This window comes from Papio anubis, chromosome 1 (assembly GCF_008728515.1).
Source record: "Papio anubis isolate 15944 chromosome 1, Panubis1.0, whole genome shotgun sequence".
NCBI classification, from domain to species: Eukaryota; Metazoa; Chordata; class Mammalia; order Primates; family Cercopithecidae; genus Papio; species Papio anubis.
In genome coordinates this window covers 135,695,529-135,767,617 of record NC_044976.1, presented here as the reverse complement: position 1 = coordinate 135,767,617, position 72,089 = coordinate 135,695,529, and the positions used below count along the sequence as shown (strand labels likewise).

Genomic DNA, 72,089 nt, shown 5'->3' with positions numbered 1-72,089 from the left:
CTGGTATTCACGTTCGTATGTAGTGCCTCCTACATTGAGCAGGAATGACCTGTGTAATGAATAGGACGTTGCAGAAGTGACAGACAGGGTGTGTCTTCCAAGGCTAGACCATAAAAGGCATTGCTGCTGCTTCCTGGCTCCCTTGGGCCACTGGCTCTGGGGGAAGCCAGCTGCCATATTGTGAGAACACTCAAGCAGTGCTATGCAGCAGGGCTGGGACCAGGGTGAGGTGAGAGAGGCACTTGCCTCAGGCACAATATTTAACAGGATGCCAAAAAAGTCAGTAATCAAGATAGATAATGCCATATTTTAAAAATAAAAATGCAAACAAATCTATGATGAACAAAATATTGAAACTTTAGTTAAAGACAGTCTCAATAACAGTACCATGTTGAACTGTATTGGAGCCTGTGACCAATAGGAAAAATCAGTGGTGCTGGTCCTGAAAGCAGGTATAGGAACCCACCAGGAGTTTGGGAGGTGATGGTCCCAGGACTGAAGACTTACTCCCTAAAGAGGTGACTGGATAGGGAGAAGAATGCACACGTGTTCTCCTGGCTCCAGTAAGAAGGCAAACCCGGGGCCAGGTGCAGTGGCTCACGCCTGTAATCCCAGCACTTTGGGAGGCCAAGGCGGGTGGATCACCTGAGGTCAGGAGTTCCAGACCAGCCTGGGCAACATGATGAAACCCTGGTCTCTACTAAAAATACAAAATTAGCTGGGCGTGGCAGCGCATGCCTGTAGTCCCACCTACTCGGGAGGCTGAGGCAGGAGAATCGCTTGAACCCAGGAGGCGGAGGTTGCAGTGAGCTGAGATTGCGCCACTGCACTCCAGCCTGGGTGACAGAGCAAGACTGTCTCAAAAAAAAAAAAAAAAAAAAAAAAGGCAAACCCAGTAGTGCCTTAGACCTAGAGGTTCAGCTGGGGGCCCTGTGTAGCAGGACAAGAAGGGTGCTGAGTAGAGGGGTCCACCTAGCTCAGTTTCCTTCCAGCTAAACCTCAGCAGGCCGGTTCCAGGGCCATGATGACCATGATCACCATCAGGCATCATGACCATCACACCTGCCGAATGCTTATCATCAGGCCCTTTGCCTGGCACCTTCCGCGCATTCACTCTCCACTCTTCAGAACAACTTTTGAGAGAGGTTCTGTTATCAACATCATCTCACAGATGAGGAAACAGAAATTTAGAGAGCTAAGTCACTTGCCCAAGCCTTCAGAGTGAGTGATGGAGTCAGGATTTGACCTCAGGCAGTCTGACTCTGGAAACCTCCATCTTAATTTCAGTTGGAGATCTGGAGCCAGACAGCCCTGAAATTGACTCTCATGTCTGCCAATTATTTGCTGTCTGTAATCTATATTGGGTAAATGACTTGATCTCTTTAAGGCTCAGTGTCCTGCTCTGTAAAACGGGAATAAGAAGTGAGAGTGTTTGAAAGCCCTTAGCACTGCAGTTGGTAGGAAGTAAATGCTCAATGTGCGCCTCTGTGATTATTCCAGAGGGTGGAAATGAACATAAGACGATAGCCCCCTCCCCTCTCACCCCGCATCGACACCTCCCTCCAGTCTCCCCTCACTGATCTGGCTGACCACCTGCCCTCACTCTGCAGGGACTGCTTGGCCTCTACTCCCCACCTATCCTCATGCAGTGAAGCTTAAAAACCCAGAAAGAGGGCCGGGAGCGGTGGCTCACGCCTGTGATCCCAGCACTTTGGAAGGCCAAGGTGGGTGGATCACGAGGTCAGGAGTTTGAAACCAATCTGGCCAATGTGGTGAAACCCTGTCTCTACCAAAAATACAAAAATTAGCCAGGCGGGGCCCCGGGAGGCAGAAGTTGCAGTGAGCTGAGATCATGCCACTGCACTCGAGCTTGGGCGACAGAGCGAGACTCCGTCTCAAAAAAACAAAACAAAACAAAAAAACCTAGAAAGAACAATGGGATTCTGGGGAGAGACCGGGTGGAGTTGGAGTACAGGGACAGGAGAGTGAGCCAGCTGGGGAAGGGCATGGCCCTGGGGCAGGAAGGTCCCCCAGGGAGAGTCCTGTGGGGCCTCCAGAAAGCAAATTTGATCCTGTTTGCTCATGTAGCTGTACCCTGCCAATACCAATCCCGGGTCTCCTTCCAGTTCCACCTGCAGGCTGCCGCCCTGGAGGCTCCCAGGGCCTCACTAGGTAGGAATGGAGACCAAGGAACAAAGGCCAGGCTGGGACACTGCCTAGGACACTGGCTTGAGGGGACGGAAGAGCTCTGCACTTTCTTTCCTTGCCACCCGCCTCAAATTCATGCTTACAGAACAGCTGTGTGGGCTTGAGCTGAGGGCCACTGACCTGCGTGCCACCAGTGTGCAGGCTGCTGTGAGCGGGCAAAGCTGTTCCGGGCGGCCTCTGCCGGTGCCTCTGCCCACGCAGCACCCTTCAGCTCTTCCAGTGCCACCAAATGAACCTGTCATGACCTTTCCCTAGCCTGGCGAGTTTTCTGGAAAGACTTGTTCCTCTGTTCTCCTAGTGGCCCTCCGCCTCCTCCCTTCCTGGGAAGGGGATGGTGTTCACCGTATTATTAATATCCTGTCGCTATGACAGGAACGGCATGAGACACAGACGAAAGACGGCCCTGCCCTCCAGGGCTCACCAGATCCTTGGTTCCTGTCGTGGAAGAGAGGGGCATAAGACCCAGTGTGCTCCAAGGTCAGGGCTACAGTGAGAAGCTGTGTGAGGACAGGGGCCCTGTGCTGTGTGCAGAGGGGGTCCCTGGGCCTCTGTGGAGGGAGGACACAGTCCTGAAGGCCAAGTTAGTAGGGAGGGCAAGGCCCAGAAGGGTGACTGATGAATTTGGGGGCATGTCCTGGAGGCAAATGGGGAGCAGTGAGGGGCCTGAGAGGAGGAGGTGGAGCTGATGCTGCACTTTGGAGTGATCTCTGCTTAGAAGTTTGGCTTTTGTCTAGAATCCTCTGGGGACTGAAGAATTTTAAGCTGGGGAGGGACATTAGATCCGCCTTTTGGAAAGCTCTCTGGCTGTGTTGCAGAGACTGAATGGATGAGGAGGCTGGGCAGCAACTCGGCAGAGAACTAGTGAGAGCCGGGGGAGGGAGAGGAGCTGGCTTAAGAGTCCTTCGGAAGTGGAAGCAATAGGACTTGGGCGCTGATTAGGAGGGAGGATGGAAAGATGACACCACTCACAGACACGGGGATCCAGGAGGGTGGATTTGGGGGCAGTTTTGGACACACAAAGTTGAGATACCAGGGAGAGACCCCACTCAGTAGTGCAGAGAGACCCATCTCAGCATGATGCAGAGAGAGACCCTACTCACATTGTGAATAAGGGCAGCAGCCCCCATTACAATTCCAGGTACATTACGCAGCCCTCCCTCCAGCATGGACAGGGAGAGATCCACTTCAGTGTGCAGACGAGACCTCACTCAGTGTGACAGCAGAGACCCACTCGACGTGGTGCGAGGGGTGAGACCCACTCAATGGACAGGGAGAGACCCACTCAGTGTGCAGAGAGAGACCCACTCAGTGTGCAGAGAGAGACCCACTCAGTGTGCAGGGAGAGACCCACTCAGTGTGCAGGGAGAGACCCACTCAATGGACAGGGAGAGACCCACTCAGAGATGGGGAGAGACCCACTCAGTGGACGGGGAGAGACCCACTCAGTGTGCAGGGAGAGACCCACTCAGTGTGCAGGGTGAGGCCCACTCAGTGTGCAGGGAGAGACCCACTCAGTGGACAGGGTGAGGCCCACTCAGAGACGGGGAGAGACCCACTCAGTGGACGGGGTGAGGCCCACTCAGAGACGGGTAGAGACCCACTCAGTGAATGGGGTGAGACCCACTCAGTGTGCAGGGTGAGACCTACTCTGTGTACAGGTGTGGTGGCCATGGTCTCAGGCAGAGGATTCCAAAGGACTTTCGAATACTGCTCAGGTCACCAGGTGGGGTGACTTTCAGCATAAACGTTGGCCCAGCAGCACCCCAAACATTGCCACTCCAGACAGGTCCTGTCACCTGTCAGCTCTGTCTCCAAAATGTATCCTGCATTCAACTCCCCTGTCTTCACTGCTCCAGCCTAGTTCAAACCACCAGAGCCCCACCTGGACCACTGCCCTCACCTCCTAATTCATCTCCCTGCATCTACTTCTGCTTCCCCACTCTCTATACAGCAACCAGAGAAATGTTTTCAAATAGCAGCCAGATCATGCTCTTCCTGGGCTTCATGCCTCCCCCACGGGCCCCACCACACCTGCAAAGGAACGATGTGCCCTGCCACCTTCTCCGATCTCATCCCCTGCTATTCCCCCGGCCTCTCACTTTGCGCTTCACTGGCCGTCTTCTTCCACACACACAGTGTTCCTACCTCAGGGTCTCTGCACTGGCTGTTCCCTCCTGGAAGGCTCGGCCCACATCTTGCCTTTCCTGACCTCTCAAGCTAAGGTAGTGGCCCCTATATCATCCCTTCACTTTTTTCACTGCTTTTCGTTATCTATTACTTCCTTTCCTTATTTGGTCTGCCTCTGGCCAACAGGATGTCAGTTACTTGACAGCAGGGCCCGTGCTGGGCTCCATGCCCGGCTTCGCCCGAGTCTGGCGCCAGGAGCGCAGGTGCTCCAAGAGTGTTTGTTCAATGAATTGTTACTGAATGCTGCAGAACCCTGCTCCAGGCTGCTTCCTTGCCCTGGCATTTGGGAGCCTGATGACAGCCCTGCCCCTGAAGATAGCACCTAGGGACAATGTCAGGCTGAGGAGTTAGCCCAGATGGCCCTGGCTCCAATGCTGCTGCCCTCTGTGCACTCGGCCCTTCTCCTGCGCAGGCCGGGCCCAGGGCAGGGCGCCCTCACAGCCTCCATGCTAGGCCTGGCCTTCTGCCAGCACCTCTCTCCTCTCTCAGTGCCAAAGTCCACTCTCCTTCCTGCTGTGGGGAAAATGGCACTCCTTTTAGGGGAAACACCCACTCCCCACTCAGCTTGGAGCTGGGCTTAGGAGCCAGTGAGAGCTGCAGGAGGGGAGACATACCAGCCGGAGCATGCAGAGCAGTGGACACGCACTTCTTGGGTCAGCATCCTTTGAGAACAGGGTGGAAACTGAGAAAAGGCCTAGGTGTCCGCATCTTGCACTGAGGTTTCCAGGGGGTTCACATATCACTGCAGCTGATCCACAGGGTTCCGGGAAGGACCGAGGAGCCCTCCCTCCCCCAGTGTCTAAGCTGCTAACACAGGTTACCAAAAGCGTTTTACACATGACTGTTTAAAATCCTCAAGAACGCTTTGCAGGGGGTGCTCACGTTTCCCGGACTACAAGAGGGGAGGCTCCCAAACCAGCGGGCCGGGTGGGAGCCCACAGGGGAGGGAGAAGAGGGCTGCAACCGGAATTCCAGGGACCTGGCGTTTCCGGGACAGGCAGGAGTCGGGGAGAGGGTGGGAGAGTGCCCAGGGAGGCAGCAGGGAATGGAGCGCACTGGGAGAGGTGGAGCTGACTTTCAAGGAGGAAGGGGCAGGAAAGAGAGTGAAATATTGCAAAGCAGTCCAGGATACAAAGGTGTCAAAGGTTTTATCCACAGAAACTGCTGGTGATCTTTGGTGAGGGCACAAGCCAGACTACTGGGTTGACAGGACAGATGAGGGGTGTAGGACATTGCTGAGCAGCCTGAGTGTGTGCAACAGAAAGGAGATGAGGCAAAAGCTAGTGGGAACCAGGTTCCGGGCACATTAGCTTTTTTCCTCCTAAGATGAAACTCGAAGGCTGGGCATAGTGTGGTGGCTCATGCCTATAATCCCAACACCTTGGGAGGCCGAGGCGGGTGTATCGCTTGAGCCCAGGAGTTTGAGACCAGCCTGGGCAACATAGCCCCCAGCTCCCTCCAGTCTCCCCTCCACTGGCCTGGCTGACCACCTGTCTTCACTCTGCAGGGACCGCTTGGCCTCTCATGGGATGGTACCTACTCCCGACCTCCTCATGCAGTGAAGCTTAAAAACCCAGAAAGAGAGCCGGGCACAGTGGCTCACGCCTGTGATCCCAGCACTTTGGGAGGCTGAGACGGGCAGAATACGAGGTCAGGAGATCAAGACCATCCTGGCTAACATGGTGAAACTCCGTCTCCACTAAAAATACAAAAAAATTAGTGGGGTGTGGTGGCGGGCGCCTGTAGTCCCAGCTACTCGGGAGGCTGAGGCAGGAGAATGTGTGAACCCGGGAGGCAGAGCTTGCAGTGAGCTGAGATCATGCCACTGCACTCCAGCATGGGCAACTAAGCGAGACTCGTCTCAAAAAAAAAAAAAAAAAAAAAACAGTTCAGGCAAAAATCTACTCTTAAACCACTAGGGAGGAAATGGAAATATACTGTTGTAATGTTCTTTTTATTTTTTTTGAAACTAAGTCTTACTCTGACACCCAGGCTGGAGTGCAGCAGTGCGATCTCGGCTCACTGCAACCTCCACCTCCTGGGTTCAAGCGATTCTTGTGCTTCAAGCCTCCCGAGTAGCAGGGATTACAGATGCCCGCCACCACGCCCAGCTATTTTTTTTTATTTTTGGTAGAGACAGGGTTTCACCACGTTGGCCAGACTGGTCTCAAACTCCTGGCCTCATGCTGACCACCCACCTCAGCCTCACAAAGTGCTGGGATTACAGGTGTAAGCCACCACACCCGGCCTGTTGTAATGTTCTTATGCTGTATGTGAAGTAGTGTGAAGTAATGTAATATATTTGAAAGTAGTCTGTGCTGCGTTAAAGATGTACATTTTGGATCCAAGCACACTAAAAAACAAAACTAAAAACACAACAGAAGAACTAATGTAATAAATCAACAAGAGGAGAAAATTGATCTATAAAAAATACTCAATCCAAAAGAAGGCCATACAAGAGGGAAAAAATAATCCAAAGAACAGATGGGGGCCGGGCACAGTGGCCCACACCTGTAATCCCAGCACTTTGGGAGGCTGAGGTGGGCAGATCACCTGAGGTAGGGAGTTTGAGACCAGCCTGACCAACATGGAGAAACCCTGTCTCTACTAAAAATACAAAACTAGCTGGGTGTGGCGGCACATTCCTGTAATCCCAGGTTTGAGAGGCTGAGGCAGGAGAATCGCTTAAACCCGAGAGGCAGAGGTTGCGGTGTGGTCAGAAGAGATCATGCCATAGCACTCCAGCCTGGGCAACAAGAGCAAAACTCTGTCTCAAAAAAAAAAAAAAAAAAAAGAAGAAGAACAGATGGGACAAAGAGAAAAATAGCAAAATTGTATATTTAAATCCAATCACATTGATAAATTACATTAAATGTAAATTGTCTAAACATGCCAATTAAGAGAAAATGACTGTCAGATTGGATTTTAAAAAGATTCAAATTATATGCTGTCAAGAAGAAACCCACTTTAAATATGAAGACACAGATAAGTTAAAAAGTAAAAAGATGGATAGCTTGGGCATGGTGGCTCATGCCTGTAATCCTAGCACTTTGGGAGGCCAAGGCGGGTTGATGGCTTGAATCCAGGAGTTAGAGATCAGCCTGGGCAACAAAGCGAGACCCTGTCTATACAAAAAGTTAAAAAAAAAATTAGCCAGGTGTTGTGGTGTAAACCTGTAGTCTCAACTACTTGAGAGGCTGAGGCAGAAGGACAGCTTAGAACCTATAAGGTCAAGGTTGCGCTGAGTTATAACTGCACCACTGGTTATAACTCACTGCAGCCTTGACCTCCTGGGCGCTAAGCTGTCCCCCAGCCTGGGGGACAGAGCAAAATCATGTCTCAAAAAAAAAAAAAGATAAAATAAAATAAAAAAGATGGAATAAGATATATCATGTGAACTTTAATCAAAAGAAAGCATGAGTGGCAACACTAATACCAAATGAAATGGACTTCAGAACAAGGAATATAACTAGACATGAAGAGATACGTTACATAATAATAAAGAGGTCAGTTCGTCAAGAAGCCATACAATCATAAACGTGTATATACCAACAGAAAACTTTGAAATAAATAAAGCAAAAATGCCCCCAAAAATGGGGAAAAGAAAAAAATCTGCAATTTAGTTGAATAATTCAAAACTCCTGTTTTGGTAATTGACAGAACAAGCAAACCTTACCATCACTACCAACCAACTTAACTTGGCTGACGTTTATAAAACATTCCACCCAATGACAGCCGGCTACACATTCTATTCAAGTGAACATGGAACATCCACTAAAACACCATTCTGGGACACAAAACAAGCCTTGGTAAATTAAACAAACAAACAAAAGAAATAATGAAATTAAATTAGAAATCAACAACAGAAAAACACTTGGGAAATCCTCAAATATATGGAATCTAATACACTTCTAAATAACCCATGTAACAAGGAAGACATCACAAAGGAAATTAAAAAATATTTTAAATTGGGCCGGGCTTGGTGGCTCACCCTTGTAATCCTGGGAGGAGGAACTTGGGAGGTCTAGGTGGGTGGATCACCTGAGGTCAGGAGTTAGAGCAGCCTGGCCAACACGGTGAAAACCTGTCTCTACTAAAAACACAAAATTAGCTGGGCATGGTGGCATGTGTCTGTAATCCCAGCTACTTGGGAGGCTGAGGTAGGAGAATCACTTGAACTCGGCAGGCGGAGGTTGCAGTGGGTCAGGATTGCGCCACTGCACTCCAGCCTGAGCAACAGAGTGAGACTCCGTCTCAAAAAAAAAACAAACAAAAAAAGGTATTTTTAAACTAAATGCAAACGAAACCCCAACATATCAAAATTTATGAGATGTAAAAAAAGCAACACTCAAAAGTTTTTCGCTTTGGATTAAAAAAAAAAAAGGGAGGCTCAAATCAATAACCTAAGTTTCTACCTGAAGAATCTGAGGAGCAGGGGAAGTCAAGCACACTGGCTCACACCTGTAATCCCAGTACTTTGGGAGGCCAGGGTGGGAGGGTCATTTAAGCCCAAGAGTTCAAGGCTTGTACCAGTGTACTCCAGAGAGACCATGTCTCAAACAAAAGATACGGACGGAAAGCTCAAACCAAAAATCTAAATGAAGGCTGGGTGTGGTGGCTCATGCCTGTAATCACAGCACTTTGGGAGGCCGAGGCAGGCGGATCACCTGAGATCAAAAGACCAGCCTGGCCAACATGGTGAAATCCCGTCTCGACTAAAAATACAAAAAATTAGCCCGACGTGGTGGTGGGTGCCTGTAATCCCAGCTACTTGAGAGGCTGAGACAGGAGAACAGCTTGAACCTGGGAGGTGGAGGTTGCAGTGAGCCAAGATCGTGCCACTGTACTCCAGCCTGGGCAACAGAGTGAGACTCTGCCAAAAAAAAAAAAAAAAAAAAAGGCCGGGTGTGGTGGCTCACACCTGTAATCCCAGCACTTTGGGAGGCTGAAGCGGGCAGATCACTTGAGGTCAGGAGTTTGAGACCAAAAACCCACAGTGTGGCATCAATTATTTGTGATGTACATGACCAAAAAGACTAGTATCCAGAATATTTAAAGTACACCTACAACAGAATAATGAACAAAGGATATAAATACGCAACTCACAGAAGGCCAGTAACATATGAAACGATGGTTATCCCCGCTGGTTATTTTTTATTATTTTATTTTTTTTGAGACGGAGTCTCACTCTTGCCCAGGCTGGGTGCAATGGCACGATCTTGGCTCCTGCAACCTCCGCCTCCTGGGTTCAAGCGATTCTCCTGTCTCAGCCTCCCGAGTAGCTGGGATTACAGGCATGCACCACCAGGCCTGGCTAATTTTTGTATTTTTGGTAGAGACAGGATTTCACCATGTTAGTCAGGCTGGTCTTGAACTCCTGACCTTGTGATCCGCCCACCTCGGCCTCCCAAAGTGCTGGGATTACAGGCGTGAGCCACCACGCCCAGCTCTGCTGGTTATTAAGAAAATATAAATTGAAACCACAGATGAGATTTTGTTTTACACCCCTCAAACTGGTACAATTACAAATCTGACAATTCAGCAAAGGTATGGAACACAGGAACTCTTTTACTATTGGCAGTTTAAATTGGCACCACCTTTGAAGAGCAGTTTTGTATTGTCTAAAATAGACCTTGTTATTTTAGACCATAAGCCATTGTTATGGCTTAACAATTCTGCTTCTTGGTATATACACTGGAGAAACTTGCACATGAGCATAAGAATTTTTTTTTTCAGAATTTTGTTTATGAGACAGAGTCTTGCTCTATCACCCAGGCTGGAGTGCAGTGGTGCCATCAGCTCACTGCAGCATTCAACTCCTGTGCTCAAGTGATCCTCTGGCCTCTGCCTCCCTAGTAGTTCAGGAAGGAATAAATTTATTTATTTATAAAATAAATATAAATGCCAAGAATTTATGATCCAGTATCCACTTTTTTTCTTTTTTTTGAGGCAGAGTCTCACTCTGTCACCCATGCTGGAGTGCAGTGGCACGATCTCGTCTCACTGCAACCTCCGCCTCCTGGGTTCAAGTGATTCTTGTGCCTCAGCCTCCCAAGTAGCTGAGATTACAAGTGCCTGCCACCAGGCCCGGCTAATTTTTTGTATTTTTAGTAGAGATAGGGTTTTGCCATGTTGGCTAGGCTGGTCTTGAACTCCTGGCCTCAAGTGATCTGCCCACCTCAGCCTCCCAAAGTGCTGGGATTACAGGTGTGAGCCACCACGCCTGGCCCAGTATCCACTTCTTGGTATATACTTTTGAAAACCTCATGCAGATTTGCAGAGAGACAAATAACTGGAACATCACTTCTAATAACAATGATAACAAAACAAAACAAAAAAATCAAAAGTAACCTAAATGTTCAACAACAGAAAAATAGCTAAAAAGACATTCTATGGAAGAACACACAGTTATTAAAAGAACACGACATAATACTTAAAAGTTATCCAAAACACAACCTGGAATTTTAAAAGTTGCAAAATGTAGATCTTATAGAAAACATGTTCACATTTCCACACTTTGCCATGCCCAAAAAAGGGGTGCTACCTTTCACTGGAGACATGTAAGTTAATGACCTTGGACAAAGATAAAAATTGTTTTTATTGGCCTGGCACTGTGGCTCACACCTATAATCCCAGCACTTTGGGAGGCCGATGCAGGCAGATCACCTGAGGTCTGGAGTTTGAGACCTGCCTGGCCAACATGGTGAACCCCCATCTCTACTAAGAATATAAAAATTAGGGCGGGGTGCGGTGGCTTATGCCTGTAATACCAGCACTTTGGGAGGCTGAAGTGGGTGGATCACTTGAGTCCAGGAGTTTGAGACCAGCCTGGACAACATGGTAAAACCCCATTTCTACCAAAAATACAAAAATTAGCCAGGCATGGTAGTGCATGCACCTATAATCCCAGCCACTGGGGAGGCTGAGGTGGGAGGATCGCTTGAGCCCAGGAGGTTGAGGCTGCAGTGATCTGTGATTGTACCACTGCACTTCAGTCCAAGTGACAGAGTGAGACCCTGTCTCAAAAAAAAAAAAAAAAAAAAAAAAAAAGGAAAAGAAAAAACATTTTAAGAAAATTGAAGTACTGAGATATATGTGAGACAAAAGTCCAATACTGATGCACACATATTTTGAAAAACTAATGAATGGAAATGAACATCTGCTCTACCCCAAGTAGATACACAGGCACACGTTTTTAGGTTGCAGACTGAAGTGTTGAACTGAGAAAAAGCCAGGGAGAGAAGCAAAGATGGTTTTCGTTGTAGATTGTTGAACTTTTCTTTCTTCCCCAAGACAGAGTCTTGCTCTGTCACCCAGGCTGAAGTGTAGTGGTGCGATCTAGGCTCACTGCAACCTTTGCCTTCCAGGTTCAAGCAATTTTCATGCCTCAGCCTCCCGAGTAGCTGGGACTATACAGGTGTGTGCCCCCATGCCCGGTTACTGACTGTTGAACTTCTATTTTTATTTATTTGAGACAGTCTCGCTCTGTCACCCAGGCTGGAATGTAGTGGCGCCATCTCGGCTCACTACAAGTTCTACCACCTTCCAGGTTCATGCCATTCTCCTGCCTCAGCCTCCTGAGTAGCTGGGACTACAGGTGCCTGCCACCACACTCGGCTAATTTTTTGTATTTTTAGTAGAGACTGGGTTTCACTGTGTTAGCCAGGATGGTCTCGATCTCTTGATCCACCCACCTTGGCCTCCCAAAGTACTGGGATTACAGGTGTGAGCCACCGCACCCAGTCCCTCATGGTTGAACTTTAAGCCCTAATGAATTATTAGCAATTATTTATTATTCTGAACTGGTTGCTTCTCCTGCTCCAAAAGACAGATGGTCAAGACTCAGTAGCATGGTTTCCAAGGTGTGCTTATCTCAGCTGCTCTCCTTAATGCGTCTTCAGTCTGGCTTTATGGTGTCCCACACAGCAAAAAGATCAAGATGGGTCACCTCATCTGTCTCCCCAGATTTCAAAAGAAAAAAATGACGCCGGTCACCCTGCCTATCAGTGGGGTCATCTGGATGTAGCAACCTCATTCTGGGACTCCACATCATACTGACTGGGCACTTCCCCACAACTGCTCTGCAATCATCCACCCCGAGTGAGTGAGGGCTCTGCCTCTGGAGATCCATTAAAGTGTGCTGGGTCCATGTATTTCATGGAACACACTACGTACATGGTAGTGTAGAGAAACAGCTTTATAACCTAGTCATTTTCAAGAAGAAAAATCAGTGCTAGCCTTTGCATTTGAAAGTGTAGAAAAATTTAAATCTATTTTAACTCAGTAAGGTAATTAATAGTAAAACTAAATAATGGGCCAGAAAGAGTTGTTTTTCAACCACAGCCTTTAAAAAAAAGATATTTGAAACATTTCTTTTTCTCCTACCCGAATGCTGAAATACTGAACTAATGCTTCAGAGAGTAACTATATTAATGAAACATCAACAAGTTACAGATAAACATTTTAATTGATTAAATATATTACTTTCAAGATCTTTCTGAAATCGCACTTGTACTGTACTAATCAACAGCCAAAGGCAATAAAAAAGTTTAAAACCAAAAATATTCTGACATGAACACATGACAGGAACCGCTGCTATGTAAAGTAACATACACTGCTCCCAAGAACAATCATATTTTTAGGAGATAGTTCATCTTAACATGTGCAAGGACAAATTTGTAATCAAAGGCTGGAAGAAATATATATTAGTGCCTGCTTTTTAAAAGTTTATTTTACATTTTAAATACAGTATTTTCTCATAAAAAAAAATCCAGGAAGTGCCTAACTCCATGGTTTCTATACCATATGTACATGAGAGCTGACAGCCTGACAAATGTTCTGGATGTAACAGTATGAACACCTATGAGCTGGGACTACTTCTGAATCAAAATTAAAAAACACAAATTAAGCACTGCCTAAGAAAAAAATAATCCAGTTTCTGAACAACCAAAAGAAAACAGAGTTAGATATGTACAAAACCAGGTATTAAAAAACAGAATAGAAATACAGCACACAAAAAACTCAAACAACCCATATGTAGTGAACTGTATATATTGCAGCTAGTTAATGAAAACCCTCCTACAAGAAGTGATTTAGGATTTGAAATTTTAAAAATCTAAGTATTTCAGTAACAACATGTAACAACATTAAGTGTATATTGCCATCTTTGTCATTTTCTATCTACACCACTCTCCCTTCTGAAAACAAGAATCACTAGCCAATCACTTATACAAATTTGAGGCAATTAATCCATATTTGTTTTCAGTAAGGAAAACAAAGATGTACCTCTTCCCGCCAATAAAGAAATAATACAAATTAAAGCTATAAAATTTAAGCATGGGCATATGTATTTCTAATTCTCCTTAATAAGTAATTCCAAACTGGAATAACATAGGATTTGTGACTAAGTAGTAACAAATTAAAAGAAAATAGACTGTCTCTGGCAGTGATTTCCATATTAGTGCAATGTTACCTCCCATATGCTGAATTATATTTAAATGATTTTATGTATTTTAATTCAGTAGGTGCCAATTTGAGTTTACAAAATCCCTAATTGTATTCTTTGTGCAGAAAAGTTTCTTTCAATTTGAGATACTCTATGAAGCCAAATCAAAACAAAACAAAAAACTTGTATTTTGCTACTAGTAGTATGAATACCAAATAAAGATACAAAGATTCAAAGTTTGTGGAAGTTCCTGAAGAAAAATCTCTGAGGTGTTCTATGTATCTTGATACTTCAATTATCAATTAGTTTTGAACATTCTAGTTTAAGATTATCTCAGAAAATAATTCTCTGTAATATAACTCTGAACTAAACAGCTGCACCTAAAGCAGAAACAATCTGGGTCATTCCAAACAAGATCAAACTGAGGCCATTTCTTTTTCTATTATAATCTGTGAGGTCTTGAGTTTTTAAGTTTTAAAAATGACCTTTAATCAAAGCCAGCTGCACCTGATATAGACTTATTAACTTAAGGATTTCAAATTAGAGGTCACTGTAACTATGGGCTCTCATAAGACACATGGAGCAGGCAGCAAGGGGCTAACCATCAGCTGGGGAAGGTCAGCGTTGGGGTGTTTTATTTTGGAGACTTTAAATATTTAACAGGTAGCTCATGTAACTTCAGCATCCACTAGTGACTCTGATGGTCAGCACCCAAGGGCTGGATGAGTCTGAGGAATCTCCTTTAACCCCAAAGTATGAATGCTAAAGAGTTTCAAGGAAATTTTGATTCTCAGCAAGAGTTCACAAACCATCAGACCAATATCAATAAGGTAAACCCTGACTCTAATGCTCCACAAAAGTAAAAAGAAATTTCCAAATTAAATGCCATCTTCTGCCCAACCCTAGACTCCAGACTTTGTAACAACATTTTTATCTAGTATAATAGACTCTGTAGTAGACTGATTTTGACCTCCACAAAGAGTAGGAGTTGTCAAACTTGAGGAGATAGACTCCTCTCCCTGGATATTGGTGGCTGCCAGCATACACCTCCTCATGACAGTCCCGTCGGTACACAGGCACAATCTCATCCAGCAGAGGCTTGTTGGCATTCTTTTTGGCTTTCTCTTCACTACTGATGTTTTCTGTAAGAACAGAGACAAGTCAATGAACAGATTCAGGAAAACCACACTTGCATCAAGCAATTAAAATCTATCCTTTCTTTTTTTTTGGAGACAGAGTCTCACTCTGTCACCCACCATGGAGCGCAGGGGCCGTGATCTCAGCTCACTGCAACCTCTGCCTCCTGGGTTCAAGCGATTCTCCTGCCTCAGCTTCCCAAGTAGCTGGGATTACAGGCGTGCGCAACCACACCCAGATCATTTTTGTATTTTTAGTAGAGATGGGGTTTCATCATGTTGGCCAGGATTGTCTCGACCTCCTGACCCTGTGGATCCGCCTCCTCGGCCTCCCAAAGTGCTGGGATTGCAGGTGTGAGCCACCACGCCCAGCCTATCCTTTCTTTGAGAAACTGCTCTTGTTGGGAATTCTGTTGAACCATTGAACAAGTTATGTGCATAGGAGCATTTATTAGTTCATTCATTCATTCACTCACTCATTCAAATACCTGAGTATGTGCTATATACCAAACCCTGTTCTGAGCCCTGGGAGCCCAGTGATGAGTATCTAGTGGTAGCAGTGGTCAGCATCCTCTCTCTTTCTGTGCTTACTACCATTCCTATTTCTAGGTCCCATTTTCCCCTTTCCATAGCCATTCAATTCCTAATTCATCCCCCTGGACTTTCACTCATCTGAGTAACAAGAAAATGTTGCTCTCATCATCCTCTTTCTGAACAATATGATTCCTCCCCATTTTAGAAGGATGGAAGATGATTTGTGAGGACTATTGCTTTCTGTATATCTTAAATAGAAGGAATAAAATGAAAAAACCATAGTAGAGAGACAGGCATTCAGAGATACTCTGAAAATTCAATTATTTTCACTAGGCCAATTTAACCCAGAGATGATCTAAGTGGCAAAAAACGAGCTCTGATTATAGGTTTGCCCCCGGTTAACAGTTTTCTGAACTGTAATGCTATGAGGTTCGGAAAAAAAATACCTCTAGAAACCTACAGGAATGAGAAAATTATGAACCAGCTTTGAAGTCTCAGTTTAACATATTTAATACAAACTGGCTCAAAGAAAAGAGGTCAAGGGAGTAATCACTATAGAAGACAAGACTTTCAGGTTTATAGTTTTTTTTTTTTTTTTTTTAAGAGACTGGGACTACAGGAATGGATTTTCAGGTTTATAACATGGCAGAGTGAATTCTGGCAACACAAATTAACTGAGTGATGCTTGTCAATGGCCCCTATCAGGAAATTAAAACAAGGTAAGTCTGAGAAATTCTCACCGTCTAGAGCAGATTAAGGAGATATGATGACTCACTATAATGTGGCATCCTGGAATGATCCGGGAACATTAGGTAAAAACTAAAAACATCTGAATAAATATGGACTCTAGTTAATTAATGAATCAATGTATCAATACTGTTTCATTAGCTGTGATGAGTGCATCCCAGTACAATGTAAGATGCTAACAACAGAGGGAACTTGGTACAGGGTATATGGGTACTCTTTGAACTATCTTTGCAACTTTTCTGTAAATCTAAAACTATTCTAAAATTGAATGTTTATTTTAAAAAAGCAGATGGCACTCTAATAAATGTAGGTCAAAATCGGATTTACTGTACCACAGAAATACCTATAACTAAGCATGCTTCACATGCAAATGAGAAATACAGAACCATCCAAAATGTACACTATTGTTGACATTCAAGAAACAGAGTGGTCCATTGATTCAATACTCAAATTTTGTTCAAAATCTATAAAACTAAAGCTTACTGGGATAGATGAAAAGGCATCTTTTATGAGTTTAAGCAAAGGTTTAGGACCTGTAAACAATAAAGTGGAGAATTAAAACAGGAGGATGTGTTACCATCCGTGCTTCTTCAAAGAAAGCAAACTCCTCTGTCTACCTTTCAAGACCTAAGGGAGAAAAACCAAACCAAAAAACAAAAAACCCAGACTCTTCTACCATAAGAAATACAAGATACGGTAGGACAGTAGTTTCTAAGGCATATGGACAAATACAGTTTGTGAGCTAATCTTTAAATGGGATAAAGTTACACTCACTTAATGAACAATTCTTAGGAGTGATAAAGCTTCACTGCTGTGAGGCTAAAATGTTTTAGTGCAAATCATTTTATGATTAGGAATGGCACAAGTACAGGTAATGCCATCTTTCATTTGAGGGACACATTAGAGCTAAGATCAAGGATATCAAGGTTCTCATTTCCAGAAATGAACCCCTGCCATTTTCACCAGTGATCTTCCCAACACCAATATAACCCCAAAACTATCAACAGCTGAGGGTTCATAGGCAAGTCAGGAGAAACACATTACCTCAACCAATTTCTGAACAGAGAATTCTTATTCACAAAGCTCTTTCGTTTTTTTTTTTGAGATGCAGTCTGGCTCTGTTGCCCAGGCTGGAGTGCAATGGCATGATCTCGGCTCACTGCAACCTCTACCTCCCGAGTTCAAGCGATTCTCCTGCCTCAGCCTCCCAAGTAGCTGGGATTACAGGTGCACGTCACCATGCCCAGCTAATTTTTGTACTTTTAGTAGAGATGGGGTTTCACCATGTTGGCTAGGCTGGTCTTGAACTCCTGACCTCAGGTGATCCACCTGCCTCAGGCTCCCAAAGTGCTGGGATTACAGGTGTGAGCCACCACGCCCGGCCATCTTTTTTTTTTTTTTTTGAGATGGGGTCAGGCTCTGTGGCCCAGGCTGGAGTGAACTGACTTAATCTCAGCTCACTGCAACCTCTACCTCCTGGGCTCAAGCAATCCTCCCACCTCAGCCACCCAAGTAGCTGGGACTATAGGTGCACACCACCATGCCCAGCTAGTTTTTTGTATTTTTGCTAGAGACAGGGTTTCACCATGTTGTCCAGGCTGGTCTTAAACTCCTGAGCTCAAGCAATCCACCTGCTTTGGCCTCCCGAAGTGCTGAGATTATAGGCAGGGGCCACCGTGCCTGGCCTCACACAGCTCTTTGTAAGTACAGTAATTTGTACACATACAAAAACTTTCCTTCCCAGACATCTGCAGAGTCTGACTTTAATGAGTCCCTGTGATGCAACAGAAAGGACAGAACAGGTTCTGCCATTGTTGAAGGTCACATGAGAAAACAGTAGTGGCCCCTGGCCAATCTGCTACAGTCCCGCTCTCTAACCGCTTCTTGTTTTTTTCCTTCTGTTTTTTTTGTTGTTGTTGTTGTTTAGAGGGAGGGTCTAGCTCTATCGCTCGGGCTGGAATGCAGTGGCGTGATCATATAGCTCACTACAGCCTCGAACTCCTGAGCTCAAGCAATCCTCTTGCCTCAGCCTCCCATGTACCTGGGACTACAGGTACATGCCATCACACCCAGCTAACTAAAAAAAAATTTTTTTTTGGACGGATGGGGTGTCACTCTACAAAACGGTTTGCCCAGGCTGGTCTTAAACTTCTGGCCTCAAGAGATCTTCCTTACTGGGCCTCCCCAAAAGCTGAGATTACAGTTGTGAACCACCATGCCCAGACAGGCTTTTTCTTTTTTTTTTTTTTTTGAGACGGAGTCTCGTTCTGTCATCTAGGCTGGAGTGCAGTGGTGTGATTTCGGCTCACTGCAACCTCCACCTCCCAGGTTCAAGTGATTTTCCTGCCTCAGCCTCCCAAGTAGCTGGGATTACAGGCACCCGCCACCACGTTCAGCTAATTTTTATATTTTTAGTAGCGACGGGGCTTCACCATGTTGGCCAGACTGGTCTTGAACTCCTGACCTTGTGATCCGCCCACCTTGGCCTCCCAAAGTGTTGGGATTACAGGCATGAGCCACTGCATCCGGCCCGGGCTTTTTCAATCTTTTATTTTTTCTTTCTGTCTCAGTCAGTATTATTTATGGGCAATGTTTTACCTTGCTTGTGGTACTCAGGAATAAAGACTGATGAAAACAAAATGCCATGTAAGACAAAGCAGCTCATGCTTCCATATTTACCAGCTAGAATCTGGACCTGTGGTATAATGAAGGATTTTAAATCTGCTTCTGGGGTAAGAGTCAATCTGCAAGATGTACTGAAACTTCTGGGATACTCTGATGATTCATGTAGATAATGGTACAGAATTATCTTTGGATTATCTTTTGATTAGCATTAAATTAAATATTAACTATTAAACTGAATATTAAACTTAATTTCAAGAAATGTTATGGCACACCTGCTATGTATGTTTCTGTAGATAGCCCCAGAGGCCCCAGGGTGTTGCATGGTATGGTAACATGATTGGACAACTCTGTATTTCACAAGTTGATAGAACTTTCAGGCTTATTCCATGTACTTCCAACAATATCTTTTTAACTTTATCCCACTGTAATCTGTAAAGCAACAATACCAACCCTCTTCAAGAACAAGCAGTCTATTTACAAGCCACCTTGTAAACGGTCAGTTATTCCGGAAGAACTGAGACGTGGTGCTTTTCCATTCTCACAGAGCACACATTCCACATCACTTTGAATCAAGTCAACAAATAAGTGCTTATTAAGTGTACATAAACAAACCCTACATTCTAACTTTCCCTGGGTAACAAAAATACATCTTCTCAAAAACCTATTTCTTAGACCAAGATATTTTAGATTGTCCTTTAGACTGTCCTCTAAAACACCCAATTTTGTCTACTTACTCAGACAATAAGTCAATCTGCAAGATGTACTGAAACTTCTGGGATACTCTGATGGTTCATGTAGGTAATGGTACAGAATTATATTTGGATTATCTTTTGATTAGCATTAAATTAAATATTAACTGTTAAATTGAATATTAAACTTAATTTCAAGAAATGTTATAGCACACCTGCTGTATATGTTTCTGTCTACTTATTAGACAGAAACTTATTATCTACTTATTACTTCTATTTTCAGAGGAAGTAAAAAATTCCACTCTAGCAAAATAGGGATTTTCAAATGGAAAAATAATTGAAATTTTTTTTTAAGTGGAATGTTCTGGTGAGTTTCTGTATTTACATAAAAAATCTTAGAATAATGACCTTAAAAGCTAATATCAACGATATACATTTAAGTAAATGCCAGGGTTGACAGGAATTCTTACTTGCTCCTTGAAAATTTTTCAAAGTGGGCCAGGCGTGGTGGCTCATGCCTGTAATCCCAGAACTTTGGGAGGCCAAGGTGGGTGGAGCACAAAGTCAGGAGTTCGAGACCAGCCTGACCAACACGGTGAAACCTCGTCTCTACTAAAAATACAAAAAATTAGCCAGGCATAGTGGTGTGTGCCTGTAATCTCAGCTACTCAGGAGGCTGAGGCAGGAGAATCGCTTGAACCTAAGAGGCAGAGATTGCAGTGAGCAGAGATCACGCCACCGCACTCCAGCATGGGCGACAAGAGTGAGACTCCGTCTCAAAAAAAAAGAAAAATTTTTTTAAATTTTTAAAAAGTGATCTTGCATATTTGGTTTTTCAACACACAAGGTTAGAAGTAAAATAGTATTCAGAAAGGAGTAAAATAGCAAATTGCCAAATAGATTCTGGCATTCTGAAAAATTCAGGTTCAGGCCTCAATCCCCTACAGGAGCCTGGCCTCACAACCTTTTCAGCCCAAGGTCCCACTAATGAAGAAAGTGTTCCCTAACCATGAAGTGTTAATCAGGAAGCATAAGGCTGGGTGACACCTGAACCATGTACCATTTCTGCCAACATACAACCCAGCAGCTACTGAATATGGACCAAGGTTCTACCTTCTTCCTCCTCGTCGTCATCGCTGGACTCACTGACATGCACGCTGACAGCAGTGTTTGGAGAGTCTGTCCATTCAAAATACACCCCAAACCCAATGTCATAATTGTCTGTAGCAAATTCCCAAAAGAGATATGATCCTTCTTCATGGGTGGGTACTCGAACAGTGACCACTTCTCCTCGGCCCACCGTAATCACGGAATCTGCATCCTGCTGAATCTTCTCTTTGAAGTCTTTGATCTGAGGTCGTGTCCACATGGATGGAGCTGCTATTACTGGAAGAGATTCTAAAGGCAACAGGAATTAAAACGCTAAAGAAAAAGAGCCTTCACCCTGCAGGTAGCCACATTTTCATAGGACTACCTGATCAGTTGTACTCAGGCACCAAGTACAATATGGTCTAACTTAGATCAAGGAGGAGGAATAAAAAAGCCTCCCTATGGGAGTCTCTCCAGATTACTATGTTTAACAATGTTGCAGGCACTCAGAGGTCATCACACTTCTTCAAGTAACAATAGCAGCCCACAGTCGTAGAAACGAATTTTTTTCAACACTCCCTCTATGGGGATTCAAGAATGACCCTGGGAAGGCCCCAGCTGGAGTGAGGGAAATATTCTTAGCAAGGAAGAGAGATTCTGGCTTTAGGAATAAATTACTCTTGTAGATGTGAACAAAGAAAGCTGGACTTTGACTTCAGCCTGTCTGCTGAAAAATTCTTCACCTCCAACTATCCCAAAGTTCTAGGGGCTATTCTAAAGGAGCTCAAAGAAACAAAAACTCAGACAGGATTAGAACCACTAGGGATTGAGAAAAAGGGGTGAAGTCTTGTTACTGAGCAGTATCTATATGCACTTGACTATGCAGTAAGTTTTTCAAAGTTAGTCACAGAGCTTTTGAAATATTTTCTCTCATTTGAAAATGCTAGTATAATCCCTTGATAAGAAAAAAAAGGCAGGGGGGCAGTAAACCAAGGGATTTCAAAGCCTTTTCTGAAGCAATTATTACTTGTTCTAAACAGACAAGAAGATCTCTGAAACCAAATTTCTTATGAACCATACCACCATCCGTAACCACTGTCACTGAAATGCTCTCCTCTTCCTCCTTACTTAGTTAATTCTTCTTGCTTCAGATATCTTAGGTCAATGTCCCTTCCTCTGGGAAGCCTCTGGTGGCCTCTCTGACTAGGTCACACTTTCCTGTTTTACATTCTCTCAAAGATAATGTACCTCTCTCTCCATCACCGTACTTAACACAGCGACAATCTACATTCTCTGTGTGTTATTTTGCCTCACCACTGTACTCCTAGCACTCAGGAAACCTTCAACTAATTGCTGAATGAACAAATGAGCTGCCCATGGAAAGTTAGTAGAGCTTTGAAAATGCAGTTATTTTCTAGGCAACATAAGTTAGTCTCAAAAATATATATATTTATATGGTAGCCAGCCTCCAAGATGGTCCCCAGGGATCCTCGCCTCTGGGTCTTCATGCACTTGTGAGGTCACCACCCACAATATATTAGGATTGGTATGTGTGACCAACAGATGATGGTGGGAAGTTCCAAAGTCAAGGCATAAAAGACACTGCCACTTCTGCCCTATTCTCTTTTAGATCATGTGCTCTAGCGGAAGCCAGTAACTGTTTTGAGGACCCTCAAGAAGCCCTATGGAGAGGCTTCATGGGGCCAGTAACTGAGCTTCTGGCCAAAAGCCAGTCATGTGAGGGAACCATTTTGGAAGCAGATCTTCTAGTCTCGGCACCAACACCTTGACTGCAATCTCATGAGGGAGCCTAAGTCAGAGCCATCCAGCTAAACTGCTCCTGAAATCCTGACCCACTGAAGCTGTGCAAGAAAGGAATAAATGTTTATTGTTATTTCAAGCTACTAAATTTAGGTGTAATTTGTTTTTGTTTTTTTTTGAGAGTCTTGCTTTGTCACCCAGGCAGGTGCAATCATACTTGACTGCAGCCTCAAACTCTTGGGCTCAAGTATCTTCCCGCCTCAGCCTCCCAGAGTGCTGGGATTACAGGTATGAATCACTGCGCCCAGCCTGTAATTTGTTATGCAGCAATAGATAATTTATATATATATATTAAATAAGACAAAACATAACTTTTGTCTTAAAAGTGTCCAAAGACTGGCCGGGCGCGGTGGCTCAAGCCTGTAATCCCAGCACTTTGGGAGGCCGAGACGGGCGGATCACGAGGTCAGGAGATCGAGACCATCCTGGCTGACACGGTGAAACCCCGTCTCTACTAAAAAATACAAAAAAACTAGCCTGGCAAGGTGGCGGGCGCCTGTAGTCCCAGCTACTCGGGAGGCTGAGGCAGGAGAATGGCGTGAACCCGGGAGGCGCAGCTTGCAGTGAGCCAAGATCACGCCACTGCACTCCAGCCTGGGCGGCAGAGCAAGACTCTGTCTCAAAAAAAAAAAAAAAAAAAGTGTCCAAAGACATCTGATTTGCTCTTCTACACTGGTCTATGAGTCACCTGAGCATCAGATTCAGACTAAAAAGAGTAAAAAAAAAGTTCAACTCTCACAAAGATGTAATTGTTCTCAAAAGCTAATTATAACCTGACTTCTTGATTTTTGCCTTTCACAGATTTGGAATTATGACATCCGGACGAACACATATGCAAAACCTACCTTTTGGTCCATTCTCCAGGGCTTCTTCTGCAGCTTCTGGTTCCAGTTCTTTTTCGGAGCTGTCAGCGTGTGTTTTGGCCTGTCCATTAACTGACATCACATCACTTGGTACAGTTGCATTTACTTTTGATGATGTAGGCAAGGAAGACCCAGCCACTACTACTTCCTGTTGTTTCTGTAATGCTGCCTACAAATCAAGAGAAAGTGAAGACACACTGACCAGGAAGGCTAGCAAATAGGACACCTGCCCTGGAGTACATCTGATACCATGCTTTTGCCCTACCAAAGTGCTATGCTCAAGAAATTATTAACAATTTTTTATCAGTTTTTATCCTGTCTATAATGAATATTAGTAGTACAATATCAAACTGACAGCTAAAAATAATAAAAAATAAATAATAAATAATTAATGTGGACAAAAACCTAAAACTAAGGCTCAAATTTCTGTGATCTGAGAATCACTATAAAAACTAACCAGGAAAAATTGAAGTAAGTAAGGCCATTCGAAGTGGCTCACAACTATAATCCCAGCACTTTAGGAGGCCCAGGTGGGTGGATCACTTGAGGTCAGGAGCTCAAGACCAGCCTGACCAACATGGTGAAACCCTGTCTCTACTAAAAATACAAAATTAGCTGGGCATGGCGGTGCATGCCTCTAAGCCCAGCTACTTGGGAGGCTGAGGCAGGAGAATCGCTTGAACCGGGGAGGCGGAGGTTGCAGTGAGCTGAGACTGTGCCATTACATTCCAATCTGGGCAACAAGAGCGAAACTCCGTCTCCAAAAAAAAAAAAAAAGAAAGAAAGAAAGAAAGAAATAACCCAAAATAAAACTATTAAACGCAAAAACTGAACACAGTAACTCATGCTCTTAAAATTGATGGAAGAAAAAAATCTTGATAAACTTTACACAAAATTTAAATTAGAAAAATTAAACTGGCCGGGCGCGGTGGCTCAAGCCTGTAATCCCAGCACTTTGGGAGGCCGAGACGGGCAGATCACGAGGTCAGGAGATCAAGACCATCCTGGCTAACACAGTGAAACCCCGTCTCTACTAAAAATACAAAAACTTAGCCAGGCGAGGTGGCAGGCGCCTGTAGTCCCAGCTACTCGGGAGGCTGAGGCAGGAGAATGGCGTGAACCCGGGAGGCGGAGCTTGCAGTGAGCTGAGATCCGGCCACTGCACTCCAGCCTGGGTGACAGAGCGAGACTCCGTCTCAAAAAAAAAAAAAGAAAAATTAAACTTGGTAGAAATAGTCACAGAAGAAAATTCACAAAGGCAGAAGCTATAATTAGTAAAATCTGGTATGGGCCCCCAAAGTGATAAAAAAAATCAAATATGGACAACTATTCTAACATAATTGACCCCAAAAAATCAATAAATTAAAACTTGAGGGAAAAATTATGATCACAATGAAACTGAAAATTGTTAATCGTGTTGATCGTGTTATGAAATGCTGACCTAAGAATTAAACACAGGCTTACAGGATGCAATTTGAGGTAAAAATATTTTCTCAATGAAAATCTGTCACTGTTTACATAGTTATGATTGAAACGTGTATTCATAAATACAAAATCAAAATGTCCTCTGAGTCAAAATGGCAGTAAAAACATCTTAAATCCAAAGGACTATTTTGGGACATTCCTCTTCTAAATCAATATGGACAGATACTACTTCAAATACCTTAGTATTACTCAGGTAATTTTGGTGGGGAACTAGAAATTGAATTACAACATACATGTAGAAAAGTGTACAAATGATAAATTACACAGCTTGATCAATTTTCATAAATCAAACACATCCATGTAACTAATACTCAGATCAAGACAGTATCTGCATCCAGAATATTCCCTGGTACCCCTTTCTGGGCACCTGCCCTGAAGGGTAACAACTATTCTGACTTATAACACTATAGATTTGCTTTGCCTATTTTAAAACTTTATAGAAATGGGTTGTATAGTATACGTTCTTTTTTATGTCTGGCTTCACTCAACATTACTTTTATAAGCTACATCTATAGGGTCACAAGTAATTGTATTTCGTTGTTTGCATTACTATTAAGTTATTCCATCATGAAAAGATACAATCTATCCATTCTACTGTTGATGAGCATTTGGGCATGTAAGCAATGTTTTAAACTAAAACACTGTCACAAGCAAGCAAGTAAGCATATGTTCACTGCAGGAAAAAAAATACACACACACACACACACACACACACACACACACACACGGAAAAAGTCTTTATGATCCCATGGGGTAGGGATAATGATAAATTTTGGCACATCTCTAAACACATTTCATTGAATGTATCATTTACAAGTCAATTACTTAAATGAAAAGCAATGCCTCTCTTTGCTTTTAATATAGGTTAATAACACACTTAAGATTTTAAGATATCTTCTTCCAAGGTCTGGATTTTCAGTAATTTCCACATCAGTATTCTAGAGGGGATACTGGCCTTCCAGAAAAAGTACCTAAAATCAAAACAAGTCAGCACACTCAGAGCATTCACTGCATGACAGGAAAGCAAAAGAGCATTTTTGATGATCAATAGGCCCAGCTCAAATGGTCCCTCATCTCCACTAATCCTTTCTTGAAAGGCTCTAGCAGAAAAACAATTTTCTCTGGGATCCCCTGACCATGAGTCTATTGTACTACATGTAATAGATTGTACTGATATATTTACATACTCTTTCCTGTTTTTAGGAAGTTTAAAAAAGCACAGAAAGGTATAAAAGCAATGTAACAAACACCCACAAATGTATCAACACCCCAAAATTAACAAATGTATTCATTTTGCTATTTATATAAAAATTAGTATTTTATAGGAGTAAAGTTCCCTTTGTTCCTTCCCCAGTCCCTTTCCTTTTCTCTTCTCAGAAGCAACCAATCAATTTGATAAACTGAGTTTGATCACTCTAATCTCAAATAATGGCTTTTTTTTTTTTTTGAGATGGAGTCTCACTCTTGTTGCCCAGGCTGGAGTGCAATGGTACAATCTTGGCTCACTGAAACCTCTGCCTCCTAGGTTCAAGTGATTCTCCTGCCTCAGCCTCCCGAGTAGGTGGGATTACAGACATATACCACCATGCCCGGCTAATTTTGTATTTTTAATAGAGACGGGGTTTCTCCATATTGGTCAGGCTGGTCTCGAACTCCCAACCTCAAGTGATCCACCCACTTCAGCCTCCCAAAGGGCTGGGATTACAGGCGTGAGCTACCACACCTGGCCTATGGCTTTTTTTTTTTGTTTTCAAGACAGGGTCTCGCTTTGTCACCCAGGCTGGAATGTAGTGGTGCCATCACAGTTCACTACAGCCTCAAACTCCTGAGCTCAAGTGATCCTCCCGCCTCAGTCACCCAAGTAACTGGGACTAGAGGCATGCACCGCCATGCCTAGCTGATTTTTTTTTCTTTTTTTAGGAGATGGGGTCTCCCAATGTTGCCCAGGCTGGTCTGAAACTCCCGGTCTCAAGCAACCATTTTGGCCTTGGCCTCCCCAAGTGCTGGGATTAAAGGCATGAGCCACTATGTCCAGCCTCTATTATGGCTTTCTAGTTTCATTTCAAAGATTTGTGGTTTTGTCCTACTTGACTTTCTTCTCATTAAGTGATAGCAACCTATAAACAGGACAGAGCAAAGTGTATGTGCTATTAAAAATGATCTCACTGCCTATCAAAGCAGGAGGAAAAGTGAAACTAAAGTAGAAACAGGCTTCAGAGGAGAGAGAATAAATCTCTCAAAAATACCATTTATTATCTTGAATAAACTCTGGTTTGGCATCTTTTCCTCCTCTTCAGGATTACAAAAAACCTGCAGTGCTTTTTAACTTCTGATGCTAAAGACTCAGGAGAAAACGCTGTTTAGGTAAGAATACACATTTTCAAGGAATTTAAAGAGTCTGGCAAAAACGATAAAGATTACTTCATGCAATAAGAAATGCTGAGCGGCCGGGCACGGTGGCTCAAGCCTGTAATCCCAGCACTTTGGGAGGCCGAGACGGGCAGATCACAAGGTCAGGAGATCGAGACTATCCTGGCTAATACGGTGAAACCCCGTCTCTACTAAAAAATACAAAAAAACTAGCCGGGCAAGGTGGTGGGCGCCTGTAGTCCCAGCTACTCGGGAGGCTGAGGCAGGAGAATGGCGTAAACCCGGGATGCGGAGCTTGCAGTGAGCTGAGATCCGGCCACTGCACTCCAGCCTGGGCGACAGAGCGAGACTCCGTCTCAAAAAAAAAAAAAAAAAAAAAGAAATGTTGAGCAACTATAATGTAACACTTTTCTTCCCTCAGATTTTCTGACAGGTGGTAACTGCTTTGTAAGTGAAAATTAAGTAAGTTAAACTAAGCTAGGTTAAGTCTAAGGAGGTATTTTATGCCTGCACAAGATGTAAAAAATGAATGTAAAATTGTCTTCCACAAGTACAAAAATGGTTCACAGGGTAACTCTTCTCATTTGACTCCTCTGATAGTCCTGTGAGGTTAACAGGACAGGTGCTTTGATTTTATATCCTATTGTCACGGACTGAAAGAAAGTGCAGAACAATCAGAGCAGTCATAACTTGTCTGAGATCAAACAAGGTAACGTCAAAGCCCGAAGAGAATTCAAATGTTATCAGACTCCCAGTCCCATGTTCCTTCACCTAAAGCAACCTCTCCTAGGTGGAAGCAAAATGTTTGGGGGCAGGTAGTTGGAGGAGGAATAGTAATGTGCTGTCATGAGCACTGCCTAACTATGGTGCCTAACACAAAGTCAAATGGACCCAAGCTAGCTCTGCAGAACCATTCCATGGTCTTAGGGCAGGGGAGTCCTCCCACTGGAGGCTGTCTGAGCCTGACAGTGCACTGCCTGAAGGACATCTCTGAACTAAGGCTACTTACTCAGGTCCTCATGTTCCAGAACCACCATTAGGGTCTATGCCAGACTCAGAGTAAAGACACTCAACCCATACAACTCCCAAATATCCTTATAACAATATAGCATCATCAGTTGCTTTGAAAACACATATTTTCTCTCACAATTGCCTGTGCAATTCTCAAGTCTGCCTAAAAGATCACCCAAAAGTTACTTTATACCTTAGAGGCTAACTAATGCAAAATTCATCTGCGACTGTTAAAAAAGAACTTGGGTTCCAGTGAAACTAAAAACTCTCTCTAAGGCTGAAGTCTAGGGTTGTCTATCATACCTGTTGCTGTGCAAGTTGGACTTGATACAACTGCTGCATATACTGCTGATAGTGTTGCTCCTGCAACTGGCGGATGAGAATTTGCTGCTGTTCGTAGTTCCCTGGATACTGTTGGGCTGCATACTGCTGGAACTGCACGGCAGTCTGGGAGTTTAAAGCTGCCATTATCTGCTGCCTAAAAACATTAAAAATATATATACTAGTCTGGCTATAGGAGATTGTTCATGACAAAATAAAATGTCTTTATTACTTACTTTCATAGTTTGTAACTCTTAAAAACAACTAAGCTACTAATGTATACCAATTAGTATGTGTTCTGGGTCCAGAAGAAAGATTTAAGAAAATAAGCCTGGCCTCTAATTTTGTACTTAGGATTTTCCAGGAAAATTTGGGATGGAAGATAAGCATATGATCATCATCATTACCACCATCATAATTACTAACACTTATTGTGCCCTTACTACGTGCCATGCAGGGTTGAAAGTACACATACTAACCCATTTAGTCCTCACAACAACCCTATGACAGAGGGTTCAGTTACTTGCCCAAGACTATACTGCTAGCAGATGCAAATCCAGGACTTCATTTACTTGCCCAAGACTATACTGCTAGCTAATGCAAATCCAGGCAGTTTGGCTCTAGAGCTATACTAATTAACCATGATGCTGTAAGATGATGGATTGTCATCTTTGACATAGATGAGGTATTTAACTGTTGGTTATGGCTTCTCTACCTAAATACATAAAAAACAGTTAAGAGGCTGAAGAATAGCTGGAAGATGTTACAGGTGGCCCTGGTAAGTATAAATAAGGCCAGTGAAAAACTGAGGGTCCACAGCATTTAATTTAAAGCCTGTCTTAATAAAGGAAATACTGAAAATATCTTGGCATGCTTAGTTTAGAGACACTCATATTCTTTTACAGATAAACCACATGCTGTTGCTGCTTTTTTTCCTTTTTTTTACTTTTTAAATGGTTTTATTTTATGTACAAATAATGAACATATGTTGTACCCACAAATTCTACTTTCCAAAAACAGGAGCTTTTTAAAAGACAACCACATAATAACTTTTCAAAGGCGCTGGGATTCCTCTGCTTCTAGATCATTGCTGGGCTAGAAAAATAAAGTTTGTTCTACCAGGAATCACAAGTTAGAACTGAATATTCTCCAAAGTGGAAATTCTATAGTGTAGTGTCACCCCAGGCAAAGATTATTCAGTTCTCATCCCCAACATCCACAACTACCTATCAGAAGGGTTAAACCAGGTCAAAACAGTCCAGCATAATTTAGGCTGCATCAAACAATGTCATTATGCTCTTCTAAGATGCAAATAAACCAAAACAGGAAAAATAAAATTAAAATAGTATCTGACACTGCCATACAAACTGTTAGTTTCTTTTTGTATCCCTCCCTTCTATAACATTAATAAAGGAAATATTTTACTGCAAAGAATATTTTATTTTATACATCACTAGCCATGAATTTTTGCCATTAGTTACTATACAAATGCTGCCTAGTGCCATTATCCAAATGGCATAACCATTTTACATCCACAATTCACTTCTATTTTTACAAGGAGAATTTTCATGATTTACTTAAGTACATCTATCAGTGAAGATTTAACACTGAGATGCAATCTAACATCCGTAATATCTGATGTTAAGTAGATGGCAATGTAGGAAAGATGTATTTTAATCGCTTTTCATTTAAGTGACCTTATGTAAAAAATAAAATAATTTAGCAGTTCCAAGTATCCAAAGGGCATTTTCAAATGTACACAAAAGAAATGGTTACAGAGATTTTTAAGGAGCATCTTCCATGTCCACATCCTCTTGTAACTGCTGTACCATTTTCTCTTCCAACTGCTTCCCTTTGCCTGCAAGAGGGGCTCAGATAAGATGGATGTTTTGCTTGACTTCTTTGATATCCTGAACTTTCTGTAGCTCTTTATTTTTCTTCAATCTGTTCATTATAAATTTAGCTTGGCGTTTCTGTTTGATCTCTTCAACTCTCTTCATTGCATCAATAGTCTTATTCCATAGCTCTTGCTGGTATTTGATAGGTTCATTTCTACGTTTTTCAAATTCAAATGAATTATCCACTGTAAACTCTTTGCCAGCTGCTTTCCGGAAAGCTTTGGTCCACCTAACTTTGCAAGGATTGCGCTTCTTTTTAAAGTTTTTATGACATTTAGATTTGCAAAATCTGAACACCTTGCAATCGTTGCGGACGAACATCATGCCGTGTCCAGGGTAGATGGGCCCCGAACAGAAATAACACTTCTCGATATGCTTGTTGAACCTGCGTGGAACCCCACCAAACAAACGCCAAGCTTGAGAGGAAGTCCTTTTTTTTTTTTTCCTTGAGACGGAGTTTCACTCTGTCACCCATGCTGGAGTGCAGTGGTGTGATCTCAGCTCACTGCAACCTCCACCCCCCAGGTTCAAGCGATTCTCCTGCCTCAGCCTCCCAAGTAGCTGGGATTACAGGCACCTGCCACCATGCCTGGCTAATCTATATTTTTAGTAGAGATGGTTTCACCATGTTGGCCAGGCTGGTTTCAAACCCCTGACCTCAAGTGATCTGCCCACCTCGGCCTCCCAAAGTGCTGGGATTACAGGCATGAGCCACCACGGCCAGCAACCACTTATGTGACCAACTTAACGGAGACCTCACAGCCATCTATTAATAGATAACAAAGCAAAGCCTCACAAACTCCTGCATACAGCACAACACTGGATCCACCTAGGACAACCTCCCCGCAAAAAGAACTGCATTCATAGTCTTTCTCCAAAGTTGAATGAGGCCCTGGGTGAGTTTGAGGCTAGCACTAAATCTTTTTCTGAGGAACTACCCAGAAATAATGAGAAGAAATCAATGGACTCTCAACTTCTCTGGTTTAACCTATAAGCCATGCCACCCCTACAACCTCAGACTTACTTCCCACAGTGCTCTATGGGTGTTAAATCACTGCCTCTTTGTACCCACAGTCCCTCTTGAAGAACCGTCAGTCCGTGTGTCTCAAAGCCCTTACTGAGTAAGCAATAGTTGCAGCCACCAAATCTTGTACTAAGGACCATAAATGGATATCTGACATAGACTGGGCCAAGAAGATTCTCTGTCCTGGGAAGCTGCAACTGGGTCTCACAGATTCCAGCCAGTCTCTGTCAGATGCATGGAAACATGGACCAAATAAATTCTGGGATAGACTTGCATATGCCAAAGCAGACAGTGACAACTTGCAGAGAGCAAGAATGAAGCAGAGACATAAGCTGAGAGAAGCAGAGACAAGAAACAGAGAGCACAACCAAGTAACCTCAGTTCCTGCTTCCAATCTCTAGGTTCTGCAAGTGAACCCCAAAACCTTCTAACACATTCCTTTTTTCTTTTTTTTTGAGACGTAGTTTTGCTCTTGTTGCCCAGGCTGGAGTACAATGGCACGATCTTGGCTCACTGCAACCTCCGCCTCCTGGGTTCAAGCGATTCTCCTGCCTCAGCCTCCCGAGTAGCTGGGATTACAGGCATGTGCCACCGTGCCCGGCTAATTTTTTGTATTTTTTGTATTTTTAATGGAGACAGGGTTTCACCGTGTTAGCCAGGATGGTCTCCATCTCCCAACTTCAGGTGATCTGCCCGCCTCCGCCTCCCAAAGTGCTAGGATTACAGGCGTGAGCCACCACGCCCAGCCTGCTCATTTCTTATTTTTATTCTTTTTTTTTTTCCATTTCTTATTTTAAAACATAAGCCACATAATAAGCTTACTTTTGCTGCTCCAACCGAAGCCTCTCTTCTTCTATCCGTCTCCTTTCTTCTTCCTCCCGTCTAAGCCTTTCCTCTTCTTCTCTCCTACGTTTCTCTTCCTCCTGTTGCAGACGTTCTCTTTCTTCCTCTTCACGCCGCCTTCGCTCCTCTTCCTCCTTCCTACAAAGCAAAGGATAGAGAATGAACACTATACATTGAATCCTTTTTAAATATAAAACTTTAGTTCCCAGTGAAAACTGACATGACCTTTTTAGAGAACAATGTGGATATATATATCAAAATTTAAAATACACACACTTTACTAGCAGAAACTTACAGGGAATCACTCATAATATACAAATCACATCAAGAATAATTCCTGTTGCACAGCAACAGAAATGTGTCCATCATAAGACACTACTTAAATCATTATAATATTCCCATACCCTGAAGGATCCCCTCTAATACAGGCTCACAGCACTAAAAGCTTTTCCTTCATAATACCTGCTGTCATTGTAATTAAATTTGTGTGATACATTTAGCAATAGATCTGCCTTACCCATTAAAGTAGATGCTTCATAGGGAAAGAGACTGCCTATCTCACACCACTACATCCTCAGGGCTTGGCACAGTGCTAGAAAGAACAAGCACTCGACAAATGTGTATAGAAGTAAAAAATCCACCCTGAAACACCGCAGAGCCAAAGGATAGAAATACATGCCTAATATGTAAAGACATTTAATACATTTGCTTAATGAAAAAAAAAAAAAGGTGAATACAAAGGAAAAGATCTGGAAGGATATACCCTAAATTTATCAGTTATTATCTACACAAAGGAGAGTGGAATAAAAAAAAATGTGGGAAAAAAGATTTTTTTCAGTTTGTGTTTCACATACTGCCATAAATGAAAATCTTTATATTGAATATATTTGTGTATTATTTCTGAAATTAAAATTTTTTTAAGCTTTTAATTTAAAAAAGAATGGCTAACCTCTCAGTGCGGCCCTTGCCCAGCTTTCACCCATCCCACAAGACCCTTCCAAAAAGAACAGATCCTATTGTGCTAGGAAGGGACATCTTCAGGGTCTGAGAGTGGTATGGTGTCCAGGGAGGCTGCAGACAGGATGAAAGGGAAGATTTCTAAGGAGTATCAGATAAAACACCATTTCTTGTTTCTACCACGAGAATTGTCTGGGCTACCTCACCTTTCTCCCCTCTAACTCCTATAAGTGATTAACAACTACCTGAGCCACAGCCAAGGCTCAAAATAAAGCAATAACATGACCTACTTTTTTTTTTTCTGAGACAGGGTCTTACTCTGTCACCCAGACTGGAGTGCAGAGGCACGTTCCTGGCTCACTGCAACCTCTAACTCCCAGGCTCAAACGATCCTCCCACCTTAGCCTCCTGAGTAGCTGGAACTATAGGAACCTGCAACCACACTCAGCTAATTTTTATGTTTTTTTTGTAGAGATGGGGTTTTGCCATGTGACCCAGGCTGGTCCTGAACTCTTGGACTCAAGTGATCTGCCCGCGTTGGCCTCCCAAAGTGCTGAGATTACAGATGTGAGCCACCACAGGCGTGAGCCACTGCACCCAGCCATGACCTACTTTTAATGTGTCACAACTGGTACAGGGCAAGAAGGTTCACAAGCCAGAGCTTAAGCTTCAGGATAGGTGAAATCTACTCTTCAACACTTTAAAATAATTCTATATGGACTTTATCCCATGACAAAAGTATATTTTTAAAAAGAAAATGCAGCTCTGTATGTTGAATAGTAACTTTTGACAATGCTTAAGAGAAATATGCATATATATCATTAAAATAAGAACTTAAAAAGCAATAGATACTTATTCTACAGACATCATAGCGATACCTGATTGATCCAACATCACTACACAAAGGACTATAGGACATAAATCAATTTTCCAGTTAAAGAAATCTCATTCTATTCTCCTAAGAACCAAAACCTTTCTTTTAGATTAAAAAAAACTTTCTTTGGATAAATATCTTCTGAAAATGTAATTAAGCCATTTCCTATTATCTTAAACAGGAATAAATCATAACTAATGTTCCATCTCTTGATGACTCAGGGGTTACAGCTATAAACATAAAAACTGTACATCATACTATTGTAATGGAGTTTACCTTCATATTATATGACCCCTGAATGCCATGTTTTTATAATTCTCATGTCTATTTTTCATGCTTTCTATTATGTCCCTCATTATCAAGCTATTTTCTCTTCTAATCTGTTATTTTTAATCCAGGTTAAGGCAGGAAACCAGAGAATCAATTGTTTTTAAAGAATAACATCTGTTGGGCAACGTGGCTCACGCCTGTAATCCCAGCACTTTGGGAGGTTGAGGCAGTGGATCACCTGAGGTCAGGAGTTTGAGACCAGCCTGGCCAACATAGTGACACCTCATCTCTACTAAAAACACAAAAATTAGCTGGGTTGGCCGGGCGCGGTGGCTCAAGCCTGTAATCCCAGCACTTTGGGAGGCCGAGGCGGGTGGATCATGAGGTCAGGAGATCGAGACCATCCTGGCTAACATGGTGAAACCCCGTCTCTACTAAAAAAAAAAAAAAATTAGCTGGGTTGGTGGCAGGCACCTGTAATCCCAGCTACTCGAGAGGCTGAGGCAGGAGAACTGCTTGAACCCAGGAGGCAGAGGATCATTTCACTGCACTCCAGCCTGAGCAATAGCAACGGAGCAAGACTCCGTCTAAAAAAAAAAGTATAACATAACCTGAAGAAAAATTGGTTTTGTAGCATCATTTTCATCACTTAAAATTTTAGGTAGTCAAAACTGTTGAAAATATAGCTACTAGATAAATAAGGTGTAACTATAATTCTAATTCACAACTACAACGGAGAATCCCATAAACATAAACAGCATATTTAGTAGCTCCTCCTCCAAAACGTGAAAATAATCAATAAGACAGCTGGACGCCAAAGCCAACATGAATGTCTATATAAGGTAGCATAGTTGCAAACAATGAAATGGAGCATGAGTATTCTAGAAGCTCAAGGGAGACTGCAGCAAAGGGTATGTAAGACCAGAGGATAGGGAGGAGGGAGTGGTTGAGTTTATGGTGGGGCTTATTCAGAAACTTACTGTAATAAAACAAAAGGAAGGCCATGATGGATGGGAGGTTTCTTTTAAAGGCACAGCCAGTAGGAAGCAGTTCTCCCTCCCCACAAAACTCATAATATAAATACCTGCTCACATCAGGAAGTTTGAACAATTGCCACAAGAAACGGGGATCCAAGGAAAGCAAAACACCTGATCTAGAACTAGAACAGACACTCCATAAAACAAAAGCATCAGTACACTGGGCTGTGTAGCAGTAAAGTATTCCATGCCCTTAAACTTCACCTTTTTTTTTCTTGCTCTTCCTTCTCTATTTTGTGGGACGCAACGTACGTTGAAAAGAGATGGCAGCACCTATTTAAGAGCTTGACAAACTCCACCATGGCATCCTCTTTAGACATGTTTCCCAGGGCTGCCCATTCTCTCCTGTAAGGAATAACAAGAAAAGTTACCTCCCCTTCTTAGTAGAAAGAGAACTTTTAAATTTAAACTAAATATGAATAATTCTCAATTGTAACTAAAATGAAGAATGATTCTACTGTAAGCAAAAGGCTCAAAACTTCAAGTTTTAACAAGTACATATTGATTTACTAGATATGCCACATACAATCCAAACAACTGCATTGCTGATGATTCCCATACAGCAAAAGGGTATCAATTTTTTTTTTTGAGACAGGATCTCACTTTGTTGCCCAGACTGGAATGCAATGGTGTGATCTTGGCTCACCAAAACCTCTGCCTCCCAGGCTCAAGCAATTCTCCTGCTTCAGTCTCCCAAGTAGCTGGATTTACAGGCGTGCACTACTACCGCCGGCTAATTTTTTTATTTTTAGTAGAGATGAGGTTTTACTATGTTGGCCAGGCTGGTCTTGAACTCCTGACCTCAAATGGTCCACCCACCTTGGATTCCCAAAGTGCCGGGATTACAGGCGTGAACTGCTGCACCCGGCCTACTTTTCTTATATAATATTTGAACCTTAATTAAACAAAAATACTCAATGTATTTTTTTTGTCACAATTTTTTATGCCTCAATAACGCAATCAATTACTATGTATTTTAAACGGCTACTTTTAATATTATTTGGGAAGAACCAAATGAACCTCTACTTGTCTTATGTTAATAATCAGATGAATACAGTTCTTCCACAATATTTAGCCATAAACATCTCTAAACTAAAAACAGATAAATATCTGAAGACTCCAGAAGCTACAAGAAAAAATGTTAAGTTCTTATTTTAAGCTAATGAGCCAGCTATTCACGTCTTAACCAATACACATTGTACCCTTTGCCAACATTATTCTCATTAAATTCACTACACAGAAAACACTGTTACCTCCTGTCATTCCCCAGCACATCAAAGAATCCAACCTCAGGACAAGTGTCTGGATTATATGGGCCCATAAGAACCTGCTTATGCAGTGCCACAAGCTTCAATTTTTCTTCATAAGTTGAATGAAATGCTTTGCCATCTTTTTCTGTAAGAAACACAAAGAAAACAATTAGCACTGGCAAAATATATAATTTTCAGCATTATATACTAAAGTTTTACTACAAAGTATGTCACAAACTGCCTGTAATAGACACAAACACTATTATAGTGAAATTTTTATTTCAATTACTTTTTAAAAATGTTTTTATTTTTAGACAGAGTCTTACTCTGTTGTCCAGGCTGGAGTGCAATGGTGTGATGACGGCTCACTGCAGCCTTGACCTCCTGGACTCAAATGATCCTCCTACCTCAGCCCCCCAGGTAGCTGGACTATACGTGCATGCCACCAAACATGTCTTTTTGCAGAGACAGGGGCTGCCCAGGCTGGTCTCGAACTCTTGGGTTCAAGCAAGCCTCTTCGTCTCAGCCTCCTTTTCAAAAGTGCTGGGATTTGAGCCAGCATGCCCAGCCCAATTACTACATTTTATTAATAACAGAACCTAAGACAGAAATCCTGTATGATGGTTTTTTTTTTTTTGCTTTTTTTTTTTGAGACAAGGTCTCGCTCCATTGCCCAGGCTGGAATGCAGTGGCATGATCACAGCTCACTGCAGCCTCAACCTGCTGAGCTTAAGTGATCCTCCCACCTCAGCTACCCAACTACCTGGGACTACAGGTGGAGCATGTGCCATCATCCCTGGAAAATGTTTTTATTTTTGTAGAGACAAGGTCTCGTTATGTTGCCCAGGCTGGTCTCAAACTCCTGAGCTCAAGTGATTCTCCCGCCTCAGTCCCCCAAAGAGACGGCATTACAGGTGTGAACCACCATGCCTATCCTGAATTATGTTGTAAAAATAAGCCAACTATCAATATTCACGCTAAAGCTACTACAGAAAAACCCATCTGTCAAGCTGCAGTCAGGCTGCAGCCTTGATCTCCCAGGCTTAAGCAATCCTTCTGCCTCAGCCTCCTGAGAAGCTGGGACTACAGGCACGTGCCACTACATCTGGTTAATTTTTTATTTTTTGCAGAGACAATGTCTTACAATGTTGCCCAGACTGGTCTTGAACCCTGGGCTCAAGCAATCCTCCTGCCTCAGCCTCCCAACGTGCTGGGATTACAGGTGTGAGCCACCATGTCCAGGCCAACAATCGGTTTTTAAAATAGCTTTTAAAAATAATTTTTAGCCAAAAGAGAAAAGAAACACTTAAAATAATTTTATATTAGTCCCTTTTAACATGATCATGCATAAGAGATTACATACACTTTGAAAGGCTGTATTCAAAAATGTATCCATCCCACTGAGGCAGTACAATGTGGTGGAAAAGGCTTTGGAATTGGATGGCCTGGGTTTAAATCTCATCTGAGACACTTCCTAGCTATGTGACCATTCAACCTCTCAGTTTATTCATCAATAAAGAGAGGGTTACACTTCAGAGGTTGCTACTTCAGAGGCAATAGGATTATTATTATTATTATTATTATTATTATTTTTGAGACGGAGTCTCGCTCAGTCGCCCAGGCTGGAGTGCAGTGGCACGATCTCGGCTCACTGCAAGCTCCACCTCCTGGGTTCACGCCATTCTCCTGCCTCAGCCTCCCGAGTAGCTGGGACTACAGGCGCCCGCCACTACGCCTGGCTAATTTTTGTATTTTTAGTAGAGATGGGGTTTCACCGTGTTAGCCAGGATGGTCTCGATCTCCTGACCTCGTGATCTGCCCATCTCAGCCTCCCAAAGTGCTGGGATTACAGGCGTGAGCCACCGCGCCTGGCAAACAGGATTATTATTATTAAAAACTATTAATGCTTTTCTTTCCTTCATCTGATTGACTCTGGTAAGTTTCCATATAGGCAATGAAGAGTGCGACCAGTTTGACCTATAAAGACTAACTGCTACCAACATTTAAAAGCCGTATGAAATTAGGTTCTAGTAAAATGGGAAATACTCAGTTCTGCTTCTTTGATAAATGGCAGCATTAACTACTGGTTGATTCCAATGATAACAGACTACCAAATTTAAAGAAAATGGGGAGGGGGCTTGAAAGTAGTATATGCTACCTATATGTCTCATTCATGTATATAGTGGTGAAATAAAATCACTAATGAGTGAGAAGAATATGAGTTAAAGAACAAAAGGAAACTCAGAAGAAAAAATATAGAAGCTGCCAATAAATATCCAAAACGATATTCAACCCCACTAGTCAAGAAATACAAATAGGCCGGGCGCGGTGGCTCAAGCCTGTAATCCCAGCACTTTGGGAGGCCGAGACGGGCGGATCACGAGGTCAGGAGATCGAGACCATCCTGGCTAACCCGGTGAAACCCCGTCTCTACTAAAAAGTACAAAAAACCAGCTGGGCGAGGTGGCGGGCGCCTGTAGTCCCAGCTACTCGGGAGGCTGAGGCAGGAGAATGGCGTAAACCCGGGAGGCGGAGCTTGTAGTGAGCTGAGATCTGGCCACTGCACTCCAGCCTGGGCGACAGAGCAAGACTCCATCTCAAAAAAAAAAAAAAAAAAAAAAGAAATACAAATTAAAAGCATTAGATAGCAAGACCCCCCCATCAGATAAACAAAAAAGATAACATCTAAAGTTATTAAGATCCTACAAGTACCCATTCTCAATAAAATATAACAATTATATAACAATATACAACAATAAGTTATGTGAATGTGGGATCTCTCTCTCTCAAAATATCTGACTGTACTCTACTCACCTATTTTCAGACCTTGATTAACCCTGGGTATCTGAAACCAGGGAAAGCAAAACCATGGACAATGAGAGACACCTGCATTTCAAAATTATAAATGTGTATGCCCTATGATCCAGTCATTCCAGTTCTCATTACATATGCTTGACAAGAACTCCCAAATATACAGAAGGAGGCAGATACAAGGACATTGATTGCAGCACTGTTTTCTTGTGACTGGAAATAAAAGGTTATCAATAAGAGAAAGTCGAAACAATGCGGTACAGCCATGCCTTGCATAATGGCATTTCAGTAAAGGACAAATTGTTTATATGACTGTAGTCCCATAAGATAATAATGGAGCCCAAATTTTCCTACGGCCTAGTGGTGTGGTAGCCACCACAACACGGTGCGACACATAACTCAAGTATTTATGGTGACGCTGGTGTAAACAAACCTACTGTGCAGCCAGCTGTATAAAAGTATACAGCACATATAACACATAATACGTGATGACATTAATTATCAAATACTTAACAAGTACATTAATCACCAAAATTTTCTTACACTACTATGACACAGGTGATTATTAGAGAAACACAGCCCAGAACAACTTCCTTACACTACTATGACACAGGTGATTATTAGAGAAACACAGCCCAGAACAACTTCCTTCTCACTGTTTTTCTGAGACGGAGTCTCGCTCTGTTGCCCAGGCCGGAGTGCAGTGAGTGGCACAATCTCACTGCATAAACTCACTGCAGCTTCCATCTTCTGGGTTCAAGTGATTCTCCTGCCTCAGCCTCCCGAGTAGCTGGGACTACAGGTGTGTGCCACCACACGCAGCTAGTTTTTATATTTTTAGCAGAGATGGGGTTTCACCATGTTGGCCAGGCTTGTCTCCAACTTCCAACCTTAGGTGATCCACCCACCTCAGCCTCCCAAAGTATTGGGATTACAGGCGTGAACCACTATGCCCACCCCCTTATCACTTTTAACAAATGGTGATAATTTGAAAAATAGCTCCAGCTCCCGATCTTAGCCTCGTGATTTAGAGAGCTTTTGTTTTTTAAAACAAAAAAAAAGGCATTAAGCAGCCACTGGCATTAAGCAGCCAGGCACAGTGACTCACACCTGTAATCCCAGCGCTTTGGGAGGCCAAGGCAGGTGGATCGCTTGAGGTCAGGAGTTTGAGATCAGTCTGGCCAACATGGTAAAACCCTCTCTCTACTAAAAATACACAAACTAGCTGGGTGTGGTGGTGCAGCACATCTGTAATCCCAGCTATTCAGGAGGCTGAGGCAAGAGAATCATTTGAATGAGACAGAGGTTGCAGTGAGCTGAGATCATGCCACTGCACTCCAGTCTAAGCAACAGAGTGAGATTCCATCTCAAAAAAAAAAAAAAAGAGCCGGGCGCGGTGGTTCAAGCCTGTAATCCCAGCACTTTGGGAGGCTGAGACGGGCGGATCACGAGGTCAGGAGATCAAGACCAACCTGGCTAACACGGTGAAACCCCGTCTCTACTAAAAAATACAAAAAACTAGTCAGGCAAGTGGCGGGCGCCTATAGTCCCAGCTACTCAGGAGGCTGAGGCAGGAGAATGGCGTAAACCCGGGAGGCGGAGCTTGCAGTGAGCTGAGATCCGGCCACCGCACTCCAGCCTGGGCAACAGAGTGAGACTCCATCTCAAAAAAAAAAAAAAAGAAAAATAAAAAACATTAACCTATGTCATTTTATCTTGAGCCTATAAAAGAACATATTCTGCCAATGATTCAAGAAAAAAAGATGTGGTGGGCCTGAGAGTGCATTTTTCCTTTCTTTTTTTAAGAATAAATTCAATTAAGTGGTTTTATCTAAATACATGTCAGTAAAGATAAAATCACATGGAAACTATGCACCTGAAGACCACTTTTCTGATTAGTCATGCAAAATAGCAATTTCGAACATATACACACAAAATTTTTTTTTTTTGCCGCAGGAAGGTGATTTGAACTAATAGATGGGGCAAGTGGATATGAAAAAAATTTTTTGAAATCTGTGACTATTGCTATAGTTATCTGTAAAATACTGCTATGTGGGTTTTCTACTAATGGAGGGAGGGTTCATTTCCTACCAGATGATAAATTTGCTTCTCTTTGAGACAGGTTCTCACTCTGTCGCCCAGGCTGGAGGGCAGTGGTACGATCACAGCTCACTGTAGCCTTGAACTCCTGGGCTCAAGAGATTCTACCACCTCAGCCTCCTGAGTAGCTGGAACTATCAGTGAGTGCCACTATGCCCAGTTAATTTTTGTTTTTGTAGAGAGAGGGTTTTGTCATGTTGCCCAGGCTGGTCTCGAGCTCCTGGCCTCAAGTAATCAATTGCCTTAGCCTTCCAAAGTGCTGGGATTATAGACATGAGCCACCATGCCTGGCCAACTTGCTTCTTTATTTCAAGCATTTGATAATGTGAACTAAGTGCAGGGGCTTTGAGGGATGGTAAGTAAACACTTTTTTTTTTTTTGAGACAGAGTCTCGCTCTGTCACCCAGGCTGGAGTGCGGTGGCACAATCTTGGCTCACCGCAACCTCCATCTCCCAATTTCAAGCGACTCTCCTGCCTCAGCCTCCCTAGTAGCTAGAATTACAGGCATGTACCACCACGTCCGGCTAATTTTTGCATTTTTTAGTACAGACGAGGTTTCATCATGTTGGCCAGGCTGGTCTTGAACTCCTGAACTCAGGTGATCTGCCCGCCTCGGCCTCTCAAAGTGCTGGGATTACAGGTGTGAGCCACCGTGCCTGGTCGAGTTTCAGTACTTTTGGATGTTATTTTAACATCTGCCCTTTTTACACCTGACAGAATTAAAAATATAGTGCAAATTTAAAAAGTGTTTTTATTTATTTATTTTGAGATGGAGTCTTGCTCTTTCACCCACGATGGAGCACAGTGGCGTGATCTCGGCTTACTGCAACTTCTGCCTCCCGGGTTCAAGCGATTCTCGTGCCTCAGCCTCCTGAGTAGCTGGGACTACAGGTGTGTGCCACCATGCCCGGCTAAATTTTGTATTTTTCATAGAGATGGGGTTTCACCATGTTGGGTTGGCCAGGCTGGTCCTGAACTCCTGACCTCAGGTGATCTGCCTGCCTTGGCTTCCCAAAATGCTGGGATTACAGATGTAAGCCACCATGCCTGGCCAATAAATGTATTTTTAAAAAGAGGAACACGTGGCCAGACACAGTGGCTCACGCCTGTAATCCTGGCGTTCTGGGAGGCTGGGGCGGGTAGATCACCTGAGTCAGGAGTTTGAGACCCGCCTGACTAACATGGTGAAACCCCATCTCTATCGAAAATACAAAAATTAGCCGGGCATGGTGGCACATGCCTGTAATCCCAGCTACTTGGGAGGCTAAGGCAGGAGAGTCGCTTGAACCTGGGAGGCAGAGGTTACAGTGAGCCGAGATTGTGCCATTGTACTCCAGCCTGGGCAACAAGAGCAAAACTCCATCTCAAAGAAAAAAAAAAGAGGAATACGTTTTCAGTATTAGTTCTGGTCAGGCAGTCAAACAGATTCGTTGACCTCTGTGAACTTCAGTGCTTAAGCCTATGTTTTTGTTCACAGGCCCTCATCAAAAAACACGCCCAGCAAATCTCACAAAAGAAATTGACTTTATGGGTCAACTACTATGAGAATGAACAAAACAGTATATCCATTCTTGTGAACTGTCCTGGCATTCCCATTTACTCTTTTATGCACTTACTAGTTTTAAGAATTGCTCTGTCGCCAGCTGCAGCGGCATGCACCTATAGTCCCACCTATTCGGGAGGCTGAGACAGGAGGGATCATTTGAATCCACAAGTTAGAATCTAGCCTGGGCAATCCATTGAGATTCTGACTCTGAAGAAAATAAAAATAATTGCTCTATAATCCTTTCTTTAAATCTTACTACTAAATCTCCAAATTAACATTTTTTCTATATGAGAGCCAAATTTGTCTCAAAAAACAAAATCAAGAAAACAAACAGCCAGGCGCGGTGGCTCACGCCTGTAATCCCGACACTTTGGGAGGCTGAAGTGGGAGGATCACTTGAGTCCAGGAGTTTGAGACCAACCTGAGCAACACTGCAAGACCCCACCTCTACAAAAAAACTAAAAAACAGCTGGGTGTGGTGGCATGCGCCTGAAGTCCAGGCTTCTCTGGAGGCTCAGGATTGCTTGAGCCTCAAGGTCGAGGCTCCAATAAACCATGAAAGCACCACTGAACTCCAGTCTTGGTGACAGATGAAGACCCTGTCTAAACAACAAACAAGCAAACAAATAAACCCAGCAGGGACTGGTGGCTCATGCCTATAATCCTAGCACTTTGGAAAGCTAGGGCAGGTAGAGTGCTTGAGCCCAGGAGTTTGAGACTAGCCTGCGAAACACGGTGAAACCCTGTCTCCACACACACAAAAAACCCAAAAATTAGCTGGGCATGGTGGCGTGTACCACAGTCCCAGCTACTAGGGTGGCCAAGACGAGAGGATCCCTTGATCCTAGGGGTTGAGACTGTGGTGAGCCATGATGGTGCCACTGCACTCCAGCCTGGGTGACAGAGTGAGACCCTGTCTCAAAACAAAACAATGTTAATACTAATAATTATTTTTGAAAGACTGTATTACAAATTAATTTTATGTATTCATTTTTTATTTCCCCAAATTTTCAGTAAGCATATGTACTTTGTAATCAAACACACATATACATTACCTTTTTTAATACACATTTTTAAAGTCAAAGCAATGTATTTTCAGCCTTTGGGATTAGGTTAAGAGATTATTCTCCCAAGGAATATACAAAACCCAGGAGGCTGTGCTAATCCCAACCAGTTTTGGTATAGCACAGTTCACACAGTACTGAAATCCTAAGCTTCAAAAAAAAAAAAAAACCACAGAAAAATAAAAATCCTTCATAATCTATATTGTTAGGCAGACTACTAGTATTACACAAAAAGTTACTTCTCTCTTACTCTTCAGGTGGCTCTGGTTGACACATCACAAGAGTTTGGTCTTTTAAATCAGGTGAGAATAATTTTCTTCTTCTTTTTTTTTTCTGAGACAGAGCCTCATGTCGCCCAGACTGGAGTACAGTGGGACGATCTCAACTCACTGCAACTTCCGCCTCCCAGGTTCAAGTAATTCTCCTGCCTCAGCCTCCCCAGTAGCTGGGATTACAGAAGTGCACTTACCACACTTAGCTAATTTTTTTTATTTTTAGTCAGATGGGGTTTCACCAATGTTGACCAGGCTAGTCTCAAACTCCTGACATCAGGTGATCCGCCTGCCTCAGAATCCTGAAGTGCTGGGATTACAGCATGAGCCACCACGCCCGGCCAAGAATAATTTTCTTCTAAATTATTTCTGGTACCGTAAACGTTAAATGTAGTTAGCAGGAAAGTAATAACTCCACTAACTGCACTGACACAAAAAGCCTTGTAGAAACTCAAAAATCTTTAACCAGGGCCCTATTCCTAAAGGAAAGTTCTATTTCAGTCCTCTCAGAAGGGAATGCAGGCATCATCCTCAGCTCTTCCACTCATTAATTATTATTATTACAAAGTTATTTAATTCAATCAATTTTGGAATTCTGCTTTCTATGGCAAACAAAAGCAAACACAAATCCTGCTTAGAAAAGAAAACATGCAGATAAACCTTCAGTTAAACATGATAGACTGAACACACACAATTACCCCTGATCCTTAATGAAATCCCACTAAAAGGAATAAGGAAGCCAATTTAGAGAACCCTGGAAAGGGCTGGGTTTGGTGGCTCATACCTGTAATCCCAGCACTTTGGGAGGCCAGGGCGGGTGGATCACCTGAGGTCAGGAGTTCGAGACCAGCCTGACTAGTGTGGTGAAACCCAGTCTCTACTAAATATGCAAAAATTAGCCAGGAGTGGTGGCGCATGCCTATAATCCTAGCTACTTGGGAGGCTGAGGCAGGAGAATTGCCTGAACCCAGGAGGCAGAAGTTGCAGTGAGCCAAGATCGTGCCACTGTACTCCAGCCTGGGCAACAGGAGCGAAACTCTGTCTTGGAGGGGGGGAAAAAAAAAGAGAACCCTGGAAAGGTTCACAAATTAAAGGCATCAGGTTCTTTAAAAGCTGAAGTCTAGATGAAAACAGGAATCTGGTTTAAAGTCTATATAAGATGTAAGGAGCCACCCTCCCCCCTCCCATTGCGTTTGCCAACCCCAAGCAGGCAGATGGCTACCCTGTTCCTACTCAGTAGAGGGCTGGATATTTACTACAGAAAATGAATCAGGGATGCTCCAGATGTTAGGACACTTTGGCTTAGAGTACGCTATTAGACAGATAAATGAAATGTTTCCCCAGTAAATGGTAAGTACCTCCCACTCATCCCCACTTCTCCTGCCTAGTTTCTGAATGTTGGCAACCAGGTTCATATATCCCATGCAGGAGAGAGGAGTATTTTCTTGAAAAACTGGCTCCAAATAAAGACCTACAGACACTGATTTGAAAGATGCTGACATTTGAAGGTTCTTCTACAAAACTTCTGTCTCATCACCTTAGAAAAAAGGTTCCTACTTTAATGTTACAATTAGGTGTTCTGTACCTTATCCTTTAACATGAAATACTCAAGGATCACCAGACATTTGAGGAAAGCTTCCAATATGGAAACAAAAAAACTACAATAAATTTTAACAGTGAAATAACATTCAAAATTTATACTCAACATCCTCAGGAACAGAAGCTAATGCATCTATGAAGCAAAACAAGTTACTTAAAAAAAAAGACAATTCAGAGAAAAAAGAACTCTTGGAAATTAAAAATGTAAAAAAAAACCCCACAAAAACACAAAAATTAAAAAATCTAGAAGATGGAGGTGAGGATATTTCCTAGAAAACAAAGCAAAAATATAAACATGAAAAATAGGGAAGAACAGATAAGAGAATTAGAAGTTTAATCCAAAAGATCGATTATCTATTAACAGTACCAAAAAGTGAAAAGAGAGAAAATTACCAAAGAAATATGGCTGGGCGCAGTGGCTCACGCCTGTAATCCCAGCACTTTGGGAGGCCGAGGCAGGCGCATCACCTAAGGTTGGGAGTTCGAGACCAGCCTGATTAACATGGAGAAACCCCATCTCTACAAAATTAGCCAGGCATGGTGGCACATGCCGGTAATCCCAGCTACTTGGGAGGCTAAGGCAAGAGAATCGCTTGAACCTGGAAGGCGGAGGTTGCGGTAAGCCAAGATCGCACCATTTCACTCCAGCATAGGCAACAAGAGCGAAACTCCGTTTCAAAAAAAGAAAGAAAGAAAGAAAGACAGAATACAAGAAAATTTCCCTGAAATGAAGGGCCCAAGTTTCTAAACTGAAAAGACTATCAAGTATTCATCAAAATCACTGAAAACAAACAAGGAGACAATACTTCTCTAATTTTTTAACATGGAGATAAAACAGGAGATCTACATACTTCTAGAAAGAAAAACTGGTCACATACACAAGACAAAGAATTAGAATGACTATAGTGACTTCTTAAGAATATGAATACTACTGAGTGTGGTGGCTCACGCCTGTAATCCCAGCACTTTGGGAGGCCAAGGAGGGTGGATCATGATGTCAGGAGTTCAAGACCAGCCTGGCCAAATGAAACCCCATCTCTACTAAAACTACAAAAATTAGCTGGGTGTGGTGGTGGGTGCCTATAATCCCAGCTACTCGGGAGGCTAAGGCAGAGAACTGTTTGAACCGGGAGGCGGAGGTTGCAGTGAGCTGAGATCATGCCACTGCACTTCAGCCTGGGTGACAGAGTCAGATTCTATCTCAAAAAAAAAAAAAAAAAAAAAAGGAATACTGAAAGCTAGAAAACAATGAATGGGAAGTTGGGTACAGTGGCTCAGGCCTGTAATCCTAGAACTTTGGGAGGCCAAGGCAGGCAGATTACCTGAGGTCAGGAATTCGAGACCAGCCTGACCAACATGATGAAACCCCGTCTACCCCTACTACTAAAAATAAAAAAAAAAAAATTAGCTGGGCATGGTGGCATGCACCTGTAATCCCAGCTACTCAGGAGGCTGAGACAGGAGAATCGCTTGAACCCAGGAGGCGGAGGAGGTTGCAGTGAGCCAAGATCGCCACTGAACTCCAGCCCGGCAACAGAGTGAGACTCCATCTCAAAAAAACAAAGAAAAAGAAAAAAGAAAAGAATGAATGGAATAATGCCTTCAAAATTCCAGAGGGAAACTATTTCCAATCTAGACTTTTATGCCCAATCAAATACATCAAAAGTGACAGTAAAACACATTTTTGGAAAGGCATGGTCTCAGGTACTCTTTTCACAAGAAGATACTAAGGGGTGTGCATTTCCAAAGTAATGGAATAAATAAAAACAACAACAAAGGAAAATAAGTGATTCAGGGGAAACAGAATCCAACACAATAGGAAAAGGTGAAGGTAATTTCCAGGATGACAGCTGGGCAGCTGACTTAACTAAGTCTTACCACAAACACTAAGACTAGTTCAAGAATTTAAGGACATTTAAGATAGATGTCTTTACAAAAAGGTTTGCACAAGAACAAAAATGTAATCAAAGTGCATGATCTGTTTCAGCAAAGAATAACATAAAAACAAACAGCAGACAACAATTTAACCACAAAACAAAAGTAGGAGTCTGAGAAGAGGAAAGGAGAAAGATATAGACATACGTAAGTTAGAATTTTTTTTTTTTTAATTAAAGCAGCAGTAGGAAAATGGAGGCAAATACCAGAAGAAACAATTAAATAATGGAAAGTAGTTGCCTTTGGGGAGACGACCTAGGAAATGGGAAAAACACCAGAAAATAGGGTGACTATTTTTCATTATAAATATTGTAGTACAATTTCACCTTTTCAATTGCTCTGGTTTCCATTTTTAATAAAAAGGTAAAACGAATAAACTCATGCACAATTTCAGTAATCAGTTCATAAGCTACTACAAGACAAGTGGTGGGCAGAATAATGGCTCCTCAAAGATGTTTAACTTCTGGAACCTGTGAATATGTTAGGTTACTTGCAAAGGCAGAATTAAGGTTGCAGTTGACCTTTTCCTGAACTACTCATGTGGGCCCAACGTAATCACAAGGGTCCTCATAAATGGAAGGGGAGAAAGAGTCACAGATTTGAAGAAGCTCTGGTGGCTCTGAAGATGGAGGAAGGGGCATAAACAAAAGCTTACAGCTGGGCGCAGCGGCTCACGCCTGTAATCCCAGCACTTCGGGAGGCCGAGGTGGGCAGATCATGAGGTCACGAGTTCAAGACCACCCTGGCCAACATGGTGAAACCCTGTCTCTACTAAAAACACAAAAATTAGATGGGCGTGGTAGCACGTGTCTGTATTTCCAGCTATTCGGGGGGCTGAGGCAGGAGTATTGCTTGAACCGGGACTGGGAGGCGGAGGTTGCAGTGACCCGAGATCGCACCACTGCACTCCAGTCTGGGCTACGGAGCGAGACTCTGTCTTGAAAAAAAAAAAAAAAAAGAAAAGCTTGCAGGTGCTCCCTGGAAGCACATGGAAAAGACAAGGAAACAATTCTCCTCCAGAGCCTCCAGAAGAAACAAAGCCCTGCCAATACCCTGATTTTACCCCAATAGGACCTATCTCTAAGTGTGTGTGTGGTTTTTTGTTTGCTTTGCTTGTGGTCATATTTATTACTACAATTTTTTACACCTTCTTAACAACAGTTGTGATCCTGGTGGTCTTCGGCAAGAGGGCACTCAGAAAAGCACGATCTAACTTTTGGTATTATGAGTGAATGAGACATTACTATCATAAAAACTGCGACTATATGAATATGAAAAGTAAAATGTACATGAAGAAAAAAATGCCTCAAGTTCTGTGCATATAATACTGACTCACAATCAAATGAGCAAAATTATAAGGCTAATTATAAAGTTTATCTGATCCAGGACTGTCAATGAGATATTTTAATATTTCTTCGCAGTAAATTAAAAATATATATATTTGTTAGTAGATAAATTGTTAGAAATTGTTTATTAACTGCTTTCAAAGAAACATGTCCAGCAACTTTGAGGAAAAAATGCACATTCTTTTTAATCACCTACAATCAAACATAACTGATAATCTACTGAAGATTACATTCAGCCGTGAATAATAGGCTGAATATTCCTAATATTCCTGATATGAGGAAAGTGCTTATTCTCACATTAAAGTACTGGGTGAAACCAGTCACTGCACAATGCGGCAGAGGAACAAACTCCCATGTAGCTGGATTTTTTTTTTTTGAGACGGAGTCTGCTTTGTCGCTTGAACTGGAACTGGTTCAAGTGCTCCCGGTTGATGCTGGAGTGCAGTGGTGCCATCTCAGCTCTCTGCAAGCTCCACCTCCCAGGTTCACGCCATTCTCCTGCCTCGGTCTCCCGAGTAGCTGGGACTACAGGTGGCCACCACTCCCAGCATTTTTTTTTTTTTTTTAGTAGAGACGGGGTTTCACCGTGTTAGCCAGGATAGTCTCGATCTCCTGACGTTGTGATCCGCCTGCCTTGGACTCCCAAAGTGCTGGGTTTACAGGCATGAGTCACCGTGCCCAGCCCCATGTAGCTGTTTTTGACAGTACCATTGTAGCTGTCATCTTGAATCAGGAACAGTCAATACCAGTATGAACAGAGGAGTTTACTATACAAATCAGATCTTCTATCAATTTAATCCATAGACTAGGAGAGTCAGATCATCAGAGGATATTCCCAACCATGAGAGTCTGAATTGGTTGTCTGGTTGGTACACACGTCAGGGCTTGCAGGAAAATCTTAAGTACAGATGGATTTTTAGCAAGAGTTGTTTTAAGCCACAGATTTTTTGTTTGTTTGTTTTAAGACGGGGTCTTGCTCTGTAACCCAGGCTGGAGTGCAGTGGCACAATCTTGCTTACTATAATCTCTGCCTCCTGGGTTCATGTGATTCTCCCACCTCAGTCTCCTGAGTAGCTCGGGCTACAGGTACAAGCTACCAATGCCCGGCTAATTTTTGTGTTTTTTTGCAGGGATGGGGTTTCCCCATATTGCCCAGGCTGGTCTCGAACTCCTGAGCTCAGTGATCCACCTGCCTCAAACTCCCAAAGTGCTGGGATTACAGGCGTGAGCCACTACACCCAGCCCAAGCCAATAAATTTGTGGTAATTTGTTACAAGAGCAATAGGAAACTAACATGATATATAAAACACATTTTTCAGGAAATTAAAAACAGATAATGGGATCTACATTATGTTCTTACTAAACTTACAAGTATTTAACTTTACAGTTCAAATAGGACAGCATAATTTGATACCAAGCCCAAAGCTCTGAAAGATTACAATTAAGTCCCTCCCACCTGAAATTAAGTATACAAAAGACTATTAGGCTCACACTTCAACTGCTATTTTATAGGATAAGTAATATTTTTTCTCTTCTCTCTGGAGGAAAAGGAATGTACCAAATTATTTCAGTGTCCCTTCTAGCCTTCATGTAATGAAAAGACCATAAAATCTACGGCGTGGAAGGGATGTTAAAGGTAGGTGACTGAATTGCAAACTAAAGCTCAAATCCTCTCTACAATATCCACCCAGCAATTGCTAACTTATGCTTGAATACTTCCTGGTAAAGAGAACTCACTGTCCCAAAGCAGTCTAATCCATCTCTGAATAGCTGTGATTCTTAGCTCTTTATTCTGAGGTGGTATCTCTCAGCTCCATCCACAGGGTTTATTTCCTGTCCTCAGCATTAACTAAAACACATCTAACTAATTAGACCTCAAGAAAGTCACAAAATACCTACTGTGTTTGCCCTGAGTTCTCTAATCTCTTGGCTAAACATTCTCAGCTTAATCATACCTCAAATTTAAATTTAATTCCCAGCTCTGCTATTAAGTATACAACATCAATAAGTTATTTAATCTTTTGAAATCTGTTTTGTTATCAATAAAATAAAGATAATACTGCTCCTTAGGGTTCGTGCGAGGGTTAGAAATGTGTCCCAAAATTTTGGTATAGTGCCTGCATAGAGCAGACACTGACTAAACAGCAGCCATTATGATAACAATGGCAGGGATTTGAATTCCCACTAGATACAAGTTGCTCTCTTCTGAATGAGCTCCATTTTGTCTTTAACCCTAAAGGATGATGCCTCAAACAAGCAGTATCCAGGGCTTGAGGTGTACTCCTTGGTGCAGAGGAGAGCAGGACTATCTTTCTCTTTCCCTCATCCTAGGTACCATATTTCCATCAAAGCAGCCTAAGATCAAATCTGTTTTATTTCATGGCCATATCACACTGTCGCCTCACAGAGAATACACTTTGATTAAAATCCATCTTTTAGAAATATTAAAACTGGGCCAGGCGTGGTGGTTCATGCCTATAATCCCAGTACTTTGGGAGGCCGGGTGGGCGGATCACTGAGGCTGGGAGTTTGAGACCAGCCTGACCAACATGGAGAAACCCCGTCTCTACTAAAAATACAAAAATTAGCCAGGCATGGTGGCAGGTGCCTGTAATCCCAGCTACTTGGGAAGCTGAGGCAGGAGAATCGCTAGAACCCGGGAGGCAGAGATTGCAGTGAGCCGAGATCATGCCATTGCACTCTAGCCTGGGCAACAAGAGTGAAACTCCGTATCCACAAAAACAAAAACAAAAACAAAAACAAAACCTAAAACTGAAAAACCGCCCGGGTGCAGTGGCTCACACCTGTAATCCCAGCACTTTGGGAGGCCGAGGCAGGCGGATCACCTGAGGCTGACAGTACGAGACCAGCCTGACTAACATGGAGAAACTCCGTCTCTACTAAAAATACAAAATTAGCTGGGCGCGGCGGTGCATGCCTGTAATCCCAGCCACTCGGGAGGCTAAGGCAGGAGAATTGCTTGAACCCGGGAGATGGAGGTTGCGGTGAGCCAAGATTACGCGATTGCACTCCAGCCTGGGCAACAAGAGTGAAACATCGTCTTAAAAACAAAAACAAAAAAGCCTGAAAAACCACATCTTCCTCATGTTGGATTGAGAAAAAAAAAAATCTCAACTGACAAATGCTTATACTACCTATAAGAAAGGATAACATGGCAGGCGCAGTGGCTCACACTTGTAATCCCAGCACTTTGGGAGGCCAAGGTGGGCAGATCACAAGGTCAGGAGTTCAAGACCAGCCTAGCTAACATAGTGAAACCCTGTCTCTACTAAAAATACAAAGATTAGCTGGGTGGTGTGGCATCTGCCTGTAGACCTAGCTACTTGGGAGGCTGAGGCAGGAGAATCGTCTGAACCCAGGAGGCGGAGGTTGCAGTGAGCCAAGACAGGGCCATTGCACTCCAGCGTGGGCAACAGAGCAAGACTCCGTCTCAAAAAAAAAAAAAAAGGATAATACAATGCAGTATTCCTGAATCAATGAGTAGGAAATACTCTGGGAATTGCCTAGCATGTACTAACTGCTTAGTAAAACTTTCAAGACTTCCCCTCCATTAACTCAAAACATCCATAATCAATTCTCAGAAGTATCTCCTTTTCAATAACGTAAGCAGCCACAAAAATACCAACAGCTAGGCATTCTGCTAAGAGTTTATATATATAATTTCTTATAATTCCTAAAACAACCCTTTGAGTACAGCAAAGCACAAAAAGTTAACACAATTAAGTGGCAGAGCAAGGAAAACACACCCTAAAGAGTGTTGACTCCTGAGCTTACCTTTCTTTTTTTTTTTTTTTTTTGAGACGGAGTCTCGCTGTGTCGCCCAGGCTAGAGTGCAGTGGCCGGATCTCAGCTCACTGCAAGCTCCGCCTCCCGGGTTTATGCCAGTCTCCTGCCTCAGCCTCTCGAGTAGCTGGGACTATAGGCGCACGCCACCTCGCCCGGCTAGTTTTTTGTATTTTTTAGTAGAGACGGGGTTTCACCATGTCAGCCAGGATGGTCTCGATCTCCTGACCTCGTGATCCACCCGTCTTGGCCTCCCAAAGTGCTGGGATTACAGGCTTGAGCCACCGTGCCCGGCCCGAGCTTACCTTTCTAAATACTGATTCACAGTAGCTCTTGTATTAGTTAACTGATAAAACATCTGCTCCCGGGCATTGGCTACACTGTCCACTTCGTGAAAATTCATCAAGCTACACACTTAGTATTTGTGTACTTTAGTGCATTGCATGTGTGATAAAGGCAAGCCTCAGGAAAATGTTAAAATCACTTACATTAAAAACACATACACGCCGGGCACAGTGCCTCATGCCTGTAATTCCAGCACTTTGGGAGGCCGAGGTAGGTGGATTACCTGAGGTCAGGAGTTCAAGACCAGCCTGATTAACAGGTGAAACCCCATCTCTACTAAAAATACAAAAACTAGCTGGGTATAGTGGCATGTGCCTATAATCCCAGCTACTTGGGAGGCTGAGGCAGGAGAACTGCTTGGACCCAGGAGGCGGAGGTTGCAGCAAGCTGAGATCGCGCCACTGCACTCCAGCCTGGGTGACAGAGTGAGACTCCGTCTCAAAGCAAGCAAACAAACAAACAAACAAAAACAACACATACACACCCCTGAATCCAGTTAAAGGAAAGTTTTGGTTCAGCTCAAATTTAACATGAAACTGGTGGCTATAATTGTTTTTGTCTTGTATCTGTCTCTCTTAGGTCTATATATCCTCCTACAGTATTACATACTTACGTCTAAAGGTAAAGATAATAAAAGGGGAAAAAAAAATGTAATAGATGTTCCATAGTAACAAACTTGAAATTATCTGAGGATAGACCACTGAAGTCCAGGAGGCATGCTAATTATATATGTTTCCAATGAATAAATTACAGCTGTACAGTATTTTAAAACATTAAGGAAGCCATTTATAAATGCTCTTGTAGTTGGCTATGTTTAAAGACAACAGGAAATGGAACCATTTCAGTTGTCCATTTGATTGCGCTCATTAATATAATTCTCTCCCAACATAAAATACTCCGCTATCAGTAATATAATTGGGTATAATCAATAGCAATGCTAGTATAATTAACTATTCCATAAAGAAAACGAGTCCAAGACTTACCTTCCAAATAACTGAGGGGCCTGAGGCAGGATCCTGAACTCAGAAATGGGGTTAATACCCTTACAGAAGGCCTCTTGGAGGATTAAACAATAATGCATATACAGTTTGTGGCACAGTACCTGAGATTTAGTAAACATCTACTCAACTATTGACAATTATTACTCTGAAATTTTAAGTTAATGTAAACAATCTACCAGCTTAATGTAATAGGGTAACAAAGTATTAGAGAAGGAGAAGTCCACCCCAAAGAACTCTAAAAACCAAAATACAATTCCCCAGGTCAACTCCATCCAAGAAGTATAAAGGCTACAATAAAACGAACCCACTGGATTCCTGTGGGTCCTTAACCCATGGAGATAAGAAAACCTAACTTAACATTGCTAAAATAGAACTGGGCAACTCTGGCTGGGCGTGGCAGCTCACAACTGTAATCCCAGCACTTTGAGAGGCCACGGCGGGTGAATCACTTGAGCTCAGGAGCTCAAGACCAGCCTGGGCAACAAAGCAAGACCCCGTCTCTACAGAAATTAGCCGCGCCTGGTGGCTCGTGCCTGTGGTCCCAGCCACACAGGAGGATGAGGTGGGAGGATGGCTTGAGCCTGGGAGACACAGGCTGCAGTGAGCCAAGATCGTGACACTGCCCTCTAGCCTGCATAACAAAACCAGACTGTCTAAAAAAAAAAAAAAAAAAAAAAAAAAAAAGACTTAAGCAACTTTGCTCCTCCCTTTAAAAACCTCCAGCAGTTCCTCATATTCTAATTTACTGACAAAAAGACCGAACTACTAATATTTACATGGCCAGGCGCGGTGGTTCATGCCTGTAATCCCAGCGCTTTGGAAGGCCGAGGCAGGCAGATCAACTGGGGTCAGTTCAAGACCAGACTGGCCAACATGGTGAAACCCACCTCTATTAATAATACAAAAATTAGCTGGGCGTGGTGGCACAAGCCTGTAAGCTCAGCTACTCAGGAGGCTGAGGCAGGAGAACTGCATGAAGCCAGGAGGCAGAGGTTGCAGGGAGCAGAGATCATGCCACTGTATTCCAGCCTGGGTGACAGAGACTCCATCTCAGAAAAAAAAAAAATTACAATGGCATGCAAGTCCATCCAAGATCTGAACTCAGTTACCTTCCCAGCTCTCTCCATCAAATTGCTTTCTATTTTCCATTCTGCAAACACACATGCTTTGCCTTTTCATGGCTTTCATGGCTCTTGGCCTTCCCTCACCCTGGAATGGCATCTGCTCCCTCAGTCCTCCACACTGTATTGCAGTTGTCACTGGGTCCTTAACTCCTCTTTTGGACTCTAAGCAAAAGTGAATATACTATTCATTTATAGTTGTAATCTAATACAAAACTATCCATACTGAGGAGTCAATAATGTTTGAAAGTTAGATGGTAAAATGCTAACTTACATTTACCCATATCTTCATCTATTTTACTTTTACTGTCATAAAAAATTAAGAATAGCTGACATAATCGATTCAGTCACCGGTCTATTACCACCCTGACAAGGATGGAGTAAGAAATAGGGCCTGTCATTTCCAATCCAAGCTATTTGCAATGGAAAAACATATCCATGCTTGCAAGATTCGTATTTATTCCACAGTGGAAGATAAAATGTAATGTTCTTTCCTTTTTTTTTTTTTTTTGAGACAGAGTCTCACTCTGTTGCCCAGGCTGGAGTGCAGTGGCTCAATCTCAGCTCACTGCAAGCTCCACCTCCCAGGTTCACACTATTCTCCTGCCTCAGCCTCCTGGGTAGCTGGGACTATAGGCGCCTGCCACCACGCCCAGCTAATTTTTTGTATTTTTAGTAGAGATGGGGTTTCGCCGTGTTAGCCAGGGTGGTCTCGATTTCCTGACCTTGTGATCCGCCTGCCTCGACCTCCCAAAGTGCTGGGATTACAGGCGTGAGCCACTGCACCCTGCCGAAAATGTAATGTTATTTCTAATTCCTGTGAGATACTGGTACAAAACCATAGAACAGTGATTAAAAGTCCTTGCAAGACTGACAAAACACCAAGTGTTCCACTAGAAAAATCCACACATTAAAATAAAGGTGCCAGGCGCGGTGGCTCACACCTATAATCCCAACACTTTGGGAGGCCAAGGCAGGCAGATCACCTGAGGTCGGCAGTTCAAGACCAGCATGGAGAAACCCCATCTCTACTAGAAATACAAAATTAGCTGGGCGTGGTGGCGCATGCCTGTGATCCCAGCTACTTGGGAGGCTGAGGTGGGAGAATTACTTGAACCCTCGAGGCGGAGGTTGCAGTGAGCAGAGATCGCACCATTGCATTCCAGCCTGAGCAACCAGAATGAAACTCCGTTTAAAAAAGAAAAACCCTCAAGCCTGTAATCCCAGCACTTTGGGAGCTCGAAACGAGTGGATCACGAGGTCAGGAGATTGAGATCATCCTGGCTAACACGGTGAAACCCCGTCTCTACTAAAAAAATTTTTGTATTTTTAGTGGTAGCCGGGCGAGGTGGCGGGCGCCTGTAGTACCAGCTACCCGGGAGGCTGAGGCAGGAGAATGGCATAAACCCGGGAGGCGGAGCTTGCAGCGAGCTGAGATCCGGCCACTGCACTCCAGCCTGGGCCACAGAGCGAGACTCCGTCTCAAAAAAAAAAAAATAATAAAATAAAATAAAATAAAATAAACAAACAAACCAAAAAAAAAAAAAAAAACCAACAAAAAAATAAAGGCAGCATTGCTTGGCTCACTCCACATTCCATAATTCTTCTGACTGCTTTTACATCCTTCCCTTTCTTTTTTCAGTTAGTGTCTCATATACTAAGTCTCCAACGATCCATGCAGAAAGGTAGCTTTTAATTGCTACGCAGCTATTTCTCCTTTTTAGTACCTGGATATTGCTTTGAGAACTTAATTTAGGAAGTGAGTGAACCACACCTATCAACGTAGCTTTATTCTCTAAGGTGACTAACACCTAGGCCCCAAGTTTTAAGTTTCCCCAGGATTCCTACCACTCAAGACACATGTTAAATAATCTGTTAGGTTTAGACCACTGAATCTTAAATCTGAGACATCATATTTCATCGAATCCAGCTCCCTTTATACATATGAAACTGAGTCTGGAAAAGTTAATTGTCTAGTTTACAAGGTAACTAGAATCCAGAGCTTCCTGACTCTCCAAACAATGCTAAATGTACTACACGTTATAGTGTTTTAATATTTTTTTTTTTGAGACAGAATTTCACTTTGTCGCCCAGGATGGAGTGCAGTGGTATGATCTCGGCTCACTGCAACCTCTGCCCCCCAGATTCAAGCGATTCTTTTTTGTTTTTAGACGGAATTTTGCTCTTGTCACCCAGGTTGGAGTACAATGGTGCCATCTTCGCTCACTGCAACCTCTGCCTCCCGGCTTCAAGTGATTCTCCTGCCTCAGCCTCCCTCAGTCCTGCAACAGAGCAGGACTCCAGCTCAAAAACAGAAACAAAAAGTTCATTTTTAGTCTTATTCTCTGCTACAATATACTTTACTGAAAAATAAGTTCCAAGAATAAAAATTTAAAGTGGAATGTAGCTATATGAGTTGTACCATCTGATTTTTATAAAGAAACCATCAGAAACCATCTGATTTTTATAAAGTGCTAATATATCATCACTACAGCAAACTCTAAATTCAAGCCAGTGATCTAAAAGTCAAATGATCCAAAACCCACTAGCCATTACCAATTCCCCAAGCTAGTTAGTACACAGAGGGCTACTCATTGTGCAATGACCACGAATATGTCATTGAATGTGAAATGGTCAAATGTTCTGGAGAATTTATAAAACTTTCACTAGTTTGCACGATTAAAGTTATTTTGAGAGAAAACAACTTCCGTGTGTATCATTACATTGAACTACTCAATTTCGGCTAGTAAAGTATGTACTCCAAAAGGTACCACCTCAGGGGAAAGTGTCATAAATATGCTGTTCTGGAACGTACGTGGAACCTAGCAACCACTTTTAAAGTTTCATTTGCTGATGTCCCTCCCTGTCCGTTCGCCCTAAAAGACTAAGTATCTTTAAGAATCAAACTAACGGGCTTTTCATCAGGTTTTCCCACTGACAAAAATCATGTGATTGGTCTCTCCACTATTTGACTAAGTGAATCACCCAATTAAAAAAAAAAAAAAAAAAAACCCGCACACTACAATCTTGTTCTAAGACAAGAGACATTTAACAATTAATCATGCGAAAAGCACAGAAGGTACTGTTAGGCCTTACTCTGAGAATTCACTCTTGCACATTGCTTACAATGTAAAATTTTAACCACCTAGAAGTTACTAGAACATAGTGGACATCCCTCCTCAAGAGTTTGACAAGCCGGAGGGGATGATGAGCTTGACATTTTACTTCCTCTCTGCCACATCAAACTGCCTGGGGATCAAGTCCTATTCGAGTTTATGGTTCCCAAGAATGGCTGGAAAGGCTATATACGGAACCTCTTGACAGATTTCTTCCACTAAGGGTAAAAATCGGCGGGTCCTGATGTGACAAGCCACGGGAAACAGGAAAAGAAAAGAGTCAGTTAAAAAAAAAATAATACAAGGCAATCCCAGAATGGGATCCTTTGGAAGAAAGTGGGCCCATTCTTCCACCCTGGCTCCTGGAAATCCCAGAAGCTAAATCAGGTAAAATGCCCCAGTAACCTCTGGGAGGCGGGACATGACTGCTAAACCAAGGTTGCAGGCTCGTCAGGGGTGTGACCTAGTGGCCAAGCAGGTAGTGACAAACTTGGGGTACCCCCAAGGAGGGAACCCCGCTTGAGTCACCACGGCCCAGTATGAGTGGGTGAGGGTAAGCCTGGTCCAGTCACCCTGGAGACCACAGCCCGTGCCGGGCTCCCGGGACCGGGCAGAAGCGGCAGGGGTGGGGCTGGCCCGGCTCACCTTTGAAGAAGCGCAGTGCCAGGCCGTACAACTCCTCCAGGCCGAAGCCCCAGCGCTGCTCCAGCCGCCGCGCCTCCTCCGCCGCGCCCCCAGCCGCCGCCTCCCCGGGCTCGGGCTGCTCCCCTGAGGCGCCCGGGCCGCGACCAGATCCGGGTAGCGAGGGCGGTGGCAGCGGTGGCGGCAGTAGCGGGGCGCCTTCCGCGCCGGGCCGCTCCTCCGGGTCCGGGCTGAGCGTGAGGCCGTCGACGGATACCTCGAGTCGCTCTGCGTTCAGCACCGCCGCCATCTCTGGCTGCTGCGCCTCCTCGGCGGGGACAGGCGGCGGCCACGTATCGACTTCCTGCTGACCTCTGACCTCCGCTTACCGATACCGGAACTTCCGCTGCTGAAGAGGCTGGAGGGCTCCGGGAGAGGGGCTGAGGCTTGGTGCCCCGCCCCCTCCGGAACCATCAGTTGCCCCGGCTCCGCGACTATCTTTCAGGCTCTCCAACTCCCATTGGTCCCGACCTCCACTCCACACCCCCCCATCCTTTCGGATCCCAGTTGCTCCAGGTGGGCGGGTGCTACCACCCCCACCCCTCGGTTCGGTGCTGCGGCTGTCAGTGCCCAACAGGGTCGGGGTCAGTGGATCCCCGCGCGGGGGTCGGAGCAGGGAGGATTGACGAGGTTGGCTAGCACCCAACCCTCCAGGTCAGAGACCCTTCACATTTGCAGGGGTTTGCGTGGTTTGCAGAGCTCTTTTGCCCACCACAATCTCGTTTGGCCTTCACAGCAACTCTAAGGAAATGCAGGGCAAATTCCCAATTTTTTAAAAAGGGGAAACTGAGACTGCAGAGAAATTCAGTGACTTTGAGGTTGCAGACGGGGCTGATCCTGGTTTTGCAGGAAGCGCAGCTCATACAATTTGTGGGGACCCTCATTAGGAAAGAGTACAAAAAGTTACCATAGAGTTAATGAAGCTCAAGCTTCAGGGCCCCTTGCTTACAGTGGCCCCTCCCAAGGCCCTTAGAGTGGCCTTAGCAGTATACGCTTCTGTAAGTTTTGAGAGTAGGATATTCAAGACCTTTCTCTTCGTTTCTAACTTCCCTTCATCATCCTCCTCTGGTTAGGAGGTACTGAAATGGCTTATTCACCCCTTCAGTTATTCTCTGAAGCCCTAGAGAGTTTTTTCAGGACAAGATTTGTATGCCACATTCAGACAGGATCTGATCCATTAAGGTGAAATTAGGAGGTACTGAAATGACCCAGCGGTGGGGGTGGTAGCACCCGCCCACCTGGAGCAACTGGGATCCGAAAGGATGCGGGGGGAGGGGAGTTCGGGACCAGTGGGAGTTGGGGAGCCTGAAATGTGCAGAAGGGTAGGAAAGTGAATGTATATTTAGAAAGAGAAAGAAATAACAAATGACATTTTAAAAGTTAACAAAACCCACAAACTGCACACATAACTGTAATATTTTCATTGACTGCCTGATATTCTTCTACAGGGCTTCTGAGAGCCGGGAAACCAATTTTTTTCTAAAAGATTGAAGTCTCCCCCGACATTATGTATATTCACCTGTGTTTCCAGACTTTGGGAGCACCATTTATGATCATTTTTCCCACCTTTGTTTTGGCTGTGTACTTTTGATTGCCTTTTCCTATAACAATTATTTTGTAACCTTTTTTTTTTTTTTTTTTTGGAAATAGTCTTGCTGTGCCACTCAGGCTGGAGTGCAGTGGCACAATCTCGGTTCACTGCAACCTCTGCTCCTGGGTTCAAGCAACTCTCCTGCCTCAGCCTCCTGAGTAGCTGGGATTACAGGTGCCCGCCACCACGCCCGGCTAATTTTTGTAAATTTAGTAAAGTCAGGGTTTCCCCATGTTGGCCAGGCTGGTTTCGAACTGCTGACCTCATGTGATCTGCCCACTTCAGCCTCCCAAAGTGCTGGGATTACAGGTGAGAGCCACCGTGCCCGGCCTATTTTGTAATTTTCTGTAAAGAAAAGAGAAAGATCAGTCTTTTCTCCAGTATGGCTGATTAAATTAGTTTCTTAATAATTGTTTATAAGTTTATTTCAGCATCACAACTCATTACTGATATTGTTATGTACTTTTTTAGGGCTATTGTTCAGTTTGGGAAACCTCTCTCAAGTTTCATAGATGTGCTATGAGATTTTATGGCTGTTTGGCTGCTTCAGTGACAATTTTGTGTGTGGTTTTTACTGAAGCCCTAGAGAGTTTTTTCAGGACAAGATTTGTAGGCTACATTCAGACAGGATCTGATCCATTATGGTGAATAAGACATATAACTTCACATACAGACAGGCTCACTGTAGTACAACTATAAGTTTATGTCCCATAAACATAGGGATTCTAATCTATTCCCTTTTGCATGATTCACATAAAAACAGAAGTATGGTGCAGTTATAATTGCAGATATGACTTAGATTCTCAGTGAGTGAGAACCTTCATTTTGATTAGGCTTTGAGAAAATTGATCCCTCTCCTTATAATTTTTCACTTCTGATGGTTGGAAGCATTTTTTTTAAGTCTTCTAATTTTAATTACTCAAAAAACCTTCATTTTTTGTTTAGCTTTCTGACCCTGTGCTTGAGCCTTCAACACTCTCACAATGATTTTCTTTTCCTCGATAAGGAAAACGTGCTTGATCCGGTCACGAACACATATAACACATATGGAACCACCATAGGCCCTGCTGACGGTTTTTCTTGTTTTGGACAATCTCATAAGAACTTTGGGTCTTACAGCACGAACCCCTTGAAGTCTGCTTGGGTACACGCCACAGTAGATTTTGGTGCTTTCCCAGCCTTCTTGGTATAAAGGTAAGCAATTCTATTACCAGGGGTTCAGGACAGCCTAGTTTTGTTAGAAGCTGTATTGTAGGAAAGCCTACAACAGTATGTCAAACGCTGGACCATTCTGTGTGCCTATGGGCAACGTCCCCAGAGGAGGAAAAGCAATGGAAGAATTTTACTAGCTTTCTTTTCTTTCAAACCTTGTTTCTCCTCCACTACCCAAGTACTTCCTGTGTCAGGCAACATAGGACTCCTTCCCCCTCTGGCCTTGCACTTTTGTGACATGGTGCTGGCTAAATTGACATAATGGGCAGTAGGTATATTCCGAAAAGCCATTCCTACACCCATGGTGAACAAAAATTTAACAACATGCAGAAGTGACTGCAAACCACTTAAATGCATGCCACTAACTCCAAATTAAATGTATCCCTATTCATTGTCTCCTTAGCCAAATCCCCCACAAAGCCTATAGCCATTTCAGTAGCTCCTAACCAGAGGAGCATGATGAAAGGAAGTTAGAAATGAAGACAGAGGTCTTGAATATCCTACTCTCAAAACTTACAGAAGTGTATACTGCTAAGTCCACTCTAAGGGCCTTGGGAGGGGCCTGTGTAAGCAAGGGGCCCTGAAGCTTGAGCTTCATTAACTTTATGGTAAACCCACTTCTAGCTGTAGGGGACTAAAAACTAATTCTACTGCTCTAAGGTCTGTGTTCTTCCCACTTAGCTTGGATCTTTATATTTAGCTTTCATTAGCTTAAAAATATGCATATTATGTGCCTAACCTTCAAAATGTTATAAATATATTCCCTTGTGTTTAGCTCAGTGTCCTACCTTTAACATTCAGTAACCGTTGGGATGATAATGAGTAGGGTAAATACAACCCTTCTTCATGAAATGATAGATTCTGTTTTCCAAGTTTTCACAATAAGCATTTCTTTTGTAATCAGAAAAAAAAAGGTTATTTAGAAAAGTATACAATAATTATTAAAACCTATAGAATACACCTAGGAAGGTAGGCAAAATATGCTAATTAATTAATTAATTACGTGGACTTTTTATACAAAAATTAGCCGGGTGTGGTGGTAGGCACCTGTAATCCCAGCTACTCAGGAGGCTGAGCAGGAGAATTGCTTGAACCTGAGAGGTGGAGGTTGCAGTGAGCCGAGATCGCACCACTGCGCTCCAGCCTGGGTGATGGAGTGAGACCCTGTCTCAAAAAAAGACATACATTAAAAAAATTATATGGACTTTTTTATTGTTTTGTAACTTAACATATTGAATATGCTTGGAAAACCCAAACATCCTCCAGACCGAGCATCTGAACCTCTTGCTTATAGAACCTTCAAGGGCCATTGTGTAGGTGGTTGCCCTTAATGACTAAAAACATTAGGGTTTGGCACAGTGCATTATGCCTGTAATCCCAGCACTTTGGGAGGCTGAGGCAGAAGGATTGTTTGAGCCCAGGAGTTTGAGAACAGCCTGGGCAGCATAGGAAGACCCTGTCTCTACAAAAAAAAAAAAAAAAAATTAGCTGGGCATGGTGGCATGCACCTAGGGTCCAACTACTTGGGAGGCTGAGGTGGAGGGATCACTTGAGCCTGGGAGGTCAAGGCTGCAGTAAGCCCTGATGGCGTCACTGCACTCCAGCCTGGGCGACAGAATGAGACCCTGTTTCTAAAAAATAAAATAATTAGAGAATATAACTTCCCTTTACAGTTCACTGTGGGAGATGAATTCCAGACAGGCTCACCTGAATGTCTTATTAAACTGCAGATTCTGACTCAGTAGGTATGGATGGAGGCCTGAGAGAATACACTTCTCATAAGCTTTCTGGTGGTGCCGATGCTGCTGTCTACAGACCACACTTTGAATAGCAAGGCTAGGAAACGTGTTTTTCCCATGCTTTATTGAGTGTAATTGTTGTATAATAAACTGCAAATATTAAAGTTTATAATATGACTAGTTTTGGCACAGCCATATAACGGTATAACCATTACCATAAGATAACAGACATCAATTACTGTTTTGTAATTCCTCCCCCAAGGCTTTTCAATAGATCTTTGTTATAATGCACTTGTCACAATAGAATCTAACTTACATAAACAGTTCAGTGCAACTACCTGTTTTTCTTTTTTTTCTTTTTTTTTTTTTTGAGATAGAGTCTCACTCTGTAGCCCAGGCTGGAGTGCAGTGGGGCGATCTCAGCTCACTGCAAGCTCTGCCTCCCGGATTCATGCCATTCTCCTACCTCAGCCTTCCGAGTAGCTGGGACTACAGGTGCCTGCCACCATGCCCGGCTAATTTTTTGTATTTTTAGTAGAAATGGGGTTTCACCATGTTAACCAGGATGGTCTCGATCTCCTGACCTCATGATCCGCCCACCTCAGCCTCCCAAAGTGCTGGGATTACAGGCGTGAGCCACCGTGCCTGGCCAACTACCTGTTTTTCTATATCCCTGTCTTTTATATGTGAGGAGGCACACAGATTGATCAAAAAGGTGTATTTTTGAAACCTTTCAAATATCTTTTCCATGTCTGTTCTTTTATAAAAGAGGATACTTTTGGGTGTTCTGCCTATGGTGTACCCGTTCTTTTATTCCTTTACTTTCTTAATAAACTTGCTTTCATTTAAAAAAAAAAAAAAAAAAAAGAAAGGACTTTTTTTTTTGAGATGGAATCTCACTCTGTCGCCCAGGCTGGAGTGTAGTGGCGCAATCTTGGCTCACTGCAACCTCCACCTCCAGGGTTCAAGCAATTCTCTTGACTCAGCCTCCTGAGTAGCTGGGATTACAGGAATGCACCACCATGCCCAGCTAATTTTTGTATTTTTAGTAGAGATGGGGTTTCACCATGTTGCCCAGGCTGGTCTCGAACCCCTGATCTCAGGTGATCTGCCTGCCTTGGCCTCCCAAAGTGCTGGGATTCCAGGCATGAGCCACCGCACCCGGCCAAAAAAAGGATACTTTCCAATCTGCCAACTTTGCTGTGTGAATTTCTTAAGCTCCATTCCATTCAATAATTTTCCAGATGAAGTGTTGACCATTTCTGAAATGCTTTCTGAAATTTAGACTTTCCATTTGTTCTCTCCACATATTTTCATCTTTTCTGTAAATATCATGGATCACTAGATAGGGACTGAGTTCAACTTTTTGTTTCCTCCTTTTTCTGGTGAACTAATAATCAGTACTCAGTAAAGTTTTGCAGTTAGTCTTATTTAGTAATGCAGTACCCTTTAGTAGTGAAAATTATTTTGTACTCCTGACTGCAAGCACTTAGAGAGAAAGGACTTTTGCTCTCTTCTACAGTCCCTAGCACAGGATAGGAAACATAGTAGGCACTCAGAATGTTTTATTGAGTGAATGAATGAAGGTGTAATTACACTATTACATATAATATCAGTTCAGCTCAACATACGTGTAAGGAGTGCCTTGTATACCAAGTATTTTGTTTCATTTTATTTTATTTTTTATTTTTATTTTTTTGAGACGGAATCTTGCTCTGTTGTCCAGGCTGGAGTGCAGTGGCATGATCTTGGCTCACCACAACCTCCGCCTCCCAGGTTCAAGTGATTCTCCTGCCTCAGCCTCTTGAGTAGCTGGGACTATAGGTGTGCACCACCATGCTCAGCTAATTTTTGTATTTTTAGTAGATACGGGGTTTCACTATCTTGGCCAGGCTGGTCTCGAACTCCTGACCTTGTGATCTGCCCACCTTGGCCTCCCAAAGGGATTACAGGTATGAGCCACCATGCCTGGCTGTATACCAGGTATTTTAGAATATAAAGGTGAGCACTGTGGTATCTATACCCAAGGAGTTTATGGTCCAGTAGGTGAGACTGTGGCAGAAGCACCAAATTAGGGCCAGGCTTCCAGTGCTGGAATTTTACTTACTAACTCAAACTCGTGACCTTGAGCCAGTTACTTTACTTCTGTTTCCTCCTTTATAAAATGGAAATAATAATACTATCCCCCTCTTAGGCTGTTGAGAGGACTGAATCTATGAATACTGTACGTGTAAAGCAGATAGAAAAGGACCTGTTTTAGGCTAGGCACAGTGGCTCACACCTATAAACCCAGCACTTTGGGAGGCCAAGGTGGGAGGATCACTTGAGGCCAGGAGTTCGAGACCAGCATGGGCAACACAGCAAGACTCTGTCTTTTCAAAAAATTTTAAAAATTAGCCAGATGTGGTGGTGCACACCTGTAGTCCTAGCTACTCAGGAGGCTGAGGTAAGTGGATATTTGAGGTTATAGTGAACTATGATTGTGCCACTATACTCCAGCCTGGGCAACATAGCAAAAAGGACTACCCTGACACATACTGAGCCTTTAGTAAATTTTGTCCACTATTCTATACAATGTTCCCTTACAATGTAAAAGAGAGTTTGCACACTTGGAGCTCCCAAGATAAACCCTACCCACTAGTATCTTTTATTTGGCTTGGAAGAATTAGCCCGTATAATGCTTTAAATTTGAATTGGTTGCTAGAATTTTAAAATCTGGAATTTTAATGTAAAAATCCAGATTTATGACTTACCTTAAAAAACTAAGAAATCTGGCAACTGTGGGCCTGACATTGGTGCTTGACAACAGTGAGGTGGAGTTGTGTAGAGAACGCCTTCTTCAGGAGAGACATGTGCGCTCAAGTTCTCAATAGTCCCCCAGCCCATAGTGACAGACACTGTCCATGCTATCTATCATGGACCTATATTTGGTTTTATATAAAATGATAAAAATCAGTTTATCAGCTGGGCACAGTGGCTCACACCTATAATCCCAGCACTTTGGGAGGCCAAGGCAGGCAGATCACCTGAGGTCAGGAGTTCGAGACCAGCCTGGCCAACATGGCGAAACCCTGTCTCTACTGAAAATACAAAAATTAGCCAGGTGTGGTGGTGTGTGCCTGTAGTCCCAGCTACTCAGGATGCTGAGGCAGGAGAATCACTTGAACGTGGGAGGCGGAGATTGGAGTGAGCCGAGATCGCGCCACTGCATTCCAACCTGGGCGACAAGAACAAAACTCTGTCTCAAAAAAAAAATTGGTGCCGGGCGCGGTGGCTCAAGCCTGTAATCCCAGCACTTTGGGAGGCCGAGACGGGCGGATCACGAGGTCAGGAGATCGAGACCATCCTGGCTAACCCCGTGAAACCCCGTCTCTACTAAAAAATACAAAAAACTAGCCGGGCGAGGTGGCGGGCGCCTGCAGTCCCAGCTACTGGGGAGGCTGAGGCAGGAGAATGGCGTGAACCCGGGAGGCGGAGCTTGCAGTGAGCTGAGATCCGGCCACTGCACTCCAGCCTGGGTGACAGAGCGAGACTCCGTCTCAAAAAAAAAAAAAAAAAAAATTGGTTTATCATCCTATACAGCTCTCTATCGATTTATATTGTTACTTGCCTGACCACTGTCTTAGTCTGCTGGAATTGCTATAACAAAATACCATTTACTGGGTAGCTTAAAAACAACAGAAATGTATTGCTCACCATTGAAGAGGCTGAGAAGTCCCAGATCAAGGCTCCAGCAGATTCAGTGTCCGGTGAAGTCCTGCTTCCTAGTTTATAGATGGCCGTCCTCTGGCTGAGTCCTCACATAGTAGAAGGGACAAAGGAGCTCTCTGGGGTCTCTTTTATTTTGGAGACAGGGTCTCATTCTGTCAGCCAGGCTGGAGTGCAGTGGCATGATCTCACTCAGGTGAGATCCCAGGCTCAGGTGATCCTCCCACCTCAACCTCCCAAATAGCTGAGACTACAGACACACTCCACCACACCTGGCTATTTTTTGTATTTTTTTTTTTTGTAAAGATGGGGTTTCTCAAGCTCATCTTGAACTCCTAAACTCAAGTGATCCACCTGCCTCAGCCTCCCAAAGTATTGGGATTACAGTTGTGAGCCACCATACGTGGCCTGGGGTCTCTTTTATTTTATTTATTTTATTTTATTTTTTTCTTACCTGGGGTCTCTTTTATAAGGGCTCTAATCACATTCATGAGGGCTCTCCCCTCATGACCTAATAACCTCCCAAGGGCCCCACCTCCTATGCCAACACACTGGAGATTAGGTTTCAACATACACATTTTAGGAAGAGATAAACATTCTGTCTACAGCACACTGTAGGCATTCGTGACTCCCTAAGATAGAAGAAAGAGGAATGCACACTGTCTGGAAGGTTTGCAGATGGCTTCCACAGAGGATAGAATTATTTGATTGGTCCCCGTGCTCCTTTACATCTGAAGGATGTGGAAACAATCGGATAGGCAGAAGGAACACCATCTGCTAATGCCCTGAGGTCTAAGAGAGCCTGGCATGTTTAGTTACCCCTGGCTGGAGCATTTACTGCAAGGGCGGAGAGACAGGAGATGAGCCTGGGGAGGCCGGCAGGGGCCAGGTATGCAGGGCCTAGAAAGATTGGCCCGCAGTGGTCCTGTAGGTGGTGGGGAGCCAGTGAAGGATTTTATGCAAGGGAATGTCATGAAGGAGAGGCTGGTAGCAGGGAACTCAGAATGGAGGCTCCCGTTACAGTCCAGGTGAAGATAATGAGATCCAGAAGAGGAGCAGGGTAGGGAGATGACAAGAAAGAGGAGATCAGCAGCTCTGTCAGTAGAGCCAGCAGAGCCATCCAGAGTAGGTGAGGGAATGGGAGTCCATTACATTTAACTGTGGCAATCTGAGACCCACTTTTTGGACCTCTGTGTCTTTATCTGTAAAATGTAGAAACTGTTTCTGTCCTGGTTTCATCACATGATATTGATAGGTCTGAGTTAATTTATCTCTGTGAAAATTCTCTAGAAACTTTAAAATATGATAAATAGATAAGATACGGTTTTTATAGTTGCTATCATTATTTCTCTCTGGTCTTCATGTCCAAAACACTTTTTTTTTTTTTTTTTTTTGAGACAAGGTCTCACTCTGTTGCCCAGGCTGGAGTACAGTGGTGTAATCACAGCTCATTGCAGCCTTGACCTCCTTGGGCTCAGGTGATTCTCCCACCTCAGCCTCCCAGGTAACTGGGATCACAGGCACACATGCCTGGCTAAATTTTTTTGTATTTTTTGTAGAGACATGATTTTGCTGTGTCACCCAGGCTGGGCTCGAATTCCTGGGCTCAAGCAATCCACCCACTTCGGTCTCCCAAAGTGCTGGGATTACAGACATGAGCCACTGTGCACAGCCCCAAAACACTCTTAAGGACCACTGTCCATTATGAAATTATACATATTTTTTTTCAGATCCAAAAGTAAAGATGATTCTAACAACAAAAAAAATCAAATACTGGTGGGCAGATCACTTGAGGTAAGGAGTTTGAGACCAGCCTGGCCAACATGGCGAAACCCCGTCACTACTAAAAATACAAAAATTAGCCTGTCATGGTGGTGCATGCTTGAAGTCCCAGCTACTTGGGTGGCTGAGGCAGGAGAATTACCTGAACCTGGGAGGCAGAGGTTGCAATGAACTGAAATCACGCCACTGCACTCCAGCCTGGGCGACAGAGCAAGGCTCCGTCTCAAAAAAAAAAAGAAAAAAGAAAAATCAAATACTTACAGCAATTTGTTTTTTAAAAAACAAGTATCTGGCCGGGCACGGTGGCTCACGCCTGTAATCCCAGCACTTTGGGAGGCCAAGGCTGGCGGATCACCTGAGATCAGGGGTTCGAGACCAGCCTGGGCAACATGGTGAAACCCCATCTCTACTAAAAATACAAAAATTAGCCAGGAGTGATGGCGGACGCCTGTAGTCCCAGCTACTCAGGAGGCTGAGGCAGGAGAATCGCTTGAACCCAGGAGGCGGAGGTTGTAGTGAGCCGAGATCGGGCCACTGCACTCCAGCCTGGGAGACAGAGCGAGACTCAAAAAAAAAAAAAAACAACCAAGTCTCCCATAATCCCATAACATTGACAATGTTGGGAACGTTCTTCCACTTGTCTTGCAAACTAACATTCATATAGTAATAATAATGATAATTAATATGAAAAAATATCCTCCAATTACAGCAAGAAGATGTGAAAGTTTGGGAAAGGACACCTCTGATTCCGAGATCAAAAGATGCTGAGAGACCGAGGCTTAAGCTTCAGGGCCCTTCGGCCCCACCTGCTGGCCGGAGACGGTAGCGCTACCCCAGCCGCTCAGTGCTTATGGGGCTGCCAGTCCCGTTTCCACCTCCTGTGAGAGAGATGGGATGGGGCTGGCGGGGAAGAGGAGGCTGCTGAGGCCCCACCTGGGAGCTGCAGAGCTGGGGCAAACCTGGGGCTCTGGGCAGGTCTGCCCCAGGCAGTATACTGTGGAGAATGAAACTTTTCTAAATGATCAATAAAAAAGCCAAGGTGCAGTCAGCCGTGCTGGAGGAAAGACTGAATTATCTTTCTATTCTCTCTATAGACAAATTATGAACTTTTATGGAGACCAAAGAGTATGCAGTCAAAAAACGTAGGAAGAAAAATGAGTACAGAGCTGTGTCACGAAGTTAAATAATACTAGCAACAATAATATAACAGGCCAGGTGTGGTGGCTCACACCTGTAATCCCAGCGCTTTGGGAGGCCAAAGCGGGCAGATCACTTGAGGTCAGGAGTTCGAGACCAGCCTGGGCAACACGGTGAAACCCCACCTCTACTAAAAATACAAAATTAGCTAGCTGGGGTGGCATACACCTGTAATCGCAGCTACTCAGGAGGCTGAGGCAGGAGACTGCAGTGAGCCAAGATCGTGCCACTGCACTGCAGCCTGAGCAACAGAGTGAGACTCCATCTCAAAAAAGAAAATAAAATTGGCAAGTGCACACCAATAGGAAGAGTGGGAACTGGGTCCCCATGTGCTGAAAGGATGATCAGGAAGGGGCTGTAATAATTGCTTAGTGCCCTTTGCGAAGGCTTCCTGGAGAGGGTATTTTTGAGACTTAATTAAAATCAACAAACAAAAAGATGTGAGAGGTGCAGTAAAAGGATCTGGGAGAAGGAGGTTGAATCTAAGAATGAGATATGTCAAGGAATCCATGATGGCTATAGTTATCCCAGTGACTCTCATGTAAACAGAAGCTGGTCTTCTTTTATATTCGGTTGTGCTCACAGACCTGGCCCAGTTCCTGGCACACAGGAGATGCCCAATCAGTGTTTGTTGAACAGGCTGGGCACAAGGGCTCACACCTGTAATCCCAGCACTTCAGGAGGCTGAGGCAGGTGGATCATTTAAGGTCAGGAGTTTGAGACCACCTTGGCCAACATGTCAAAACCCCATCTCTACTAAAAAAAAATTACAAAAATTAGCCAGGCATGATGGCATGCGCCTGTAATCCCAGCTACTAGGGAGACTGAGGCAGGAGAATCCACTTGAACCCAGGAAGTGGAGGTTGCAGTGGGCTGAGATCATGCTACTGCACTCCAGCCTGGGCAACAGAGCAAGACTCCATCTCTTAAAAAAAAAAAAAAAGTTTGCGGAATTACTGAAACAGTATGCAGAACTCCTGGCTTAGCAACACCAGGAAGTTATAGGAAACTGATGTCATCTCAATAGCTTTCTAACTATTAGAACTGACCATTAAAGAGTGCCCGTAATAGCTACCAAACACCTCAAAAGTGCCAGGAACTAGGCTAAACTCTTCATATACATTGTCTCATGTTAGCTTACAATAGCTGTTGAAGAATCATTGTCCCTATTTATTTATTTTGAGATGGAGTCTTGCTCTGTCACCCAGGCTGGAGTGCAGTGGCGTAGTCTCGGCTCACTGCAACCTCCACCTCCCAGGTTCAAGCGATTCTCCTGCCTCAACCTCCCAAGTAGCTGGGATTACAGGTGTCTGCCACCACGCCTGGCTAATTTTTGTATTTTTTTAGTAGAGGTGAGGTTTCACTGGGTTGGCCAGGCTGGTCTCGAACTCCTGACCTCTCGTGATCTGCCTGCCTTGGCTTCCCAAAATGTTG

The 72,089-nt window shown here is 43.5% G+C and overlaps 1 protein-coding gene, 1 long non-coding RNA gene and 2 pseudogenes across 3 annotated transcripts; 1 reads left to right on the top strand and 3 right to left on the bottom strand.

Moving 5' to 3' along the window:
• Window positions 1–12,843: 12,843 nt before the first annotated feature.
• Window positions 12,844–14,729, bottom strand: LOC108581920 (annotated as a pseudogene). Its single transcript, XR_001894823.2, has 2 exons — window positions 14,658–14,729; window positions 12,844–14,403 (listed from the first exon to the last, which is right to left on the bottom strand). The product of XR_001894823.2 is annotated as an uncharacterized LOC108581920 (transcript).
• On the bottom strand, window positions 12,844–59,737 carry ACBD3 (acyl-CoA binding domain containing 3). Its single transcript, XM_003893034.4, has 8 exons — window positions 59,391–59,737; window positions 36,688–36,829; window positions 35,639–35,779; window positions 32,276–32,434; window positions 28,514–28,688; window positions 23,327–23,513; window positions 20,685–20,969; window positions 12,844–14,982 (listed from the first exon to the last, which is right to left on the bottom strand). Exons 1-8 carry the CDS (start codon window positions 59,674–59,676, stop codon window positions 14,771–14,773), a joined length of 1,587 nt encoding a protein of 528 aa, XP_003893083.1. The 5' UTR covers window positions 59,677–59,737; the 3' UTR covers window positions 12,844–14,770.
• Window positions 59,738–59,764: 27 nt separating this feature from the next.
• On the top strand, window positions 59,765–70,522 carry LOC103877566. The gene is made up of 2 exons (XR_002517265.2): window positions 59,765–60,080; window positions 70,168–70,522. It is a non-coding gene; the product is annotated as an uncharacterized LOC103877566 (long non-coding RNA).
• LOC116270297 lies at window positions 61,884–62,307 on the bottom strand (annotated as a pseudogene).
• Window positions 70,523–72,089: the final 1,567 nt, after the last annotated feature.

What these genes read in the sequence shown, in the direction of transcription:
- ACBD3 (XM_003893034.4), bottom strand. Translation starts at nt 59,676, where the DNA reads ATGGCGGCGGTGCTGAACGCAGAGCGACTCGAGGTATCCGTCGACGGC. An exon ending in GGCACTGCGCTTCTTCAAAG is followed by an intron (nt 36,830 to 59,390) that starts GTGAGCCGGGCC and finishes TGTTTCTTACAG; the next exon opens with AAAAAGATGGCAAAGCATTT. An exon ending in GTGCTGGGGAATGACAGGAG is followed by an intron (nt 35,780 to 36,687) that starts GTAACAGTGTTT and finishes TATTCCTTACAG; the next exon opens with GAGAGAATGGGCAGCCCTGG.